General features: G+C 37.4%; 3 protein-coding genes across 5 annotated transcripts in view; 1 reads left to right on the top strand and 2 right to left on the bottom strand.

Moving 5' to 3' along the window:
* Nucleotides 1–932: 932 nt before the first annotated feature.
* B4GALT6 (beta-1,4-galactosyltransferase 6) lies at nucleotides 933–32,827 on the top strand. Of its 3 annotated transcripts, XR_010883318.1 has the most exons (10): nucleotides 933–1,264; nucleotides 15,185–15,301; nucleotides 15,657–15,770; nucleotides 22,270–22,394; nucleotides 22,914–23,030; nucleotides 24,368–24,555; nucleotides 26,726–26,848; nucleotides 27,767–27,868; nucleotides 29,164–30,245; nucleotides 30,894–32,827. XR_010883318.1 is itself a non-coding variant. In XM_067290603.1 (9 exons), the coding sequence occupies exons 1-9, from the start codon at nucleotides 1,150–1,152 to the stop codon at nucleotides 29,309–29,311; spliced, it is 1,149 nt and encodes a 382-aa protein (XP_067146704.1). In that variant the 5' UTR covers nucleotides 933–1,149; the 3' UTR covers nucleotides 29,312–32,827. The 3 variants fall into 3 exon arrangements, 2 of the variants coding, with proteins under 2 accessions (XP_067146704.1, XP_067146705.1); XM_067290603.1 differs by having other exon boundaries at nucleotides 29,164–32,827; XM_067290604.1 differs by lacking the exon at nucleotides 29,164–30,245.
* A 9,665-nt stretch (nucleotides 32,828–42,492) lies between these two features.
* TTR (transthyretin) lies at nucleotides 42,493–50,727 on the bottom strand. Its single transcript, XM_013942829.2, has 4 exons — nucleotides 50,604–50,727; nucleotides 49,570–49,709; nucleotides 44,773–44,908; nucleotides 42,493–42,768 (listed from the first exon to the last, which is right to left on the bottom strand). Exons 1-4 carry the CDS (start codon nucleotides 50,670–50,672, stop codon nucleotides 42,661–42,663), a joined length of 453 nt encoding a protein of 150 aa, XP_013798283.1. The 5' UTR covers nucleotides 50,673–50,727; the 3' UTR covers nucleotides 42,493–42,660.
* Nucleotides 50,728–70,493: 19,766 nt separating this feature from the next.
* The window catches only part of DSG2 (desmoglein 2), a 24,936-nt gene continuing 23,340 nt past the window's right edge, over nucleotides 70,494–72,089 (bottom strand). Inside the window, exon 15 of the mRNA XM_067290605.1 lies at nucleotides 70,494–72,089. This exon is cut by the window's right edge and continues 1,448 nt beyond it. The gene's annotated coding sequence lies outside the window, so the exon portion shown is untranslated.

The raw sequence follows: 72,089 nt of genomic DNA on the forward strand, positions 1-72,089 counted from the left end.
CAGCGATTGGTACGGGGCCGTATCGACGGCAGCCGCGGCGGCGGAGGCAGGCCGAGCTCCCCTCAGATGCCCGAGGGGTCCCCGCCCGCCCGGCCCCAGCCCTTCCCCCACCGCGGCCACCTGTCCGCCGACAAAAGGCGGGGGAGGAAGGGCACAGCAACGGCACCGCCTGCCTCGCGGCCGGGCACAACCGGAGCGGCGGGAGAGACGGGGCGCAGCCCGCCAGGCCCTGAGGGGAGGGGGGGGAGGCTCCCCCCCCGCCCCCGTCTCCCCAACGGCTCTTCCCGCCCCGCCCCCTCGGCCACGTGACGCTCGCGAGGCCCCTCACAGACCCCAGCCACGCCGCGGCCGAGCCCCCCTCACACCTCCTCCTCTTCCGCCCGCCCCGGGGATACAAGCGATTTCACGTCGGCAGCCAATCGGGAGGGCGGGCTCGCTTTCCTCTTGCCTCCCATTGGCCCGGAGCGCGGGGCGTCGCGCGCCCGCCGCAGCAGAGCGGCAGCACCGCCGAAGCCCCCAGCCCTCTCCGCTGGAGCGCGGGGCGGGAGGGCGCGCGCGCCCGCCGCAGTTCTGCAGTCCGCTGCCGCGCCGGGGCTCGCGCACGCGCCCAACCGCCGCAGTAGCCGGGTCTCTGCGGGGCGGAGCCAGGCCGCGCGGCGCCGCGCCGGCCGGGTGCAGCGCGCTCCTCGCCGGTGCGGGAGGAGGTGGGAGCGGCGGGACAGGGCAGGGCAGGGCTGGGCGCGGAGGTGTCTTTCCCCGCCGGCAGCGGGGATGCTGCAGCCGCCGCTCGTGAGGCGGCAGCAGGCGGGAGAGCGGGCGGCCGCGGCGCCCGGCGGCATGAACAGCAGCGGGAGCCGTCCCCAGGCCCCGCGGCAGCGCTAGGCGCCCCTCCCCGCTCCGGCCGGCCCCCGCGGCGGCGGCGCCAGCCCGCCCCGAGGCGCAGCGCGGCGGCAGGGCCCCCCTCGCCGCCGGCCTCTCCCCCTGCTCCGCCGCTCCCGGGGAGGCGGCGGCAGGGAGAGCGGGAGCCCCCTCTCCGCCGCCTCGCCGCCCGGTCCATGGGAGGAGCTCGCCGCCGCCCGGTGGAAGGTGCCGCCGCCGCTCACCGGGATTGAGAGCGGCGGCCGCCGGCCGGGCCGGCTCGGAGGGAGGATGTCAGTGCTGCGCAAGGCACTGCGGGTCTCCAATCGCTCCATGCTCGCCTTCATCTTCTTCTTCTCCTTCTCTTCGTCCTGCCTCTACTTCATCTATGTGGCCCCCGGCATCGGTGAGTCGGGAGCCGCCCCCTCGGGGGGAGGAGGGGCGGGGTGGGGGGAGGTGGGCGCGCGGCCCAACGGACGCGGCGCCGCGGCCCCGGCTCCGGCCCTGCCCGGGCGGGCGGCGGCCTCGGCGGGGCGCAGCCCGACTCCCCCGGTCTGCCACGCCGGGCTCCTGCGCAGGGAAGCCGTTGGGAAGGGCAGGCACAGCGCCGGGGGAAGCAGGTCTCGCCGTTTAAAACGCGCCCCCCCCACACACACACCTCCTCGGTGAGGGAGGGTCAGAGCTGTGGCGGCTGTGAGCGACCACCGAGGCTCGCAGCGCTGATAACTTGTGTTCATTTTGCATCTGCGTTCTGTTAATCTCAAATGCTCTAGAAGATTCATCTGCCACCGCCAGGTAGGTGAGTGCCGTTCTTATTTCCCAGGCCGGAAAGGTGAGGCAAAAAGAATCTGCTCACCGTTTCATCATGTTATAAATTAGTTGCTGAAACCAGGAAAGAGCTGCGAAGTTGCCTGCTGGAGTCACCTAAGTGCATCTTTTAAATCATTAGTAATTGCATTAGTAATAAAGCACATGTGAACATAAATCAAGAATCAATTTGAATTTTTGTCATTTTCTTCTGTCTGTGGGATGTCTCTTCACAGGTTTTACAGTTAGTTAACTTCCACTTCCCAAAGTATCACTTCAGCGCGGGAAGAAATGGTTTGTATAAGAAATGTTACCTAAAACAACTGTGCAAGTCTAGATCAGATTTTTTTTTTTTTAAATTCTGTGCTGTTTTCCTAGTTTGTTCTGTTGTTTCTGGGAAAACATCAGACAGCTTCTCACTGGATGATGCTTTCAGCAATTGGTTAATGTTGCCTTTGAAATAAGGCAAGAAGTATTCTTCTGTGTGGTGCTGTGATATTTCACTGTTTCATGTCTTTGGCTAGGTTACATGTTTTCTTTTTTCCAGGGAATGCTGACACTTTATTCATGAGTTCCTTCCCAAATACCTGTAAAGCCACCTCAACGTACTTCTTCAGTGCTTAAAACTCTTCTCTGCAGTGATTACTACAAAATGTCCACACTGATTAGGCAGCTGAATCTCTGTGGTGATCGTTTCATGCACACTGGTGTCTTCTTGCTGTTTAGCATCCTCTTGTTCATTTTTTACTTAGTTAGTAAAACCTTTCAAGGTGCAGTAACTTCTCCTATATTTACAGCACCTCATACAATATTGGCATGCCTGTCAATAATTATTACAGTTCAAATAAATGTAAAAAATAACTAGGGAATATATCATGGACTAGAGTTCTTGAATTTCTTGCCTGATAATGTTTTCCCATTGAATGGGATGTAGTTTAGTCTTTTGTAAATGAGAGAATGATGCTACCAATGTCCATTTAGACATTTTAGTTCTATGAAGCACTCATGTAATATCACAATAGACTTTAAATACAAGCAGTTGGTGTATGATTTAGAAAGCAAACTGCAGTTTCCACGTTTTTAAATAGTTAAACAAAACTATTAACATCTTGCATAATATACAGAGCTGAAGTATTACTTCAGCACCATTTAAAAGTGTCTTCTTCACTGCATATTTTCTCTTAGAAATCCATCCACTGATGTATTATTGAGGCTTGTTCCTTAGCTTGTTTAGAATCAGAGCATCCAATAATAGACTACTTTCCTGACTTCATCTTGCTACTAAACTATTGGTCATTGGTTATCTCCATTTTCCTCTGAAAAATAAAAGAGTACCAGTGAAATGCAATCAACAGCATGCACCAACGGAATTCTTACAGTAGGTTATTTAACATAGGTCGGATCAACCCTAAGAAAAAATCATATTCACTTAAGCTGGTCTCTCTTCTCATCTTGGACACATATACTGCAGTTAGCATTTTCAAGCTGTAGTTTTATGATGTAAAAATCTTCAGCAGTGTTATCAGTTTGTGAGATTACAGCTCTTCCCAGTCACTGTTCTGCAGTGTGCTACCCAAACTCTGTATGCAGTTGTGTTGTGAGCTCCTCCAGCTTAAATCAAAACCCTTCAACACTGGGGGTTATTCTTTGTCACTTCCCAAATCCAGTTCAAAGTGCTACCATGCTGTGCTGGTCTTACTGGGGGAGGGAATATAGCAAGTGATAAAGGAAAAGGAAATAGGAAAATCTTCCACTGGTAATCTAAACCTGTCAACTTTCAGATGTCATGATGGTTTCCCAGGAATTTGCTCCTGAAAATGTTACTGTGTAGAATAGAGAAAAATAAAATATTTTAGCAAAATAAAATCTTATTATCCTAAAATAAAATTAAGGGCCACCCTGGCAATATTCTCGGGGAAAATGTAACATTTTTAAGAGTGGAAGATTTGGCAAAAAATAAAAAATCCCCCAAGTTAATAGACAGTATTATTAGTATTATGATTTCTAGTCACCTAGTAATCGTATACTGTGTGCTTATGCCATTTGCATGTTGCAATATGCACTTGCTTCTTTCACTATCAGCAGCAGAATAGGTGTATCTAAATCAAAGCTGATTGTGTGTGTGTTGGGGAGGGGGAGGATTAGTTAAAGATCGCTGACTGGAGTTTAGCCACCTTACCTATTAGTAGCATTTCATGAATACATTCCTATATTGTGTAGGAAAAGTAAAAACATAAAAAGAAGCAATATTTGTAGAAAAAATATACTGCATTTCAGTCATAAATAGTTGGAATCTGACATAAGGCATGTGTACAGGTATGCTTTAGTGAATGTATTTTGGTTCACCAGAATGGTTTCTTCCTCAACAAGAATCACAGAGAAGCTACAAGACACATGGCAGAAGAGTGGAAAGTTCTAATGTGTTGTCGAGAACTGGAACTGCTTTCAGGCTTGTTTCCCTTCCTGATGATGGTGGGAACTGGAAGAAGAGCAAGAAGCTGGATTCCCAATTGTTGTACGGGACAGCAGCATATTGGAAGGTGGGAGGGAAAAACAAGTGGTTTATGTAGGAGAATGGCTTCCTGAGATGTCAAAACTGAATGAAAATTTGAATTCTTACTGAGCTAACAGAATGGAATTCCCTCCTAGCAAGCAGGTCGTCAAACGGAATAGATATATGCACAACTAAGTCCCTAGCACTGGAGCATTTTCGAAGAGGTCATTATCGTATTCCTTCTGTCCTTCGTGCTAATTAGAAAATAGTATTGATAGCTGTTTTTTTAAGGAAATTGCTGTTTTGTGACAAACAAAGTTTAGGTCAATTTCGAATATTGATAATCTGTTTAGAGGGAAAAAAATCAATTACTTATTTTAACATTTTTGATTATTTTTGTTTAATATTTAAATATTTTTATTTTCCTAGTAATTACATAAATATATACGTGTCATTTAATTGTAGCGACTTTACAGAATGTTAGTTCTGTGGGAAATAGAAACCTTTGTTATCCATTATATTGAAAAATATGATGAGAAGAAAAACATGAAAATTTCAGGTTTTCAGATAGACTGTTTTGAGATCAAGACATACCATATTCAAAATAATATAAAATTGCAGGTCTTATATGCTTGAGAAGAATTCATGGTCTGTGTTGGGGTTGTTCATGCACCTCCTTTCTCCCTTCCTCCTCCCCTATAAGGACAGAAGATGGGGTGGGGTAAAGTTAGCTGCAACCCTACCTCAGTGTCCCCCTTCTTTTGGTAGTCAGAGGAGCTCAAACACCGAAGCAGATGGATCTTCTAACTGCTAATTAGAGAAGAAAACTATGTTCCTGGTTTTCATGTCCCCTTTTCAATTGGATGGATGTTTTGAAGCAAAATCTGGAAGGATAGCATAGCAAGGTAAAATGGTAGAAAATGTTTTAAATTTTTTAAGTTTAAAATCTCATTTAAATGTTTGCATGAGATTATCACATAGAAGTCTCATATATTTGATGGAATGGGATAAAAAATGACACCTCCCCAAAAGACCACTTTGCTGACAATGCTTCATTTGGTGCTCCCTCTCTGATAATTGAAATGAAGAGATGTGAACTGAAGTTGCTGTTTTTGAAGTAATCACTGAGGATGGCCTGTGATTCTGAAACTGTATTGAAGCTGCAGATATCCATGCATGCCGTAGTTAAGAGACTGAAGAAGCTAGCTGAGAATAGAAATCTGTGGCACCAATAGATTCTTTCTCAGCATTTGTAGATGACGGTACTAATAAAGGGACTTGAATAATCAGTGTCTAGTGCTGACTGTTATTCAAAACAAATATTTAGCTTCAAGTTTACATCATCGAAAGGAACCCAAGATAAGACTTGAGCAAAGTAGCATGGCCATGGTGACCAAGAGACAGCAACTGGGTACTGTTCTTATTTCACTGTGAATGATCTGAGTTTTGTGTGAGAATTTTTTTCTGACTCTGCTTTTCCTCTTTTCTGTCAGTGTCATAGCTGAAATCACATTGGACAATATAACTAGTCTTAGAAACCTGTCTCTTAGTCATATGAGTTGTTCCTGTCTGTCTAAATCCAGCAGAAAACCTTTACCAGACTGGCTAGAAGAGCACCTTGGAGTTTTCAGTATTGTAATCACCTACGGTCTAATCTGGCCACCTTGGATATGATGGCCTTATAGTGCTCACGAGAACTGGTTATGTAACGGTGTGATGACCAGGGAAGATGCAATCTGTCTTTGACATCAATAACCAGAAATCCTAAACAGCGGAACAAGTTTGAGGAGAAAAACAGCTACTATTTTCTGTCTTAATTTTTTGCCTCTGTTTAAAAAAAAATAATAATAATAATAATTTTTTGTTTCTCTTGTGGCAATCCTAATCAAGGGGCAACTGTGTTTGGCTTATAGTTATGCCGGGATCTTTTCTAATATTTAAGAGAGTACAGAGCATTCCATCACTGATGAGAGTTGTTTTGTAAATAACTGAGGGCTAAATGAGATTTTGATGCATATCCATTGGTTTCAGATCCAAATTGGTGAATCTGATATCCATCTATTTTATAAAAAGGTCAACATTTTAAAAGAAATATTTTCTTGTATCACTCTTCTTTTTTTTTTTTTTAGGGGGGAGGGGGAAGGACTTTAGCAGAAGTGGAGGAAAGCGCTGAAAATTCTATTGTCAAGATAAATGGTGACCACTGTGTCCAGATGCTGTGCATCCAGATGCTGAGCCCATAAATATGAGACCAACCTTTGTGCTAATACACTTTGTTCCTGGCATTGTGGCAGATCAGTGATATTTCTAAAGATCTTCTGTTTCATAACCGAATAATTTAGATCAGTAGGGACCTCTGGAAGTCATCTGATCCAACCCCTGCTGAAAGCAGATCCTATTAGATCAGATTGCTCAGGGCCATGTCCAATTGAGTTTTTGAATATCTCCAGGAATGGAAATTTTGCAGTATCTCTGGGCAACCTGTTCCACTGTTTGACAACTGTGAGATATATATTTTTTTCCTAATATATGATTGGAATTTCCCATTTTGCACCTTGTGCGCATTGCCTTGTCTTCACTGTGTATCTTCAAAAAGTGTCCAAATTCACCTGCTCTGTACCACTGTGTAGCCAAAGACAGCAAAAAGGTTCCCTCTCCCCTTAGCCATCTATGCTTAAGACTGGACAAACCCATTTCTTTCAGTATGAATAAATTATTACAATTCAGACGTTCATGGTTGTCTTTCACTTTTACCAACAGATGAGCTTTGACTAAACTTGCATATTTCTTTCTCAATCATTTGCTTCTACCTCTATCTGATAGTTACTTTTCCTAAAGCCTTGGCTATACTTAGTTATTGGTCAGGGAACCTACCTGCATAGGATTTCATGGAGTACTCATTTTGTGGTCTTGCTCTTAGTCAGGAAGGAGCATCTTTTGTATACACAATGGTCAGTTCCATTTTTAAAATTTGTGGACTGTCCTTCTTTGCCTTTACTTTGGGATGTGTGGGGGATTTTTTTGTTTGTTTGTTTGTTTTTAATTTATGATGTTACTTGGAATATTTGATTTATGAATATTGCAGGTTTCTATATTTCTCAGTAATTGAACTCATTAAAAGAAAATTTTTGAAGAATTTGGCAGATCTTATGTTTCAAATGTCTTTATAAAAACAGTTAGTTCCTAGTGTCCAAAGTGCTCCTAGTGTCCAAAGTGCTCCTAGTCTTTATTAAACTATTATTGTAATGAAATTCAGATATGTATTTTAAAGTTGGTGTTGAAAATTTGCTAAAATAGTAGAAATTCGAGGAAAAATACTTACTTTCTTGATTGAATCTGCCCAGAATAGAGGAAAAAATAAATGATATAATTTTAAAAATTATGCTGTTAGATGTTACAGCAATGTTGATTGTAAATTTCCATAGGATACTGTTTCAAAATTAGCTATTGAATTATTTTTGACCTGCCATACTATCGGCAACTAATAGTCTGAGATTGGAGGATAGAATAGTATCAAATGTGTTAGAAGTTGTATTGGATATTGTATCATGCATCTTGCTTTAAAATACTGCTAGAGAAAGGAATCTTGATTTTTTTTTTTTCCCCCCTTAGATGGAAACTTGACTAACAAGATTTCCTCCTTGTGCACTTTTATTGGCTCTGATGAACAATGAACTGACATTTTCCATTCAAGGAGGTAGATATATGCAGATGCAAATGCAGTCTCACCATACCCATGAAATGAGTTTGGGTTTATTGTTAAACTATTAATAGTGCAAAATTGCTATTAAATATTCAAGAAAAAGAAATTAAGTCAAAGATAGGTTTCAATGCATACAAATTTTTACTTTCTTCTGTTGTGTATGTTTTAAAAACAACTTCTGATTAGCAACAAATGTGTAATATGTGACAGTGTTGAATACTTCTGTGGGTTTTAACTATGTTCTCTGTAGCTTTCAGCTGGTGAATAGGAGATAGTTTACAGCAGTCTTACATTACTTTGATTATCCTCTTTCACTGCAAAGTTGTTTAATGAGTCTGTGTTTTACAGAGTAAAGTTCATATCCTGTAGGTGTGAAAAATATTTATAATTCCTAAATTGAGGGTGATGTTTTAGAAGACATCTTCAGCTAAGCTGTACTTACTATATGGTATAGATTGATCTGTAGAATTTAATCTGAACACTTTCTTAATGCTCATTTAATTTGCCATGTGTAAACTCTGCCAGTAGTGTATTTATAACTTTTGTGTTGCTGAGAATAATATGATATAACCTTGAGATGAGAAGAGATACATGTGGGACTTGTTCTAGAAATGTCCACATGAGATGATTTTCCATTTACGATTACTAGTTGTGATCTTTCTGTTAACCAGTTTGAATCCATGTCAGTTTTAATGCAATGTGTTGATAGAATTGCTTTGCAGAAGTCCTATGAAAACAGGCACTGAATAGCAGATATGTAATTTTGGGGGTCATTTGGCAAAACCTATTTTCCATAAAGCAGTACTTATTACACTTTAATTTTGCAGTGCCCTTGAACTCTCTGCTAAGTATCCCCTATATTAGCTTTTCAGTAATTTCTCCTAAGATCAGTGTCTAATGTTCCTGGGACTGCTCTGATCATCACCTTCTCACTTCTTAAATACTGGTGCTAACCTTTCTTTGCTAATTGCTTTGGAAGTGATCTTGACAAGGCTTTTTTCTTCTTGTGGTTCTTCTTGATTTTTCTTTTTTCTTCAGCCATAGTATTTGCCTTTCTACTATGAAAACTGAATTTTTAAGTGAAATTTGTAATTGCCAAGCCTGTTCTTCTCATCTTCTTTGACATCTTAATGTTTTCCACAATCCGGTTTTAGTTTGTAATCTCATTAATTTAATGCTTTTCTGATTAATTAGTTAAAATAACCTCAATCCTAACTTCTTCCTTATGCTCTTCAGAATGCTAGTCATTGATCCAGTTTGTAATGTACTGGATCACTTCAGTAGTTCTGTTATATACTTCATTATGTTGATTGCTTCTAAGTGCATGGCATGCTGTTTTGACTTTGCTTTTGCTGATGTGGGTATACAGCATGATATATTACAAAGTTTCCCTGTAAAACTGATTTCTGTACTTCTATGAAGCTGAGAAATGGTAATTTAATCAAGCATTGTGAAAAAAGTTTTAATTCTTGATATACTACTGGAAGGAGCTTGATTTCTCTAATTGAGAGTTATCTGAGAATTGGATTAAAGCAAAAGATTTTTGCTTTAATAAAGTTGTAAATAGTCCTTAGGTGAATATTTAAATAACAGTGAGCTACCTGTTATTAAAGGCTACAAGGCTTTTTTAAAGGTATTTTTATATTTTAAGAATTCAATTTTTTTTTCCAACTGTCTTGTTTTCAGTCCAACACAGAAAGCTATTAATAACCCACTAGCTATAGAAGCTGGAGACAAAAATGATCCACCTGGTATTTTTAACGGTGTCCTCTGAAATACAGGATGATCCCTTTAATGCCCTAATGTGCTTTGTCATAATGAGTTTTAATAATGCCCTAGTCCCAGGACTTTTGATGCGAAATGTGTGGCTATGCTTCCATGACTGCTGATGTAGATCTGGATCAATTCCCAGTAAAAGTTTCCTCTGAATTAGGTATGAGCTGATATTCACACTGCATCTGGATTTGGAGCATTCAGTACAGTATTTGTTTCAAGGTGTCCTAGTGGACATGTTGTTTGATATACTGCACTGAACTTCCCATTCACTTACCTTGTGCACTGTGTGACAGTCTGGATATCTGCATGTTTCTTGAATCAGGAGCATTGTTTCTTGCTTACCATGGACCATGTACAGTGAAATAAGTACATTTTGAGGAAAACTACTTATAGCTGGCTACATTGCTAGATGTTTTCTTTGATGTAGATGTGAACATGTATCCTCCTTTTCTGTGCATTGTCTTGCACTGCAACAAGAGAGATGATTGGTACAAATGCAGAAAGATAGTAATGGAAGGAAATCTTCATAACAGCAAAGGTAAGGTTTGTGGAAACATGTGCCAAGATCAGGAAGATGACTGGTATAAAATTACCACTAACAATTGAAAAAAGGATTGCTGTGGAAGCCAGCAAACTCTAGTCCTCATTATTCTGCTGTCAGTCAGCCGCAGCAAGTCAATTTGGGAAATGATATATTCAGTTTGGGAGGCTGTTCATAGTGCTTGAAGATATTGGACAAACAGAAGTCAAAGCAGCCTTTACTCACAGGGGCTGACCTATCTGGTGAGTCTACTGGTAGAATACCTCTATCTTCTTATTCTCTGACCGCACTAACAGGAAAGATGTATTTTTCTGTTTTACTTCTGGCCTTTATGGATTATCTTGAATGCTTTTTTGCCATCGCTGCTCGTTTACGTGACACGTAAACTGTCTTTCACAGGTCTTCGCTGGCAAAAAGCATGCCAGTAGACTGAATTTATTTTTAGGATGAAGCTAGGGTCTTTGAATCTGCCTGATACTATTAGCTTTTGAAGTAATTCAGTGACAACTCAAGCATCTGCTACTCCCTGAACAGCTGCTGAATGACAATGGAATATAAATTTGGTCAGCTAAAGGCAAGGTGCGATACTCTGTCAGTTTTGAAGCTGGCTACTGCTTCTTAACAGTTACTTGATTTCCTGCTATATGCTCCAGTGTGTTTATGAAAAGATGAGCATAAACAAGAAAAGGCTGGCGTATTATGCTAAGACAGGTACTGTCAGTGTCTACTGCAGCTCATCAGTGACATGCAGAAGGACTGAACTGTAAAAGCTACCTTGACATACAACTTCATGCAAAATACTTGACTGCTACTTGCTGTGCTGTGACACAATGTGATGATTTGAAAATAAATTATCATTTTGTATGTCTCTGCACCTCTGTTTTCTGCAGTTTACCCACATCTTTGATAATGCAGCTTCACGTGCCTGGCAAATATATCCTGATACTGTTGCTATATATTTTATAGACATGCTGACCTCATGGATGGAGTCAGAAACCTATGCTGCATCAATAAAAAAAAAATGTCCTGTCTCAGGAGGATGTTAGGGAGAGGTTACAAATGTGGAAGACGACGTGTGATCATGGATTATTTAATAGAAACTATGGGCCCTGCCCTACTTTGTTACATGGAATTCTCTGGTATAAAGCACTGTTGCTTCCATATCCATACTTTTCATAATTGCTGTTGCGTTAGAGTCCAAAGTAGCTGGGATAAAGCATGTAGAGACTACATGCATAGAGGGAAAGGAGTTGCATTGTGTTTAGATACTTGTCTAGAGCTGGATGGTAGTTTGGCAAGCAAACCAGCCAGGCAGACAAGGTGTTGGAATGGGATATACTTCAAGGATAGCTTGATGTAAACATGGCAAGGCTACATCTTCCCATTGGTAAGAACAGCTCTTGAGTACTTACCCCAAAATGGCAGCAGACTTTGCCTGGTCAGTTTTTGGGTCCTGATTATCTTTTCATGACACCTGTTTTTTAGAGAAATGACTTTTCTAGCTTTGTCTCTCACAAAGGTCTGGTGTTCTTATTTTTCTCTTCTTCCTCACAAGAAGCAAATTGCCCTTCAACAAAGGCAAGATGCAGATGCGCTTGCAGAAAGTCTGTTGTATCAAGGTTTATAATTGCATTCTGATCTGGGCTACAGTAAAGTTTCTCATGAGAGATGAGGACAGCTATGTGATCCTCTTGACTTTCTCATGTACTTGTGTCAAGTTCTGAGTCTCAGTTGTGTACTGTATCAGGTTCCTAAGACTACCACAATAATGTGTTAAGAGTAGATTTTTGTATATTGCTTACACTGACTTCTGGAATAAGTCTTTCCTCTCAGCCACACTGGGGACAGTGCTGGAAAATATCCTCACTGACTGCTAAGTTTCCATAATGATTGACTTTGGGTATGTCTAGTAGATAACACCTGGCTGTTTAACAGATCTAGTATTTGCAATCAATGTGGTTTGGTAGCAGCCGGAAAAATTCCCAAGGCTGGTGAACATGTAAACAGACAAAAAAGCAACAAGCTTGCTTGTTAAGAAAGATGGTATCCTTTTTAAGAAGTTTGAAGATAGGGACTTGCAGTATTGATGATGAAAAGGGAGCAAGAATAAAATGATGAAGTGATTTATGGGCTGTCTGATACAGGTCTAAGCATAGATCTCTGGAGGTGCATAGTATCAAATCTAACATGCATCTAAAAGAGCTTTTAATGATTTTGACATAGCATAGTACATTTGCACGGTAGTCACATGGCCATGAAGTTTATGATCTGTTCATAGGTACCTGAAAATGATTATTCTCTTGTAAAATCATAATCTGCTTTTCATTGTCTAGATGATATATAAGGATGCAGAGTAATTCCTGTGAAGAAAAAGTAGTTTGACTTTGTGTAAGGATCCTGGGTATGAACTTTTCTAAAGGAAGAAGAACTCAAAAGAATTTTCAATGTCTTTAAGATAACATTCTTGCCTCTTCCAGAAGTTTATATCTAGCTTCTAGGATTTTTTTTTCCCCCGTTGCCCAAACAATGTCTTATTAATGAATAGTTTCCTCATTGCAATAAAAAGTGATTCACAAAAAAGTGGTCATATCTTAATAGCAAGTGATATAGGTCTGGACATAATCTAATTCAAGTTACACCTGTGCAAAGAACAAAGTTTGGTATATCCTGAAGTATCTAAATTAATGCTATGCCTCTGTAAACCATTCTGCAGTCTTAAGAACTGAAATGACTTTGACTTTTTGTATCTCATCTCAGAGTACATCTCCGAAGTGAAGAGTTCTGAAATTAGTGTTCACTAAACTGATTAAAAAAAAAAAAAATTAGTCTTGGAGTAGGAAGATATTCAAGAAAAGAACTGTGCAGTAATATGTGGGGAAAACAGAAAGGAAGATACCTATTTGAGATATATTAAATTTTGAAAAAAGTCATTTTTTTTGTTAATTAGGAAAATTCTGTCCTGTTTGAAAGGCCAAAACCCACTTATTTTTACTTTCAGGGAAGCTTTGAATTTTAAAATTGTTTGTTCAATGGTAAATGATTGTTTTTGGAGTAACAGATCTATTTACTTTTATGTTGATTCCCAAAGGATAAGGTTTCTTGAGTAAGTATCTTCATATATGACCTCAAGAATTTTACAGATTTTCCCAAAATGTTCAATACAGATACCCTAAAAACACAGAATTTGAATAGAAGAGTACCAATGTAAGAAAATAATTAGAACCCCAAAGTACTACTTAATTGTGAATTGGGTTAAAATTTTGAGGAGTCTTTGTGCAAGTTTTCTGTAAGAAACTTTGAGTGCTTTCTCCTTCAGAGTTGTCTTGGAGCCTGGTAAGAATCATTCTTGTTTGATTGCCTGCCTCCATCATACCATTAGCTGAAGCTTCAAGCTTAAGGCCGAGATCTCTTTTTTTTAAAGTGACATGGGATTTTGAGACAATTTGAGTATCTTGGCCCCTAAATAGCTCTTATGCAGATTTAAATTCTCATTAGCCAAAACTGCTAGTCATGCTGGACAAGGGTTAACAGTTATGCCCCATGTGCAGCATCCAATATGTTCTGACCCTGGCTTTTAAGTGATAATATCTCTTGCTGCTAGTAAAGCAGTCTGAGAGCAAGCAGAACTCTCCATCTGTTCTTAAAAAAAACAACATAAAAATTACAGGGTTTACAGCTATTATTCCTTAAAAGGTTATGTTGGTATTTGGATCTCTGTGGGTGTCAGTAGTATTGTTTGATAATGTGGTGTAACTGGTAACCATATTTTCCTCTGGAAATGTCTCTGTCCTTATAAATAGTTCTCTTTAGTTCTAGTCTTCTGTATTGGGCTATGAGAAGACATGGACTGATCCAGAGGTATTTGTGTCATGCCATTGATGCTGGGACATCTGATAAAGATAGTAAAGTGGAGTTTTTAGTTCCTGAGATAAATTTCTATAGTTTCTCAATCTGTTTAGGACAGCTATTGTTTTTATGGTGTGTTTAGTTCTTACGTCCAATGTCTTAGAGTATTTTTGGTAGGTGTTGGTTACTAGTTACAGGGAGACAAATACCTCCCAGATAAATGGGTGCTTGACATACATGAAATGACAGATGATCCCTTTGATCTGTTTTGCTACCCTGAGTAAAGACTTTTCTGCAAAGGGATTTTGTCCTTTTACATTATTTTTCAAGCCTTGTGAGCCACAGGTAGGCATTTACTTGCTCAGATATAAATGCACCTTCTTTTCCAACTTCCTTTCTTCCCTTTTTTTAGGATGAGAGACTGTATTGAGATTTAATTTAGGGCTTTGAGTATAGGGCTGAGATACAGGAATGTTTGGTGCTGTTGCCATTAGTGTGTTGCTTAATTGCTCAGTGTGTTGATTTATTCACCCTTGATGCCTATAATAAATATTTCACGTATAATTATCAAGCATTAATACTTTCACATTGCCAGTTATTTGTAGTAATTATATAATGAAACGACTTCTGGGAGCGAATGAATAGCAGTACATTTTGACTGACAATTGTGTGTTTGCTAATAAGTAAAAAGGGGGATAATGCTCTGGGTCTAAAAAATTGCTAGACATTTTTATTTATCTTATGTGTATGTTGTGTATGTAAATGCATATATGAGAAAGAGCTGGGTGGATATGTGTCTGCATATGAAAACCTATTTATTGGTAAATTGAATGGATTCCTAGTAATGCAAGTTAGTTACTTTTTGTAGGGTAGAGAGAAATGAAACTGTGTTATGTAAAGTGTATATTGATGTTTTCTAATTTTTTTTCTTTTCGTATAGACCCGTGATTGTGAATCCATTTGATTCTTATGTTTTGTTTTTAATATCTGTTGATGAAAGGTTTCATTTTTCATGGATCTTCATCTTGGAAGCAATTAAAGTTCACTAGCCATGAATTCAGACATAGTAATAAATATTGAACACATTATAAATGGATATTAAATTAATTTGAAATACTTCATTTTAATTCAACTGAAAATTTGCTTTTTGTTTTATCAGCAAACACATATCTCTTCATGGTGCAAGCTCGTGGTATAATGTTGAGAGAAAACGTAAAAACAATAGGACACATGATCAGATTGTACACTAACAAAAATACTACACTGAATGGCACAGGTAAGAATATTTCTTATTTAATTTTATTTTTGAAACAGCTTTATGAAAGAAAAAAATGGCATAGCCTGATTATGAAAATCTAGACCCAAGTCCTACTTCTCTGTAACTGGAGTGAAGACAAAATAGTTGCTGTTTATCAGTTTACTTTGAAACTTTAGTAGGAAAAATAAGTTTGTCATAGCTGTAACAAAGATATCTGAATTTAATTGTTGTTATTTTAGTGTTGTATTTTTTTTTAACTATGTTGTTAGGAATTTGTTATTTGAAAAGTTTATGGCAGTCACCTGCATGATGATATATTACAAAAATCAGTGGATACCTTAAGTTTTTACAAAAATCAATTCTTCTTTTTAAGATTATCCCGAAGGAAACAATTCTAGTGACTGTCTTGCTCAAACAACAATGTATCTTCCAGAAAACTTCACTTACTCTCCTTACCAGGCATGTCCAGAAAAGCTGCCTTACATGAGTAAGTTTTAAACCAACCTTAATGTTTATCTAGTAAATTGGATTGCATTTAAATAAAAATGGGATTACTTTATATGAAATGTAATTGTAAACCAGTGGAAATACACAGCAGAAAATAATGAATAAATTATATTTGAGAGTGGACAACAGTGCTTAGCAGAATTCTATAACTCTTGTATTTTTAAACCTCTTGACCTCTTTGCTAATCATCTAGTGATTTTTTTAAATTTTATTTTCAAATCATTTTATTTTTTAGAAATTAGATAATACTAAATACTTTTAATAATACATGGGATTACAGTACCTGTATAGAAAAAGCCTGTTCTGAAATGCATATTTTGAGGAAAAGTTAACAATTTCTTTCTGGAAATATTTTTCCTAATACAAAGATTCATGAGACAGAAACTAGTTCTCGAATCTTCATCATATGTCTTTAGGCAATCATAGTTACAACAGTATAAAAGAAGCTGAACAAGATCATGTAGTGAAGGGAGAGTTGATGGTGATAAGAAAGTTCTAAAGCTCTAGTACTTTCATAAAAAGTGAAAAGTTGTTGATTTCAGGAGAAGGTAAAGTTAAGTTTTTCAAACCTAGATGTTTCAGATCCCAAGCATTATGTGACCCTAGTTCTTATGCAACCTTATGCCTCAAATGTAAACTTTTAATTCAATTTCATAATTCAGCATGAAACTCCTTAACAGGTGAGTATTTTCAAATAAAAGAATTAAGTACTTTGGCACCGTTTTGTTTTGTTTTGTTGCATTTTTTTTAAAACCAGTAGTATCACAGCTTTCCTAAATAACAGTATCCCAGTGTAAATGGAACATTTATTAGAAGCAGGTGTTGTGCCATTAAAACAGTTACACAAATTGAGATAGAAAGAGATTCTTGATGTAATTCAGTGGTTTTAACCTGATTTAATAAAGTGACTGAAAGACAGTTAGTGTGACTTTTCTACCTTCAGTTTCTGTAGACTACAAAGTGTACCTTTGTTTGGAAAACTTCTTAAAAATGAGGAAAAAATACAGTTCCTGTTAAGAACTGTAAAATTTCATATAAATTCCCCTATCCTGCAAGCTTGTCCTTCCCCAGAAAAGAAAATTAGGTTCAGACAAAGCCCTGGGCCTGGGCATTTGCACTCCTCAAGTTTGCGGAGAAAGCAAACCTGCAAGACGAGGAGGTGTTAGGAGACTGTGGATTTGAACATAAAAAGGAAGAGAAAAATGGCTCCTGGTGGCGATTGCTTTATCTTGTCCTTCACAACTCGTTTTTTGGGAGATTTTTATGTTGAAGCTTTATAAAATTGCAGCTCCTTGTATAAAACAGTGTTCCTCTTTAGGAACTACTGTTGACATGTGAGTTCATTTACTTTTTCTCAAGAGTTTTTTCTTCTCTGTGAGGAATTGTTGTTACATTGTCTGAGTTGCTGTAGGTTGCAAGGGGTGATTAAGTAAAATTTTTTTTGTGTCCTATATTTGGAAGAAATCATAACTTGTGTCAGTAATGCATGGAATTGAGTTATTGCAGATGTTTTATAGACAGACTTCATATTATATTTTCGAGGAAAGTTCTAATAGCAGCATTAGTATAGATCTCAAAGCTAATTAGTTAAATTGAAATGTCTCATTTGGTGTCAGAATGTTCCAACTAGAGAAGGAGAATCAACAACTCTGTAAATAAGTGCAAATGTGTTGCCAGAAGTGATTGTTAACTAGTATCTGGCAGTATCTGTTATGTTAAAATGTTCATTTTTAGTTGTCATATTTAAAACCAAATGACTAATCTACTGCTTTATACAGGAGAAAATTTGGAGTAGTTTCTAAAGATATTTGGGACACCTTTCAGAATCCTTACCTTGTCATTTAGGCAAACACCTGACTTAAATTGTGGGCTGTCATTCAGCATGAGCAAGTATGCAAATAATTATTTAATATATTAATTCAAAACCATATCATACCAAATGATGTTGCTGACAGCCAAGCATGTCACTGAATTGCTGACCTTTTTTTCTTATAAGAAAAACATGTATCTTACATGTCTGATCAACAAGTAAAGAAGACAGGTTTAACAAGTCAGTAGCTACAAAGAAGAAATTATTTTAGTTTTTTTGAGGACTGATGCATGTGGTAGAAATCCTTTCTGTATATCAGCATAGGAAGAATGCTTTCCAACTGAATTTTGCTTTACTGCATTAGTAGTAGGAATGTATTTTGATTAACATTACTACCTAGTTTTACATAATGATTTTAATTCACTGAGATAGTACTGATAATAAGCAATTCTGTTTTCTCCAGTGGCTCGCTTAATTACTACTGTATTTCCAAAATACAAATAATTAGTCCATTGTCATTTTTAAAACACCATGTGTTAAGAGTTCACCACAGAAAGTGCAGATTTTTATTTCAATATTTCTTATTTGGGGGGGTATTTTGTTTATAATTTTTAATTTTTAAGCTGTGCTTCAGATATGTGAATTGTTATTAAGCAGGTTTTTCAGATTTAATGTTGGTTGTCATGCTTTTCAGAGAAGAGATTCTTGCAAAATTTGGAATTCACAAACTTTATATTTGAAGTGCCTACCTATGTAGAAGTCAGCTGGAGATTGTTTCAAAAGCTCATATTTTCATTTTAAAACAATTTTGTCATAACAGAGTGCTTCTACAGCTTCTGTGCTACTGTTTTTAGCAACAAAAAAGTTTGTTTTTCTTGAGCTGGATGGGTATTTAGAGAACAGTTGTTTGCTTTGATGGTGGAAATATACGATCTAGTAGAATATAAAATTGAATATAGAATATAAACTTGAAAAAGATAATTTTCCAAATAGATTAAGTACTTAATCTACTATTAGTATCATTATTAAACCTAAACTATACAGTACTATTATTAAACATTTGATTTGAAGTATGTGAAGTAATTTTTCATGTCATCTTAGCAAAATCTAAATCTGGAAGTTAGTTAAATTATTAGGAAAACCAAAACTGGCAGCAACGCTAAAAGAATTTTTTTTCTCTATTGTTTTGAATGGAAAAAAAGTTTCCATTACAGCTTTTTTAATCTCAACATAAACATTAATCCAGTGAACAGCACAGTAGAATTGCTTATTACCTGTGTTTCATTTTAATACCTCCACCTCGTTCTATAAACTTTATCTCTTTCACTGTAAGGATACAGCCATATGTATAAAGATACAGCCAAAAGTATGAATCAGTTGCTGTTGCTCATGAGCTTACTTGTATAGAAAACTGTCTCTAGCCAAATAGCAATTAGCTACAGTGTGGTTATAGCTTTATTTCAATTGCTATATGGTGAGCTATAAGGAATATCCAGATCACCTCAGTACCCTGGGGTTAAAAATACCTACACCATTTCTATACAGATATTAACTTTTTTTTTTTTTTTAATACTAGTAAAAGTAGTCCAGAGGAGGAAGTTCTGCTCTCTCCAAATGTTGTGTATGCTAGTGTACTGTCAAATAGTTAAGTTAGTCCTAATTTTCAGCCTGTGTTTACTTTTTTTTTTCTGCAAGTTAGTCTGATTTTTGCTTGCCTTTCTCCATTAGATTTGGCAAACAGTTGGTTACCATCTATGTACTGAATTCTTCTGTCTTGGAAAAGACTTACATTTTTGTCAGTGTAGATAAACCCAGTTCTCTGAACCTTTCTAAAGTACATTGTTTCTAAACCTGTTGTCCTTCTTGATTTTGTATTGTAGACTTTCTCTAACTTGATTTCCTTTTAAAGAACCATAACCACCTAAAGCCTGATAGCATTAAGGAAACAAACAAAGCCAGTAATCACCTTCTCTGTCTTTCATAGAACACCTGCTAATGTATTCCAGAATGGTATTTTCCATTTTTGTAAAATTGCATTGCATGTTATTGTCTCATATTAATGTGTGAGCTATTATAAACCCTCAAAATCTCTTTCTGCATACTGCAGCATAGCCAGGTAGCTCCCATTTTGTGTGTATGCTTCATTTCTCCTTAACTAGCAGTCCATATCTTTCTTTTTTTTACTTCACTGTATTGATTTCTATACCTATCTCCAATTTGTTGAAATTATTTTGTTTTTGATTCTGTCTTTCAAACTGCTTTCTGTTTCTTCAGCTTTCTTTTTTTTTTTCAAATTGTATAAATTTATTTTTTAATGCAGCATGCTAGATGTGAATGGAAGTAGGAAATACTAATACTTGCAGACCAAGCTTGAGATGCCTTCTCCTGCCTCCCTCAAACTGACAATGAAACATCACTGATTTTAAAAACTTCTTCAATGAGTTCTACACCTTTTTGTTGATTATTATATGCATACCATATTTTTCTCTGTATTATGTAATAGAATGTTGTGCTGATGTGTCAAAAACTTAGTCATAAAGCACAGCAGATTGTTTCCCTCTACTCTGCTAGGCTGATTACCATATCAAAAAAAAAAAATGAAGTGGCTTTGATATAATCTATTTTTGAAAAAAAAAATCATCCCCTTTATAATATTTAAAAAAAAACCCTGATTTTATAACAATTTGTTTCAGAAGAACTTTTTTTACCATAGTTATTTCTGTAGCATGTAAATCCTAAGTGCCTTTCCTTTAAAATATATATATATATATACATATTTATATTGATCATTTTCCTGTGTCCTTTTGGTAGTACTAATCTTTCAGAGATTACTATGGCTAATTTTTAAATACTCTGGAGTGTTTAAAACTCCCCACCAAATTAGATGTATCTGCCTTATCTAAATATTCTTTAACCAGTCCTGGCCTGGGCTCCTATCTTTTTGTTATATTTAAACTCAGCATCTGGTCACAGCTAGGCTTTTCTCAGAAGACCAAGGCATCTGAATCCTTTGCATCATGTGTCGTTTGCTTCCTTTTCTGATGTAGTAATTGACCTTTATTTATCTTTATTTTCCTATTAGATTCTATAAATCGACGAGAAGATTTTTGTTTCTTTTCTGTCTTTTGGTAACTTAAATTGATTTTGTGGTTTGTGGGTTTTTTTGTACCTTTTTATACTGTATATACTGGTCTTTTGTTGTATGCCTTAGTTTCTATATTTTGCATGATTTTTCATTTTCAGGTTATTGAAGAGTTTTGAATAAAACTGCAATGATCATCATATATGCTTCTTTTTTAACTCTGTGTAGGATTAGCTTGTTCTGGGATATTTTTATACAGTCTTTTTCAGGAACTGCCAATTTTCCTTCTCCTAAGAAAACGTGGGTTGTTTAAATCTGCTTTTAGAATATCTTTTCCTTATGCTGCTGTTCTTGATCCTTTTCAAAATTGCCTTCTACATTTATATTGACAATTAGTTCTACATTACTAATCAGATCCAAACCTAAAATGGCTCTTGTAGTGTCTTCTACTGTCTTCTGAAACCAACCATTATTCTCCAAAAATTTAGACCTTTCCAAAAGATTTAGAAAGTTAGTCAGTTCAGTGTTACAACATGAAGCAATCACAAAATACTTTTCTCCTGTACACATGGATACAGGGGAGAAAATGGGTGCAATTTCTTTGTGCCTTTAAAACTCCAACCCTCTCCAAAAGACTTCTGAATTTTAAGAAAAAATAAGTAGAATATTTTATGAAGTTCAAATAGTTATTGCAAGATTTTTATTTGATGTTCTAATATAGTAGTTGCTGAAGAGCAATTTGAGCTTTTGGTTACTGGGTATTAGACTGCTCTTCTCCCTGAATTTTCATGATTCCCTCTGCTTTTCCTTTTCAGGGTAGACTATTTACTCTAAATCATTTTTTCTTGTTTTGAAGTTTATGCACATGCATAAGCTAAGTGATACACAGCTCTTAGTTGTCAACTAACTGGAAATATTTTCTCATAATAAACAATAACTTGAATTTTTTGCTACCATATTATAGTCTATACTCATTATCTTGCTTTTTTTTTTTCTTTTTTTTTCCTCTCTCTCTTCAGTAGGCATCTGCAAACGGTTTTCCCTTTGGGCTAATTAGTTCTATCAGTGATACTTCTCAAATCAATAGTCACTTGCTATATATTGGTCTGATGCAGACATTGGTGAATTAATAAGTGAAGGCTGTTCATGAACTGTGCATAGCTATTTAATATTTAAATTGAGGAAGATGGTTGAGTATAGTAATGGTGCATCTCCTTTTGTGTCAAGGTGCAGGCAGGAAGAATTTGATTATCAATTCAATAGTGCAGATGGTGTGAAATCATTAAGAATGATACTTAAAATAAAAGGTGACTTCCAGTTTTCTGGAAGAGGTACAGAGTTCAAATTATTTTGCTTGTTTTACCTCTGAAATGAGGTAAGTATTTTGTTTGCAAGATTTGTATGGGGAAACACTGACATTCATTCTGTAAAAGCTAAATATTAAGAGGAATGCTATAAATTGTCTCTTCTTTACCTGTTGGTAGTATAAATAAATTCATTATGTTATTTGGCTATGATATAACTTATAGAATTAGATCTGTTGTCTTAATTGAAATGAATAAATATAGCATATCTTCCTGTACTTAGGAGGCCTTATCAATGTGAATATGAGTGAAATTAGTTTTGATGAAATTCAGGAAGTGTTTTCAAAAGATTTAGACATTAAACCAGGAGGACACTGGAAACCAAAAGACTGTAAGCCACGATGGAAGGTGAGATAATGTTTCTTTTCTTTTTTTTCCTTTCCTGTATGTATACAAGAGTAGTTGACAGTTGCAAGCACTCAGTCTTTTACTACTATATATTTTATATGTATATAGTATACTATAGTATATGTATTATATGCTGTTTGTGTTCAAGAAAAGATTAAAGCTTGGAGAAGAACTTGAACTGGATTGTCGTGAACTTTTAGAAGTTCATGAACTTTGTTATTTTATCATGTGGATATAAACTTCTGTCCTATGTGTACGTTGCTTAAAGTGTTCTTAGAAGCAAATGAACATACAAACAAAATTTTATAGCTTTCATTTCAAAATTATTCCTTCTTTTTTTAATTGTTTGAGCTAAATTCCAAACTGCTTTCCTAGTGGGAATGAAAATGCTGTAAAATATTAAGCCAATTTGAATATAAAGTTGAAAAGTTTATGTAAGTCACAGAAGACTTATCTGTATTGAAATATTAAAATTTAAAAATGTTAATATAATACCTTGACATATATAACTTTTTGAAGGTGGCAATCCTCATTCCTTTTCGGAATCGCCATGAGCATCTTCCAATTTTTTTCCGACACCTGATACCTATGTTGCAGAAGCAGCGGCTGGAATTTGCCTTCTATGTTGTTGAGCAGGTAACAGCATTTACTTGAAATGTGACTCTTCAAGATTCCTTAGTAAAGAGGTTTTGACATTATCATCAAGATTTGGATAAATCCAAAATTTAACAAATTGTTACTCTGCTGTTTTAATCCATTCAGTGAAAAAGGAAAGTTCATCTCCGTTCCCTAGATTAATCTATAGCCAGAGAGACATTGCCTTTCTTTGAATACAGGGTGATATTTTATAGCTGATAACACTGCTCTGTCAAATCTATTGCCTTTATAAGTTTTTCATGGTGAAAAAGTATTAGGTTTTGTGCATAAAAATTGAAAATGGTCATTTGCAGAAGGCCATTTTACAACACGCACTTATTTAAATCCAGTCAAAGCCAATAGCTTTAAAGTATATACTATCTGATTAACAAAAGTGAAAGGTAAGGGAAATGTCCATGATATAAAGTTACTCACTAGTACCTTGGCTAGGAGTCTCTTCAGAAACAAAGAATGGATATGGAGGGAACCCCCCCCCCTTTTTTTTTTTTTTAAGGTGTTGGGGGAGGGGGGGAATTCTGCAAGCCACAATCAAGGTGCGAAGTAGCTCAGAGTGTTAGCTTAAGGACCATTGTTAACTGTACAAAGTAGGTAGCTGTTCCTTAAAGAAATTACTGGTCTTATTTTTCATGGGCTGTCTTATGCAATATTTTCAGGTGACAAAAATGAAAAAAATTGCAGAAAATAAAGAAAAGGGTCTACTATATTCTATTAAAAAGTTGTCATGTATAATGCATTTGTTATATCAAAAGGTCTTGTAAATTATATGGCTTTTTCTGAGCTTAGAGAAATCTTAATTGTTCCCAATTGAAATGTGGAGATTTAACTTGTACTAGAAATAAAAAGAGTTGAATCAAAGTGTTAAGATCTCTAGGAAACTGGAAGTATGTTCTAGTGTGATGTTAACTATAAACATGTAATCAAGTTATAAGCATTTGCACAGCATCTGAAATTCTTAAATAGTCTGTTTTCACAAGAAATGAAAGTGTTTCATATTTAATATGTATCAGCATTTCTTTAACTGGTAATGTCATGATATACTGATCAAGAACACCCATATATTGATACTTTAGAGTTACTATTGCTGCAAGTTGCAAGTGCTGTTAAGTTTTGTGCAAGAGCAGACCTTATAAACTTTTTAAATCAGAAAATGCAGGTGATGTAGTTGGTGCTAACCAGAGTTGTTGTTCTGGTTAGAGGAATAACAGGCATCTTTCTCAGTGTTTTTTTATATGATGGATGATATACTTCTTATATTATTGGAGTAGTTTCTCTTTGTTCTTGATTCTTAAAATTTCTCATTTGTTTTGTGTTTGAAGACAGGTACGCAACCTTTTAATCGTGCAATGCTCTTTAATGTTGGCTTCAAAGAGGCTATGAAGGATGTTGTTTGGGACTGCATAATATTTCATGATGTGGATCACTTGCCTGAAAATGACCGAAATTATTATGGATGTGGAGAAATGCCACGTCATTTTGCAGCAAAGCTGGACAAATACATGTACATGTAAGTAATTAGCTTTATTCATATTGTTTCTTAAAGACCCAGAAACATTCTTAAAGTGTGTTTTAAATCTGTGATAATATCTACAGGAGATGAAACCAATAATACAGCCTCCTGCCATAGTCTTTATGTAAATGAATATCTGATCATATAAAAGGAAGACTTAAGTTTAGTGACTATATCTAGATGTTGCTAGTTTAAAGATATTATTTAATATTTTCAGTGTTTTAACTTGATGACCCAATATTTGTAGCAGTGAGGTTAATCTTAACAAATTATGGCTATCTGTGTCAAGAGGGAAAAATTTGTCTCGCTTATTAGAAAACTTTTCTGGTTACATAAGCTTTTGCTGTGTTTGTTAACAAAGTTAAGCAGATGATAAGAAAACAAATGACATTTGCAGCAAAATATCATGGGAAAGTTCTTAATTTTCTCATAAGTGTACAATATATTTATGGTTTGTACTGCTTTTTAAACAGAAGATTTCTCTATTGCTTAAACCATTTCATATCTTGTATCCAATCTGTATTGAAATTTGATGAATGTAGTTGGTCCTGCAGCTTCCTTACCTCTGTTCCTTCTGCCATTTCATATTAATGGTGTTTCAGTTGCTTTTTTTAACATTCTGTGAGTACTATCTCAACACTCTTTCAAATCACTTCAGATCATGCTGCAGTTTGTTACTTCCTTCATGTGGGTATTTGCCATCCTAAACATGTATTTGTGAAGCTGATCAATTTTAATATCTGACAGATCAAAAACTATGCATTAGAGATGTGACTGCGTATTTAGACTTAAGGTTGTCAGTCACCTAGCAATCAAAACTTAAAGGATTTTATTTATATATTATATATTATATATTATTCAATATAATATATATTATATAATATATAAAAATATATATATTTAAAATCTATAAATGCTCATGTGCATGCATGTGTGCGCACACACATGTGTGTGCACACACATATATATACCTGCACACATAAAAACCTCAAGCAATTCCGTAATCTGTTATACCCTGGGTTTTTTAGAACCCCTGCAATTTCAGTTAAATATTGGAAGGGATATATAGAAAACTAATTTAGTAACAACCTTCCCTAAAAGCTGTTAAGATTTTAGTGAACCCTCTGTTTTCACAGAGATCAAAAATTACATGGCCATTTACAATGGCCATTTATTTTTTTTCCCTGCAGTTGTATGTCCTTTAGTGTCCACAGTGGCTATTGTGGCCTAAGCAATGGTAAATCTTTCTGCAGATAGTCCTAACTCCTTGCGGGTTCCAGATTTGGAGGCATCAAAATTACATTCAGTTACTTTTATCTGATGAAACTGCGAGTTGTTTCTGAAACAGAATCCATTAAAACAAGTGTAGCAGCTTCTGGGAGAAGGACCAATGTGGTCTGGTAACTACTCTTGTAAATGGCCAAGATGGAAGTAACTGCATTGACAGTATTTTCAGAACTGGAAATCACACCACTGGGGCCTTAGTATATTTTGTTATATAGCTATCTTGGCACTTCATGTTGGCCAACTACTTATTATATTTAATAAGTATTTATTAATAGTCAGTGTATGTGTACTGGCAGAAAGCCTATGTATTTTCTTGATTGGAAAGTTTAGCTTCTGAAAACTGCAAAGCTCAGGGTTTTTATAATAATACATATTTTACTGCAATTGAGTATGTACTATTAAATGGTTGCATTTTAATTTTTCACAGTTCTGTAGAATATGGACATGAATTCAAATTACTAGATTGATGGATTACTTATTTTTTTCAATTGCATGAAGGGAACTTTTTCAATAGAATGGAGTCAAAATACAAAAGCTTGAAGGCTTCACTTTACTTTTCATTCAGCTTTAGGTCTAAAGCAACCATCTGAAGTATGCGGTAGACTTCTGTTTCGTGTGATGATACTAACTTGAGCTACTGCCTAATATTACCTTTTATGCAAATCAGACAGTACTGCACACTTTTATTTAGTTTCCTTATGTCTTTGTTAATGCCAGTGATCTGTGAACCAGCTTTCCTTGGTGGATACATTCAGCATCTGTTCCTGTCCTTAGTTTGAATTTTTTTCATTCTTTTTGTTTTATTGAAAGGAATCTTTTAAAGAGAGGTTTACTTATCTAGGTTCAGCTAATAATAAAAAAATGTACCTATCATTTTCAGTCTTCCTTACAATGAGTTCTTTGGCGGTGTAAGTGGACTGACAGCAGAACAATTCAAAAAGATCAATGGGTTTCCAAATGCCTTTTGGGGATGGGGTGGAGAAGATGATGATCTTTGGAACAGGTGAGTGTTCAGTGCTTATGTCTTTCTTACCATTCTGTGATATCCACCACTTGATGGTGATTAGATTTTTTTTTTAATTGTTTTATTTTTTTTTGCTTTAAATGAACAAATTCCAACATTTTAAAGGGTTCAGTTTAGAAATATCAGAACATACTATTTAGAAGATATTCTTTCTTCTTGGCTAACTGTGGACAGTTAGCAGGCTTTTCTGAGATAGGTCTAATAATAGTATTAAGCATATTTATGCTCATTCCTTCTATTCCTCTGTGCGTTGCCTTTTGATTTTCATTTCCAGTTATGTTGCTGCTAACATTATGGAATACCATCTCACAGACTATACAGTAAACTTGAATTTAAGTATCTTTCATATCTTAGGAGCAGTGTCCAATAAATTATTCTGTCACTATATTGACAGTCACAAATTGGACAGTAAAACTCACTGTATGGATATTAGTAACTGCTTACAGAAAAAAAAAATTTTCCAGTTGTTTTGGGTTTTTAAAACTAGATGCCTGTATGAGTTTGTTTGTTTATTTATTTATTTTAAAGGACAGATCTTGCAAGCATAAGTATAAAAACATACTATTTTTATATTTTCTCATACTGTTGTGCCATCAGAATAAAGCAGGAAACACTAAATATAAAATGATTAATATAGCACACTTCACTGGTTTTGCCAGCTTTATCAGTTCCGGGCATAGGAGTCTGTTGTTTTTTCTCTGACAAAAAGAATCAAAGAACAACACTTTTGGGTTTTGTTTTTGTTTTTGAAACAGAGGAACTTTTTTATGAAGAGAATGTCAGTGAATGCAAAGAATCAGCTTTAAAAGATTTGATGCGTATTTTTTACTCTTGCTATGACTTTTAAAAACATCTTTTTAATATTCTTTATACAAATGTTTATATTTTATACTGTAGGGTTCACTATGCTGGATACAATGTAACAAGACCAGAGGGAGATTTAGGGAAGTACAAATCCATTCCTCACCATCACAGAGGTGAAGTCCAATTTTTAGGACGGTAAGAGAAACAGAATACTGTTCAAATACTAGAGCTAAAGGTATAAAGATTTTTATCTTGTATACATCTTCTACACATAAAAGTAAGCAGTCAGTGCCTGTCAGTACTACTCCTTTAGTGCTAAACTCAGTATTTTCTTAAAACTTAGTATATTTGGCTGTGTGGGTTTTGTTTTATTTAACCAGGAGAGAGACTTGAGTCTGTGTGCCAGAAGATACTGTTATCATACTCTCTGAAGCAGAATGTTATTGTTCTGTTATTGAAGAATACTATTGTATTGTAATACTTCTCTGTTCAGACATTAGTGTTGGAAGGGCTCCCCTAGTTTGTATATTTAGACATTCTTCAAAAGGAAGCAGTACAGCCTGTGTAAAAGAGACTTTAAAGCTCAAGAATTGGTTTCTTCCATCATATTTCTTTCTTTTCTTAGAAACAGGTCCTGTTTACATTCACCTGACCTTTTTATTTCTAAATTCCTCTCTTTTGCTGCAAAGATGCAAAATAGTTTAATTGGCCAGTAGGTTCTGGCTGCCCTAAAGTAGAATAGCAGCCAGAATATAGTAGTTGAGATATACCTAAAAGTTAAAACATATAACACAGAATAAAAGGTTTATAGTGAATGTTTAAAGATAATTAGAAATACTGCTTGTGTCATCAGTGGCTGTCTCTTTCTGAGAACATCTTTATTTAAAAATTATGAATAAAGCAGAAAGTAGACACAAATAATGTACGCTAGAAATAAATACATATGTGACTTGAAACTAAAGTGTACATATCAGTAATCTGATAACATAAAATTTTGGTTTTTAATCAACTCAAATTTAGATGTTTTCAAATGTAGGAGACAAGGTTAAAATTAAAATAGATTCAGACATTTAAACATACAGGTATGCACAGTGAAGGCACCTAAATCTTCTCTGACCTCTGTAGTGATGTATTAAAGCAAAAGAAGATGAAGAAATTGAATGTCCTTTAAAATCGGTTTCATTTGCAACCACAAAAATATATGCATTAATTATCTTCTGTCCTTATCATAACTTGTGTATGTGAATATAAAATGTAAGTGAGAATCTGATGTACAAAAAAAAAAACCAAAAAACACCTCTTGCAAAAAGTAACTGGCTTTTAAAGCTCAGGTAGGTAACTTGGTAATTTCTAAGTACTGAGAGATACTTTCAAAATTTAAAGCATATAATATTTCACAATGAAATGACTGTTAGTGTCATACCTTAACATCAGTTAAACTGTTACTTCCAAATCTTTCTCATGTTTTCTCCTTCCAACTCCCTCTGCAGATACAAACTTCTGAGGTATTCCAGAGAACGTCAGTACATTGATGGGTTGAACAATTTAATATATACTCCTAAAGTATTTGTCAGTAGGTTATATAAAAATATAACTGTAAATCTCATACCAGAACTTGCTCCCATTAGAGACTATTGATGGAAATGGAATGACAAGCTACGCTACTGAAGTAAACATTAATACTGAAAGCTACTAATAGACACTACAGACACTATAAAAAAATAAAAATAAATAAAAAACAACAACAAACAGCAGCTTAGAATTAGGGATTTTTGACCATTTGATGATGCATATTTGGGATGAGAAGTAAAATGATTGTATGTACCATGCATTTTGTTCTGAAGGAAAAGCCAGCAGCTACCACTCAGATGTTTACAGCATGAAACTACTGTCCAAGCCTTCGTTCTCCGTGTTCTCTATCTTAACCACTCAATTAACTAAACTGCAGAAAAAGACCTGTAGCTTGTCTGGAAGTTGGGAGAGAGGCCTCCTCTTCCAGGAATTTTTTATACTGCTCCCTCCCTTCTTCCCATCCCTGTATTTAAATGAATGCTTTTGTTCCTTTTTAAACCATGTTTTGTAAATATGTGATGTAAATTAATGTGTGTACATTGCTTTTAAATTGCTCAATATTTTATGCTTCAGTATGTATTCGAGTGTGTTCTTGTTTGAATTCTATAGGAATGTTTTTATTAGCATGAAAGAACAAGTGTAAAATATAAGTATGCTTAAAAAAGGTTATACCTTATGTGAAATGAAGGAAATATTCATTGTTGGCCAGCTATGACTGTAAACTGTTATACTAGTTTTGAGCTTTAGGCCTCCTGCATATCTATATAAAAGAATCAGTTTCATCTATGAACTTGCAAGAAAGCTTTTAACTTTATTTATTGCCAGCAAGATCCTACGATTCTCTGCCTACCATCTAAATCATATTTATATGCATATTGCATGTGTATTATGGAAAATCCTGTGGTAGTTGTGTATTATGATCTACAGGAACTCTAACTGCTTCCACGTGTGCCACTGGTGTCAGTGTCAGGGATTTTAATGCCTAAAACAATGTGTCTGGGTGCGTACCGTATTTTGGTATTGTTCTCTTTATCTCTCTCTCTCTTTTTCTTTTCTTTTTTTTCTTTTTTTTATCCTAGTAAACAGCACTTTTATTCCTCCAAAATCAGAAGAGCCAAAAATGTATCTTCATTGGAAGAATATTAAAGTTACATTTTTAAGAAAAGAATAAAACATAGTCCTAATGCTTGCAGTGTGGGATTTTCAGAAACACACAGTGTTGGTCAAACTATTCCACTGATTATGATGGTATAGTGGAACTGAAATTAGGCCAATCCCAAGTGCTTTTTAAAATTCCACCTGTAATATATTAATATAGTTTTTTAAGGGCCTATTCTAGTAGAGTGCTGCATACTTCTATGATGCACTAAGTATCCTCAAGTCTATGACTTTCAATGAGATTGAGGTTGCACAGACCTACCAAGGATAGGTCCTGTCTGTTTCTCTATTTTTGTGGTGTTAAATGTATGAGCAATTAGGCTCTCTCCTTGGTTTAGAACGAAAACCGTATCTTCAGATTTTATGTTTGCTTGTAATGTTATGTTACCTAAAAGGATTCCATTCCTAAGCATTATTTTTTCCTAATATTTTTATACGTCCCTTGTTAATACTAAGGAAGTGGACTGAATTGTTTATTTTCTATGTTAAGGCAAAGATATTGACCAAGAACTACTGAACTGTTTTGTTTGTCACAATTCAACTCTTTAAGAACCAAAGACTGACCTCTGCTCCCATGAAGAACGGAAAGCAGTACGTGATAAGGATTGTTTATCAATAGAGTGTTCTGTAAGAGTGTTGACAAAGAATACTAACTTTAACTCATTACTACGTGTTGGTCTCCTGAAATACTGCCACAGATAGTGTGGTGCTGTGTATATTTGAGGGGTTTTTTGCCATAAACACAGCTTTTTTTCTTTGATATCCCAGCAGTAAATTTTGCCCTTAGCCATTCTTAAGTAAAGTTATAGCTTATTTTTAGACATCCCAAGTATTTTATAAAAATGTAATGATTTGACTGAAGTAGTTAAGAGCAGATTGTAAGGTATATTTTAAACCATATCGAAATGACCTTAAAATCTATTAGTTATCTAATATGCTTTAGCAATGATGTAATGCAATGCAAATAACAAAAAAGTAAATATAAAGTGAACAAAACATCCTTCAAAAGCATGCTTAAGTGGTTTCATTACCTCCTGATATATTTTTCCATAACTGAGTGTATAGAATATTCTGAGGCATATGGGTAAATACAAAATAGTTAATATACTGTATGAACAATTATATCCTCAAAATAAAATTGGTCTTATTTCATAACAGACTAATACAATTCTTTAAGAACTGATGAAATTAATAATTTTTAAATCCCTGATGTAATTTTGAAGTGATTTCTGATTTTCAGTACTTACAATTTCACACCTTTGATTATGGGACGTCTTTCAGTATTGTAGGTCTGTTCCTTTTTCTGAAGCATGTTTTTGTGCCCATTTGTTAAGAATGTGGGAGGCATTCTGTGAAATTAATGTGCAATTTTTATTCTAGTGCGTATATATATATATGTATATATACATATATACATCCTATATTACACATTAATATGCTGTAGCTGAACTAATATAACTTTACAGGTCTAAGTGATTAATCATGTGTGGTCTTAGAAAAATGTGATTTAAACCAATATGTGAATGGATTATGACATATAGCTCAGTTATCTTTAACATTTTAACTATTAGAGCCCCAGGGTGACATATGTTAAATTATGAAATGTTAACCAAATATTAACCAAAATATCTTTTATCACTTTTTTGGGAAATTTTAAAAGTTGCCATCTTAAATTACACCAAAATAGTGTATGTATACTACCTGCTTGAACTCAGTACTATTCTGTAGTGAATTTTAACATAGACAGTGCCTTCAAACAAAATAAATGAGATGCAGAGCTAAGAGTTGTGCACATTCCTTTTGATATTTTCATAATTCTTGTAAAATATAGAGAGAAGCCAAACACATTGGCTTTTCCATTCCTGACAAGGCAAATTAAGTACGTCTTCTCTTCAAGGAGATAACATGGAGAAGACAGAGGAAGTATTTTTCAAGATTCTGAAGGCCTTGCAAATTAACAAGTAAAAATGTTACAGAAACATTGACAGTGGAATCTAGCTGATAAGCTAAGACACTTTTAAGCCCACCTGCTGTATTTTAAATTTAAGAAGAATATAAAACAAAAAATCCATTTTGAAATAGAGATCATATTGAAAAACAAGTGCAAAATATATGTTCTTTTTGAATCTTGCGGGTCTATTTTTCTATCATTATGTTTACTAATGCTATGTTATAGTGGGTTACTAAGGAGCCAGTTATTTAAAAATATTAAAATGACACGCTGCATATCAGCAAGAGGAAGTGTACTTAAGATTATTTTATTTGTAGAGGTTATGTAAGGTAGGCTTAATGAAAAATGCACTGAAACAAATGCTGGGAATTTCCTGTGTACTATCATAGGGGTTTTTTGTTTTGTTTTGTTGTTCATGAAAATGTTTGTACTTTTTTATCATTGTCTTTTCTGAAATATAATGTTCTAAAGATTGTGTTGGTTTGTTTATTCTGAGGTTTTCTGTAGGGCATATGTTCATTTTATTTTGTATATAACCAAAGTGCTTATCTTTCCTAGTGTCCAATTCCTTTAAGTGACAGCAAAAGGGAGGGGAAGTTGGCCAGCAAATACATCAGGTTAGGCTGTGATGGAATCAAAGCATTAAGTTAACTAGTGTTTTCCCTTTATTGGTATTTATATGCTTTGCATCTACCTTCAGCTTTTGATTTTTCTAGTCTAAATGACTCAACTTTTTTGCCTACTTTTCCAAGGTATGCTTACTATTGAATGTTCTAATGGCTCTTCCCTATGCTTAATTTTCTTTGGAAGTAGTTTTCCTTCGATATGGATATAAAGAATGTGAAATAGAAGGATTCATCCCTATTTCTCTTGACATTAAATCAGGACTTGATTTTTCTCAGGAATCATCAGTTATTCTTTTTACCTGTTCTTTGTATCTTTCATTTATTACAGAAGTGTCTAAAGGTTAGAGGTGTGCAAGTAATTTTGGGGAGTACTTAAACTGGGGGCAAGAGTACTTGCAGAATGCTATGATAATTCACAAATAAACTTCTACAAGTATGTTTTTGTTGCATATACTTTTGGCTGTATCGGATATGGTACTCCTTGAAAGTGTCACCAGTTATGGTATATTAAGAAGCAGAAAAGGGGGGATTTCAAATGTGTAGCATCTTTGGCATCCTTAAATGATATTCAACCTTGCTGTCAATTGAAAGCTGCTTTTGCATCCATATCTTCAAAAGCTGAATTGGGAGATGAGATTATTTATTACTTTGCGGCATCCTGAGTACTAGTCCCATGTTATGGGATACAGATTATGTTAAGTGGTAGTTTGCATTTCCTGTACTTTTCCTTATTATGAGACACTTTTCAAATATATTCTGTTCACTCCTTTGCAAGAAGGAATGCAGTTTATTAGCTTTATGGAAGATTTTGATTTGTTCTCAGAATCTTAGTAGTAGCATTTTAGTGCATTTGTTCCAATCTTGATCCATTTTTGCCATCTCTAAACAAGTGTTTCTCTGAATGCTTTTATTCAGAAGAGTAGTTGAAAAGAAAGTCAACACATGTTCTTTCTAAAGTTAATAAAATCAATAAACCACTTAATAGTTACTGTTAGTGCTTTACTATGAAAACTGTTGTGCAAGTGCTAATACTATTGCAATAGTCAGAAGTTAAGTTCTTATCACTTATGGAAATTTTAATTTACAAATCTAAAATTTCATGTTTAATATCAGTTTCTATTCCACTGGCTCACTAACTACTGCTGTAGTTGAGTAACAAAAGAGACTGAGGAGAGTAGCAATGGTATAATGTCAATTACCAGCATCGTTAGCTGTGAACACCACTTGGAAAAGAAGAAACAAATACAAGACAAGTGAGAAGTATGAAACAGTGATATCTATTTACAAGCCTGGCTGGAATCATTCTAATCACATTTAATCTGACCTCCACAAAACTTTGAAAATATCTCTTCTTGTGGTGATGGAACGACTGTGACTGCCTGTCATACACTTTTTCCTGTGGTTAAATATCCTTTGTTAAAAGCATACATGTCGTTTAAATTTTATTATTTATTGTCTTATCAAACACACTTATCCACACTGAGCTTTTCTTTATTGGTTCTTTATTGGGCTAAGCAAAATATGATGCCTACTGAGGCTCATTTTTAGGAAAGGAAGTTCTTACACCCTAGAGAAGTTCTTACACCCTAGATTAAATTTATTTCCAGTGTGGAATATAGACTTAAAAATTCTCTTGATGTATAATCAATTTACCTGCCTTTTGTAAATCTTGCACCTCTCTTATTCATTACCTTACTCTCTTATTTCAGTTAACATAGAGGGCAAGACTGTCCAGCATTAACCTTCATTATTGTCTAGAATAAGAATGTCATCTCTTATCCACTTCAGGGAGGCAGAAACAAAATTTAACCCATGTGCTTGCTGCCTTATCCCCAAGAAGATGAAGAATGTCTGTTTAAGCAGCAGTTGTAAACTGCTCAATTATTGGTGCTCACTGCATCTGTCACAGTCCAGTAAATAAACAAAATTGGACTGCTGCTGCTCTGAAAGATGATGTGGAAGGACTGATGCTGTAAACGGGAAGGGAGCAGCCCAAAGAGTACAAAACCCTGTATCTGGTCCCAGTTAATACCAGGTTTGGACCACTCTCATCTCACCAATTTATCTGTTCCCTGCAGATTAAAGAGGTCTATTATACTTTGTTCTGTTCTAAACTGAGGATCCAAGCATTCAGAAAACGGTTCACACTTCCATTATCTTTAAAAATCTAAATAGTAAACTTTGTATGCAGCTGTAAAATGCTGGATCTGAAAAGGTAGGAACATCCTCTTTCCAGGAGACCTGAGAGTAGTCCATCTGTTCTTCAGGTGTCTCAAAATAGTCTTGGAAAGAACCACAGGCTTAAGTAGAGGCAGAAGAATGGAAAATCTTTTCATAAATAATGCATCTAAGAGCTCACTGGAAGTTATTGAGGAAGCTAGTAACTAGAGTCTTTCAGGAGCATGTTGTTACAGAGCTTTGAGATTGTGCATCTAAAAGCATTAATAAAATATTTTAAACTGAAAAGTAGGTTGAACACATGCAATTATTAATTGATGATTACACATATATGGTTATTCTTTGCAAGTGAAAATATGGAAGAAAATGAATACTCACATCAGCATATTGATGGAATGGGTTCAGGCCCAGTCCCTTTCAGTAAAAGGCTGTATCAAACTCAATCTTGTATATCTGTGTTACAAATTGTTCTTTAGTTGTGAGCTTGTGGAACTCTCCATTTTCACTGGTTTGTCTAGGTGATGGCAGAAGAAAGCATTTTTATATTTTGTTTAAAAGCCTGAGAAAAGTGCACTACTTAATTGAACTTGAATGATGATGTGTAGCTTAAGTAATATGATGAATAACTCTAATGATCTGGAATGGCTTATGTCTATCTGCATAATGGATGCCTCACAGAGCTTGCCTTGGCATTTACTACTTCCATGATCACCACTGAAGATGGCTGCCTGCCATGTTACTACTCTGCATGGTTTGAAGGTAAGCCAAAAGCTGATGTTATTGTTCATAGACTCCTGGCAGAGTCTTGGAGTTAATGAAATGAACTTCCTCCTACGAGAGTGTACACAAGGAGAACTTCACTACTTCATTAAACAATGTGTAAATTCTATGATATACTTATTATGCTTAGTAAATAGGATCGACTCCCTTGATTCCCTTCCATAGTTTTCTTCCTTTAGTTGAGTACACCGATTTATCAATATAAATATTCTTTTCAGTCAGCTATTTGAAATTTGAGACCTACTGTTTGAAGTTACTCTAGGTCAACCTGTAGTGTAGCCTTACAGAGTTCCCTGATGTTTGTATTCATTAGTTGGTCTTCTGTCCTCAACAAACAGATGATTTTGTTTGATTTACAGATGCTAGCATTGCTATCTAAGGCCATTAGTATTGGCTTGAAACTGTAGACCTTTGAACACCAACCAATTTGTGATTCTAGAACCAATGTTGAATTCTGTCTCTCTAGTATATCTCTTGGTTGAAACTTTATATTTCTGTGAAATAAGTTAAATAATATTAATATTACAATCAGGTCATCCTCAGACAACAATGTTGCTAGTGCCTGATTTTAGTAGGCACAAACCACTACTTTAAGTTCTTGCTGCAGAATTTTCTTCTGAACACATTTTATTCAAATAGCATGCAAAAAAAAAAAAGGAAAAACTGAGTATTATTTATGTCATTGTTCCAGTACATTATATAAAATCTGTGCTTTAATATAGCTGATAACTACGAAGTCATAGAACACCATTTTCATCTTCAAAAATGCTCTATAGTCAGCTACGAGATTTTTTTTTGATGCATTCAAGTATCTCTATTTTTTTCCTGGTCATGGTTTAACCATTGTTAGATAATTTCCATTTATCTAATAAACTTTCTCAACTAAAAACAAACATATCTTTAGTTGAGAACAGTAATATTTTGGTATAGGCTTTGGGAATCGATTGTTATTATTCTATTGTTTGCAAACTAATAAGGCTAGAAAAATTTCTGTCTACCTTGAAGTTAATCACTTCTTTGATTTAGTATTAACATGCTTTTTCCACACCTCATCCTAAGGTTACTTTGTTCTTTGTATCAAATGTTAAGTATGTTTTTTAAGGCTCCAATGAAGCATCCAGCTGTTCAGCCCAGTATCTTTATATAAAGCCTCTAAGCTTAGATTTTAAGTTAAGTAAACTGAACACCCACTTAACAGAAAATTATATGTGTTTCCACTGATAGAGTATGTGTGAAGCTATCTCCTCACCTGAGGGCTGGGAGGGATTTTTATTTAAGCAGGGCAACATGAACAGATGTGGTTTTCCTCTCCTGCGAATATATGTAGTCTTCACCTTAGCTACTCTTTTAAGGACACATTGAGAACACTGTTGCTTCTTGCAGCCCACTGTTCTGCTATACCAAAGAGCCACTTATGTACAGTTTTTTGTGGACGTTCTACAGGTGCATCTGAGGCTTGGATGCCACTACTGAAATTCCTGCAGTATATCAACTTTAGCCCTTAGGTATCCACAAGAATAGACTGTTAAGAGTCATGGAAAGGTCTTGGGTAGGACTATGCAAATATCTCGGGGAGATGAGTGTGGGAGTGGAATGTTGGCTGAATAGAGAAATACATAAAAGAATGTTTATTTTTGATACCCATTAACTTTTCTTTTTTGCAATTTCCTTTCATATTATACTTCTTAAATAAGTAGAAGTCACCTCTGAGTTTTGAAAATATTAGTATTTAGTCAAATTGAGGGCAATTTCAAAAGAAATCATCTTCATTTAAAATGATACAATGACTTTTTTTTAAGTCAGGGCAATGTTTAGACATCTGGGAGTTATTGGTGGTGGTGGTGTATTTGTATTTGTTTTAATTTTAGACATAAAGCTTTTTCCTTGACAGAGAAGCTGTTATCCCAAAATTTTCTTGTTTTGGCTGGTTCCTTCTCCTTGAGACACAAGTGGCCACCAGTTGTGTTGTGTGATATGTTCAACATAATTCCATGTTTCCTTTTTAAAGCTGTAGTCTTGTAACAAATGAAAATCCATTTTGAAAGAGGTGTCCAATAACTGTAGGATTCTCAACCTGAGTCTTTAGTTTCAAACAACTGAAAGAGTCTGCCTGACTCTTCTGGGAATAATGCAGCGGTTCGTCAGTTGATACTAAAAAATAATACAATCCTTTGTAATTAAATTGAAGAGAAAGAATGATTGAATTAAAAGATAGTTTTAAACTACTTTCTTGAGCTTGCAATGACTATAAAGCATTATAAAACAACTTTGTTTTAGTTTTTCAACCATATTATAGTTAAAAGACACCTCACGGCAAGTAAAATGTAATTAATTCAATAGCAGATTATTTTGTCTCTGACTAAAAATGGCATCTTATAGCAGAGAATGTGAAAGTGTTTTTTTTTCAATTCTTTGGCCTCTTCCCAGTGCCTTTCCCTTTTCTTATGCGTTATGTTGGTGTAATTTACTTTGAATTTAATAGTTCTCAAGATCCGTCTGCAGCTGCTTTATATAATTTAATTGGAACATTTGGAGCTGGACTTCCCCAAACTGAGTCCAGAATTTTCACATTAAGAGGATGCTCGGAATCAGCAGAGCCCTTCAGGTAGGAAGAGAGGGAGAATTTTTGTATTGTAAGTTAGATAAGTGTTGGGACATAATGAAGCAGTAGGGAATCTTATCAACAGAATATACTCTCTTTTCCTCAACCACATCACTGTATACTGTAAAAATGTAGCCTGAAGGTTGTTGGAGGCAGTATAAACAGGGAGGAAGATGTCAGAATCTTGTAGGGAGGAGCATAGTCCTGTGTGCTGTGGAAGCATTTGTATCTTGCATGAGAATACCCTTTTCTTTTCCCATTGGGATGGTTCATCTACACATCATCTCCAGGATAAAGTTGTAACTAAATCATGAACAGAAAAGTTAAATCATCAAAAGTAGTAAGAATATTTAAAAATCTGGCAGCTCTTCCTCCTTATTTTAGATTGGCAATTACAGCATAGCTTTCAATTTGAGAGCCTCTGATGTGGTTATGTTGCCAAAGACTTGTCTTAATTGTGCTGTAAACTTGATAAGCACCACATACAGACTCTCCTATCACCATTTTGGTCAGACTCATCAGCCCTTGACAACTATGCTGGGGGTAGGAGACGAAAATGTACAAAAAAAATACTTCAAATGTGAGATTATTGTAGTTTCACTCCCAACATGCTCATCACAAACAGTGGTTAGCAAGTTAAATCAGGATTTTGACCTTCTGTTATCTAATTCTTTAGATGAAAAGTGGGAAAACAGAGCTTTTGTGGAAGGTGCTCATCAGGGATGGTCTCATAATGATGATGATTGACCTCCATTTAATCATTGCAAAATGAATCATCATGCAAATGGTAAAAACCTAAAATCCTCTCCTACATTCCCTCTTAAGGCCTGTGATATATTGAATGTTCTCTGTGCCAGGAAACCTGTCCTGCATCAGACGAATATATCTGTGTGTAACTGTACAGACTGTATGCCCTGACTCTTCATGCTCTTTTCTGGACTGCACAGCCTCCTTGCTAAAGTTTCTTTTGAAGGCATTGGCAAGGAGGTCTCTATTGCCAACACCTATTTTCCTGGCTTTTCCACCCCAAGAGCTCAATGGAAGTTGTCTACTTCCTCACAAAGACTGGTCAGGTACTCCTTTTCCCAAACATCAGAACTTGAGAGGAGGAGGAGCTAGGGGGAGAGAGGGATGAGTCTGTTCTAGGAGACTTTCAGGCTGAAGAGTCTGCATGTCTTACTTCCTTTTCTGGAATAAATGAGCCTTCTGTAAGTGTGGGGGAGAGTAATGAGATCCTAGCTTTGGCTCCATTCTTTGCTTAAGTCAATGAGCGTTGAGATTCCTGCTCACTTGCATGAGGTAGAGCAATAAGGGAGAGGATTAGAAAAGAAAAGGAGTTACTCCAGCCTGAATCTCTTCAGCCAGTGTATCTAAAACCAATGTGGAAAGAACTGCTGGGTAGCCCCAAAGAATGCTAGACTCTATGACCCTGCCAGAACTGCCCTGAAATCCCTCATGACAGGGGTTTGTTCACTGTGTTTTAAGGATTGCAGTTGCCTTTCAACAGGCCTGAGGCCTTTGTGTAGTGAATATATTTTTTCCCTCTTTGTCTTGCACCCTTTTTCATGTGGTTGCTGAGTCTGTATAAGTAAGTGCCTCTTATCTGACCAGAAAGCCCTCCCATTAATGGCTAGGGGAGGAGAAAAAAGAGCCAGAAAAAGAGCAGCAGGAAAGAACTACAGTCAAAACGTACTGCAAAATCAAAATAACTGCAATAAAATGGAATGATCATTTACACCAAATATAGTAATAATAATAATAAAAAAAAAGCTTGGGCTACATCAGTACGAAGGACCTCAATTCTAAAACACTTACCAGTGGTACAGATTTGGAGAAAAATTCCAGGCCAGCTAAGAAAACAAAAAACACAGAATGAACAGCCATTTTGCCTGTCAATGGGAAGCCTCAGTGTCAGCAAATGGAAACTGATGGGATGAGTGATTTTATATGAAGGCCTTTAAACTGGAGCTGCTTATCAAAAAGCCCATATGACTTTCAACATGCTTTTTCTTACTATTTACTTAGTAAACAATGAGAAAATAAGTAACCTGTACAAACATGAACCTTGTCTGTGAAAATGTCTGCTGTATCATTGCTTGTGGAAATAGTGTGAATACTGCCTAACTCAACTTCAGGGATCTGTTTTCTATGAAGAGAAGTCTATTCTGTTTAATTTTTCTCTCTTTTGTTGAAGAATTATGCTCTACAGATATCAGTTTTGAGAAATATAAATTTCTTCTCAAATCAGAAATTTCAGGAGGATTTCTCTGTGGCTGTAGCATGTTTAATCAAGAGATTTCTCTGTGTTGTCTGTGAAGGCTTTTTTTTTTTTTTTTTTTTAATCTTCTTCTTCATAAAAGGTAAGTCTAAAATGAGTCTGAACTATTTAGTTATCTTATGCATTCCCCTGAAGGAAAAGTTACCTTTGGCTTCCCCCATGGCAATCAGATGTCTGCATACCCATTTCTGGAGCACATTTTAACAATATTTTAAGTCCTGTCACTTTAGTTGTGTCTTAGATTCACTACAACTTCAGGACTTTACCTGTGCAACTGTAAGTCAGCACCCACCAGAAGTATCTGCTTCACTTTAGGGAAATGTCACTTTTTAAAATGTGACTTTGTCTTTCTGATCTTTGGTTAGATGCACATACTCTCTTATTAGGTTCATCCTGCCTCAGGTAGATAACTACCTGCAGAATAAAGATTTTAACCTGATTTGAGGTGGATCTTAGTTGCACACTTTTTTTTTTTTTTTAATCAGTACACCATGACCATAGGAACATATTTATATCCTATTTAGGGGGCTGGACAGAGCCCACAGCAAAGAAAACTTACTGTTTTCAAGCTTCAGGATTATAAGGATCCCATGAAAGCTGCATGCTTTGAGATGGATGCTATTTTGGAACCATCTGCATTGTTTACAAGAGTTGTGCAACTGTGGTAGAGTCCAGAAATCAGGGAGAAGACTAATCAAATAAAGAATTGTTAAGGGTAAACTTCTGTAATGTATGAATTCAGTTAATATATAGTCATCCCAGCAGGCTCTCAGTGTAAAGAGAGAAACTCCAAGGTCAGTGGCAAGTGAGTACTTGACTGTTTCTGAAAGGCATTGTTTCATTAACAGTCTCTGTAGTTTCTGTAATCCCATTAAACAACAGTTCTACTTCAGGATATTTTAAATGCAACATGCCATCAGTCTACAGAAGTCACTGCCAAAGCCCTCAAACTCTCTGATCAGTTTATCAACAAAAAATATTTGGATCACAGTCACTCTATAGCTTACCTTTTCCTGTTTCTGCAGTTATGAAGAGAATATTAAGATGATGCTTCTATTTTAGGAGGTTTTTATTTTATTTTATTTTATTTTTTATAAAGGCTATAGATTTGACTTCATAGAAATTTGAGTGTACCTGAATACAGTAGCCATCTAGATTAAAGATCAATGTTGTTAAAAAATGATGCTAACTGAAATAATTCAGAACTCCCTAGACTCCATGGGCAGCAGCCCTTCCGTTTGGTGCTGGCAAAGTGCTGAGATTTGTCTGAAGTTTTAAGCAAAGATACACAGATTTTAACTCTTTCAGCTCTTTGGAGATACATACTTTAACAATCCTTCTGCATTGTTTATTCTGCTGTTAGGTATTCAGAATTCCTCCTGTGACCTATTTGGTAGGGAGACTGTCTCTTTTGTGTGTAAACTATGAATAGCATGGATCACTTTCTTATTTTGAGTCAGTGTGTTTGGTGACATATTTAAGGTAGCACAACTTTCTTATTTTGAGCCAATGCATTAGGTCAGATTTTTTAAGGTAGTGGAGGAAGTCGGCACAACCAAATTGGGTGTTTATTTGCTTCCATATGCCATGCATGGCTTCCACATGTCCTGTTCATTGAACACAAACCATGACTCTTTAGAACATAATCCAACTTCACTAATAAAATCAAAACTGTTTTAAAGAAGAAACATTTTATTGACTTGTCTGAATTTCTGCCAGGTTACAAAATGATAAAAACTAGTGTAGCAAAAAGATAAGCCATGAGCAATAGGAAAAACTTTCCTCCTAAAAGCTTAAAATAGTTCTAGCAGAGGAGGATATTTGTGTAATGACAGTACATGTTTATTCCTGGGGATCACTGACAACAGCAGTGGTTGAATATGAGAAAGGACTGAGGAGAGCGGCAATGGTGTAATGGCGGTGACCGGAATCATTAGCAGTAAACACCACCTGGAAAAGAGAAAACTTGTAGTCACAATGAACAGCATATGTTCCAAACTACCTTAACAGTTAGATTTAGGAAGCATGCTCTATCTCCTGTGTAAAAAACTTTGCTGATTTTGTTCAGTCAGTTCAGTTCAGTTTTAACTTTGTGAAGTAGGTAGTCCTAAGAAGAGATGGTTCCCCTGAGAAGGTAATTATTTCAAAACTAAAGATTATTGAAGCATTCAGAGGTGACTCAAAGCCTGTTGAAGTCAAGGGAACTCCCACTGATTACATTAAGTTTTAAAGTTCCAGTTTGTAAGGCTTGCTGAAGATGAGGAATTTGAAAGATTTGCACCCAGGTCTGTAAAAAGACTTGGCCGTGGTGAGGCTAGGAGGTACCTAGCTCCTGCATCAGGCAGGCATATTTCTAGTTAGTGATGTGAAGTGGGAGGGGGAGGGGGAGGTAACTCAAGCAACCAATAAGAAAGGTAGACAGGTGAAATCCCATCTATTAAATTTAAATACAACCTCTGTGTGAGGCCTCCAAGCAAGGCAGGCGGCTAGAGCCCAAAGCTGCTTTCTGAACTTCAGTGCCTGTCTTGTTTTTAACACAGCTGGTGATGGGGCAGTTCTTAATGCAAGAACCTAGCGGCTGGACTTGCTAGAACAGGGAAGACTCAGGCTACCCTTGTCTTGAGGAAATTCAAATTTTCAGCTCTCAGAATCAGGAGCTTGGGACACCCAATTCCCAGAAAAGTGCCTTCATCTAGGTTGAGCTCCCACTTTCTTCAGCTCTCTTTAGTCTAATACTTGAATTATTTTCTGCACCATGACATGCTTTCTACAAGAGGACTAGAGTTCCCTCCCACATCCCAGTGTTGCCAAAGTCCTAACTGGTGGAGGTGAGAGTTGTAGGCTTGAATTACTTTGTACATAGACAGTCAATGAACTTTGCTCACTTTCTGGGCTTGGGCACTGACCCCTAGGCTATTATGTCAAAGGACAGCATCCTCAACAGCCTAACTGGAGTAGTCTCAGGCAGGCTCTTTTAAGAACCTTTTAGGTGAAATACTTAAGCCTCAGCATCTTTCAGGCATCCAAATAGTTAGGGGATATTTTTGAGAATTGTTTATTAGACATAAATGACCTGAGCTGTACCTCAGACTTTTTTGGATCTGGGACACAGGCATTTATTAGTCTTTAAGGAGCTTTACAAGCTTGCAATTTAAAATGTTTTGCAACATATTCTCTAGTGTTTTCAGACCACTGAGTAGACTATTTGCGGAAATTTAAATTTAATGGTATAGTAAGCCACGAGAACATAAACAAAATTTTTGGAAGTACTATGTAAAGACCATAGAATGGAATATAATAAATCACTGTTGGCCTGAAAGCAAAGAAAGGCATAAGATACAATTATATTGAAGGCCACCTTAAGAAATCTGAGTATCACTGAAACCATTAGCCTGTTTTTCTTTTACCACTTTGGTTATTTCTTTATATTTTTATGTATTTTTTTCTGTTGCATATTTCAGTTCTGATCATTGTTTAAAATGCACATAGAAAAGACTTTTTTTCTTTTCTAATTATAGATCATATTAGAATGATTTAATCATTTCAGGTGAGGGAAATGAGGGAAATTTCCCTTATTTAAAGAGTTCTTTTCCCATAAGATGGGGATTTCCAAATCTCTATATTCTTTCAGCAAAGATAAAAGCAGTCGATTTTTTTTTCTTTAAGATTATATGCTGTTGAGTAATGTACCTCTTTTTGGATGAAGGTCCCTACTGGTGTAAATGTGCATAGAACTACTTTGAAAGAGCTGAATCCATTCATATTTGCACAGAAGCTGGCTACTTGCTTTGGCTTAGTTGATTATGAACTGTCTTTATTTACACAATCTTATGTGGTAATGAACTATTTCCCTGAATAATGTTGGTCCTTCAATATTAAAGGACTGTATTTGTTCTTTCCAGCTAATGCCACTACACAATATAGAGGTCATTAGGTATATTTGCAGATACTCACATCAGCATATTCATGGAATGGAGAAAGGCCAAGTCCCTTCCAGTAAGAGCTGGTGTCAAACTCAACCCGGTATAGTCCTTCTACAAACTGTTCTTCTGTTGTGAGCTCATGGATCTCCCCATATTCTGTGGTTTTCCTGTAATGATAAAATATCTCTATAAATATTTCATACTGTCATTTCAGATGCATAACAGAAACAAGAATATTAAATAGCACAGATGCTGCACAGCCAAATTTTACATTGAATAGTCTACAATTCTATATTAAATTCTACATCCAATCATCCAAAATAATTCCCTCCTTCTGTGTAGTGTATGGGTCCATACTGCAGAGAATGTCCTTGCTACCAACTCATCCATATACATCACAAATCAAAGCTGGCTGTCTTTTTTTGGTCATTGCTGTTGCTATGGCAGGGATTATAGCTAAGGCCCCTGTTTTAATTTTGTGTTTAACTTGTACCAAGTGTCCTTTGGAACCAAATGTTTAGTGTCTTGGGAAAAGGATGGTCATGATGAAAAGCAAGATGCCAAATCCCAAATTATAATTAAAGAGAAAATGGAAATTTTAGTGGGAAATGATTTTATTCACTAAATACTAATCTCGAGGACTAAAGGGTTTATATCTGAACACTAATGCATTTTTATGTGACCCTGAATGCTAGCATCTTGGAACAGTGATTTAGCATCACAAGATTTTACTAATTTGAATTAAAATGCCTTGGTCAAAGAGCAGGGGCCTTTTCTACTAGGTGCCATGTGAATGAGCAATAGGAATTTCCAGCTTGGAGAACTTATGGACTCAGCTTGTAACAAAACACTATGAGTGAATGAAATTCAGAAGCAGGAAGAAAATAAAGCTGGCATTGCATCTTATTTGTTTAAAAAAGAGCAAGCTTTGTATGACAACTGTTTAAATATTTACATATTTATCTCTTAAAGCCCTTCTTCCTGTTCTCACTACCTGTTTGTTGTATTTCTGAAATTTCTTATCCATTTTTATATCTATTTTTATATTTTTTCTCTGGAAGTTTTTAAGGAACATTTCCACCCTTTATAACTGCCTAATGTAGTTGAAGGAAGAATGAAGAAAACCTTGGCTTGAAGAATTAACAGGACTTGCTAGTCCTATGGCAAGGAGTAGAAAACAGAAGGGTGTGAGGAGGAAGAGACAGAGGGGAGAAAGAAGGAAGATACTGCTTGTCAGAGAAAGAATTGATTGTGCTATTGTGGCTTTTGTTTTATTTCCCAGCCTTATCCCTCTTCGTTATATTTGCCTGTCTTTGGTTAATTGCTATGAAAGACGGAAATTCTGAATGATGGAGCTTTTACTTTAATTAAGAAGTAGCAGGATCGAAAATCCTGTGGTAGGTCTTGTGTTTTCTTACATCTGAGCTGTAGCCCTTTGAAGTCTGACAAATGTCTTGCTGGTCCAGCATAAGTGAAATCAACTTTATCCAGAGTAGACTGAACCCACAGGGAATCCAAGCCCTGTTTGAAAGATGGCTCATGGGCAGTTTGTGACATGCACGCGTTTGTTTTATTTTTTTTTAAATAGTACTTCTTGGCTTAACTTTTATTACCTTAAAAAAAGGCTGAAGAATTCACTGGTGAGTGCTCACATATCTTTGAAATTGTGAAACAGAATTGTTCAGATTCTATAGAAATGTTTACAGTACAAGTTAACAATTCACATGCAACTGTTTATAGGTTGGATAGTCAGACACAAACCAATTAAAAGGAAAAATGGTGTCTGACCCAAAATCTTTGTTTAGGTAAGCAAATGAATTTCAGTTTGAGAAAAGTGTGGGTGCAGCTTGAACGGTGCTTTCTATAATTGGCCATCCCAATGTTGCAGATGTTAACAACCCAGAACAGTCAGGCAACTGGAAAAAGAGTTCACTTAAAGATTCTTGTCCACTACTCATAGTTAAAGGCACTTTCTTAATTTTAGTTATTAAGTGACATCCATCCAATGTTTGTGGTCTTACAGGCACATCCTTCAAAATTACTGCTGTGTTGATAGCCAACAGGATAAAGTGATTCAGAGCCTTGACAAAAAAAGCACAAGACAGAGGATTCCCTACACTAGGCCCTGGTAGCAAGATGCTATGAGTGATTCCTTTGGAGCATCACTTGTGTACATCTGTCTGAGTAGGGGAATAAATTCAATATGGTTGTTCATCCTTAATAAGTTGTGGACCACCAGCATCTGCTATCAGATAGACATGCTTCCAAATTAAGACCTGAGTTTAAAAAAAAATGTGTTTTTCCAGCAAAGAATTTGCAGAGCTCTACCTAAGATACTATGGCTGCAGCCTTGATCTCAATCTGCTGTCCCTTATCCTGATTCTCTTTTTCACTGTCTGGACTTTAGTTGTATATTGTGACCAGGTTAAATCTATACTAGTCTGTGCAATGACATTTGTCTATTGATCTATTGAGAAACACACTGTGTTGCAATGAAATATACCTTCAGATCTAAGCAGAATGCTGAGGAAATACCTCTACAACATGAATTATTGTCTGGATTTTTTTTTTTAATGATTCAAAACCTAGGTCACGTGAGAACTATGTTTTGTGAATGCAATTCTTGAACTATATGGTGAGATCTAGATTTCCAAAAACATGAGAGAAGTGAGAAGATCAAAGCTAGTCATGGGAGGAATATTCATATAGAACCCAAATCACATGCTTCCTAGGTCTCTGAGCCCTAAAGCTCTCCTCAGTGTCTCAGCTGGAGTTAGCTTTTATGGCATATTTTTGGCTGAACTAATTTTGAATAAGCTGCTTAATAAAGTCAGCTGTTGCTATTCTAGCTTTCTCCCTGCCTTTTAAATACTATTATTCCAAATTTAACAGTTGCTAGGTGCTTTTGCTTAATTCCGTAAAATGGGTTAGCAAAGTAAAAACAAAAAATACCAAAAAAAAACAGTACAAAATAACAGATCTATAGATACTTGTACAAAACAGGACACTTTTCCATATGCATCTGCTAGGTACCCTTCATGTAACTTCAAAATATCCTTAAGCTAAGGATATAAATCCTGACAGGAGTAGTTACAGCTAGTTTTCCTTGATTGCATTCATATTTTCAGCTGGTTTATCACAAAGAAACTCTGGCTTTCTCAAAAGAAGAAAATTGCAACTACATGTGAAAACCTAGTTCAAACAAGTGTCATCTGCTAATGTCAACAGCACCTCTAAAAGCAGCCTGAGTTAAGCTGCAAGTCAAGGGAAAGGTCAAAACCTTCAGGATTAGGGTTTAATGTTCTTTCCTTGCCTTCCCCCAGCAAAATGATTCTCCTTTGCCTATGGTTAATCTTCTCAATTCATTTTGAAGAAGTGATTTGATTCTCTCAGGGGTGTAGTGACCTAAAGTATGAACAACACTTTGGTGGGTCCTGGCTAAGAACTGCAGGATTTGGCTCCTTATGCTTATTAAGAACAACATTGCAAAGTGAACAGGACAAAACTGTTCTGCTCAAAAAGTGAGGGCATTTAACACTGATGTTGCACTTATGTTATTCCTCTGTAAATTGTCCTTCATATTACATGTTCAAGACCACTTGATGAAACATCTGAAATAATCTAGATTTCCTAATAATGGCAGAAATAATCACCAAAGACAAGACCTTAGGCTTGTTTTTTCTTTCCTTGTAAGCAACCTGCCATTCTTATGGGGCTTAAAATATATAGATCCGAGAGTCATGTTTTACTAGATTAACACTCAAGATTTGGGAGTGGGAGGCATTAGTTTCTCCTCAAACCTCCTAAGCTCTTCTGTTCCTTTGTAATGGGATAAAGTTTTTAGTTTTGAGTTTTATAAAAAAACAAATAAACAAACAAAATCCCCCTCCAGATGGAGACAAAGGTATCTCCGTCCTTGCAGTCGTCTTCTCTGTTTCTTTCTTCAGCTTTTATGTAGATCATTCAGTTGAATTCTCTGGTGGCTCATATCCTTGCTTGCACTTGTCATTCTGTGCTTGATTTTCTTGCCGTTACTACAGATTTCTCTTGAATTATTTAAAAATCAGATTCAATGAGATGTTACAATGAAACTTAAATGCCTGAATATCTTGCCTATTTGTACTTTAGTAAACCATATCCCTCCGTTCTCTGTACTGTTCCCTTAAACTGAAGATAATAGTATTTGCTTGTCTTTCCATGATGTTTTGAGAATGTTTTGTAAATATTAAACTGTCATACCAAAAAAAGCCATGAAAGTCTACAGATAAGATGACAAACAAATACTATGGGCATGTTTCTGTGTTGTGTTACACTGGGATTCTTTTAAAAGTTTGAGTTAAGAAGTTTCTTCCAACTAGCATGTTTGTTGCACTGGAGAAGAGGGTTGATGCACTTGTTATTTGCATGTGTAGAGACAAAGCTTACAGAGAGGATTTTGTATGTTACAGCTGCAAATAAAACTCTTGCATATCAAGATAGTATCTTAGTCTGGATTACATATAAAATTCTGTTAAATAGGCTTTTTTTTTTTCTTTTTGTAGAAAGAGAATATAGTACTGAAACTAGGAGAAAAATATTTACATATTAAACCTATTCCCTTACAAAGATAAGATGAGCATTTCAAAGTGATTTTGCAGTTAATATGTATTTCAGTCCTGGGCATGTTCCACTCATTGGTTTTAGACCAGAATTCATGTGCTTTTAACAGTGATAGTGACATGTTTGCTAGAAAATGCATTGCTTTTCTGATCACAGCTCCATTCCCCTTATTTCTCATTTATTTGCCCAAGGCACCTGGAAAATGAGTCCATAACAACACATAACTTACCCAACAGCAAAGTCCTGCCAGCTTCCATCTGCAGCCTTTTTAAACACTTTAACAGCTACGTTGGCTGCAGGACTTCCTCTGACTGCATCCAGCACTTTCACCATCAGAGGGCATTTGGAATCAACAGAACCATGGGAGACCTTGGGGAAAGCAGGACACATTGTATAGGAGCTGTTCACCAGCCCCCGCAAAATCTTCTTTCACAGAGACGATGAATTCTTATTGCACAATTAATATTGACTTAAAAGCAAGTTATCTGCCAAACGGTATTCAAAGCTAGTTCTATTCTAGTTTTATCAAAACTTCTATTCCTTACAGTAGAGTATCTATCTTCAGTCTCTTTACAGACCATGTTATGTTACACACACACACACACACACACAATTACATATATATGCACAATATTAATATAATGGTATCTTCATTACTATATGCACCGTTCCCATCACTTATCTGTAAGTGATGCCCTGGCCCTGTTGCATGTGGCCCTGGGGAAATATTATAAGGCATACACTGTTGTCTTGTATGTGAGCTCTTAAAAAAAATACTAAATCATTGTAAGTGCAGGCAGAGAATCTTAACTTAGGCAACTGACAGAAAAATACCTAAGATATCCCTAGGGCTGAAAGAATATTGACTTCCTAAACTTTGTTATGTTATAATGAATTCTTAGTCATACTTCAAAAATATCTTTTTATTTCTTTAGAGATAAAAAAGGATATTTGGTGAAGAAGGTAAAGCTACCACCATATTGAAGATATAGGACATGAGTCACAAAGTGACAGAAATAGAAAGAAATAAAGGTCATGTCTCCTAGATCCCAGACCCTTTCATAAGATCCTAAAATAGATGACTAAATGGCAAAAGGAAAGTTTTAAGAATTTTGAAGAAGCTCCTTGAAAAAATTCTTAGTAAAATAACATTCCAAAAAAGTCTGATGGCTGCAGAATTTCAGGGGTGGAGAGGATGCTGGTCATGTAGAAAATTTAGATTAATGTTCTCATAATCATTGAGTTTGAATAAAAAAGACTCACCAGTGGTGCAGCTTCAGAGAGAAATACCGCTCCAGCTAAGAAAACAAAGAATGTGGAATGAAAGGCCATTCTGCTTGCTGTTAGTGAGTCTTGGTGCCAGTAGCTATGAGCTGATGAGATTTGGGATTTTATACCCAATCCTACAACAAAACAGGCTGCTTACTGGGTGCCCATATGACTCCAAATCTGCTGATTCTGATTATTTGCTTAGTAAACAGTCCAATCCTAGAGTCCATCCATGCATAGCACTGCCATTGCAGTCAACAGAAGTTTGGCATGTGGAACTACTGCAGGATCAGTAGAGCAAAGAGAATAAGTAATGGACACAAACATGACCCTTGCCTGGGGAGATTAGACCTGTGGAATGCCCTCCATGAAATAATGCAAATGACCTTTGTTTGCCCAGAAGTCCATTCAATTTGAGATATCTTATTTCCCTTGTCCTCAGATTGTGTGATAACACCTCAGTCTTTCTCTTCACCCACTCCATGTTTGTTCCCAATCTATTTAATGCTTTCTGAAGACTAATTTCCAAGGATAGAAGCAGCCTCACCATAGAAAATTAAGTTTGTTCATCGTTTGGCTTAAGCAGTGCTAATGGGCCATGATGGGAGACAGGTTCCCATATCTGCCCCTACTTCTTTAAAAAGAGCAACGTTTCTTTTTGAAACCTAATTTAGATAGAATCTGATACCATGCTGCCCCTTATCAAAAGTAGTAGTAGGGAAAGGCTAGTCCTTCTGAAGTCAGCAGAAAAACTTCAATTAACTTCCCAATTATCAGTGGCACTCATGGTAGTATAACATAAATAGCAGCTGATTTCCTAAGGTGAGGATCCATCTTTTCTAATTTTCAGCTAGGCATTGAGGCTTCCTCTTAGTTGCAGGGAAGAGACACAGAGAGAGATCTGTCCCCTCTGGAAGGTAGAGGTCCAAGCAAAGTGAAATGAGTCATCTCTCCATCTCTCTCGCTTCATGGACCCCAGAGGGAGCCAAGGCAACTAGCATATGCTAGTAGCTTAAATTCACATCTAGTTAATGTTCTAATTGTCAAACTCTTATTATATTAGCAAAGTTATTTTTTGCTCTGAAACGAACATTTAAGTAAAGGGAGTTTCAGGTATGAACTCAGCCCCAGCCTAAATTGAAAGGGAGAAGGTACAAATGGAGGGTGTAGACATGGTGAAGCTGAGTTTCTCCAATTGCATCACCTAAGGATTCTACACACTGTGCTAGCTGAAAGAAACAACCCCCTTTGGCTTTTCCTTCCCTGCATGTCCTTCCTGCAAAACAACACTGAGTCTATGCATTTGTTTTCAGGAGGCAGAATACTTAGCTTTTACTTGATTTCTTGATACAGTATTCTAATGAAAAGCTATTCTGTCTCTAACTTGAAGAAGATTATGATAAAGGTCTTAGAAAGAAGTTATGGAAGCACTCCCCACTGTCTTTCATGCCTTTATTTTATGTAGTCAGTTCTCTTTAGGCAGAGCTGTTTTTTAAAAAAAAATCTATATTACAGTAATCTCCTGAACTGGAATCAAAGTGCCTTTTGTGCTTAAAACAGAGTAGGCTAATATGTAGGTAGTGTTCTGTGCTCATTTTGCGTGCATGTGAGAGTCAGTGCAAGAAGTCCAGCAGTGACAAATCATGCTGAGATCTAGTGCTTGTGGGATCCATTCAGATCCTGGAAGGGAAAATACTGCTCTTAGATCTGTGCATTGACACTTTGCTTCACTATTTCGTTCTTATTATTTGCAAATATCTCTCTGAAGCAGCAAAGATTTGTATGTCAGGAAGAGAGGTGATCTGCATGCTAGTGCAACTAGACTGTCCTCTTATCTGCTGTCAGCTGTTCGACAAGGAAATAATGCCAAGGAGCTAATGAAATTGCCACCTGCCTGCACCTGAAATTGCTCTGTTATGGGAGAGTGATTTCAAAAAGAAAAATCAATTGTATTTCTTAGGTTTTCCTGCAAGATGCCAGTTTCTGAAAACATCAGGTCTATGGGGATAGTATATTTCAACTGTCAATGTTATCTATTTTACTTTCTTCTTTTATAACACTGATCTTTTGGCATCTGGTTTTCAGAATGGAAAAGGAGCATGGGAAATAGTAACCCCAAACATCAGATTTTTTTTCTCCTCCTTGATTTACTATTTTTTGGTCTCTCCCCATCCCACACAATCTAGATAGGGATGCTCTGACTATTAGCAGGGCCACCATTCTAGGGGTGATTAGACTCTGTGTGTGTTTGTGAATCCCCATTCATACATTTTGCAGATAAAGACATTATTCCTGCAAGATCTAAGATATGAGTTGAAGGTAAAAGTGTTAATGTTTCTCTGATCTGGAAGGCCATGGAACATGCAGAATTTTTTTATAAAATTCTATTAAAATCTCACATTAACTTAATTTAAAATTACTATATCCTAGTAAAACTGATGATAGTTGGATCTTCCTCCTTCCATTGTCACCTTGAACCCTTTAGCACAAATAATGCCAATGAGGTGCTATGGGTAAATTGTGTGAAAGGGTTCAGGAATTTGGAATAGCTGGCCAAGGAGAAAGGTGAGTGGAGTATTAGCTGGAAAAAAAGCCATCTGTTTGGATTTAGAGGAAATGATGACACTGAGGAGAAGGTAGAGGCTCCTCCTACTTGGCTGACTTTTAAGTGTAGAAGGATGCAATGGTTCTAGAAGGACATGGCTGCAAAATTATCATCTTGATTGAGTTAGCATGTAATGGAAGAGTTTTTGACACTAGCATCTAACTGGATTCTAAAATTTTGAGGAGTGTACCAGCCTCAGTGAATGAAATCTTACTGCCTCGAGGGAAAACAAGAGCATGTGACTGTGGGGGGGAGGAGGAAAAAGGGGAAGACTAACTGCCAAGCATCCATGGTAATTGTCAGTCTTTTATTGTTAACACCTTTCAGTGCAATGGGAGTCCAAGGCTTATAACCTGAATAACTTATTATTTCCCAGACAAAAAAAAAAAGGGGGGGGGAGTGAAATGAAAAGGGGCCAAGCACTGAGGGCTAGATAGGGTTGGGAAACCCTTGGCCTACTGAAGGAAGAGGGAAGCTTCCATGAAGAGCAGGAAGCTGAGCAGCTCCCAAAGTCTTCTTTGGGAGGATACATGCCCAAAGAAAAGCAGTGCAACACACAGCCTTACACACAGGGAGCCCTACTGTGAGGACAGAGTAAATAGAGTCACTGAAAGCCCCTCAAAAAGAGATATTTAGAAAACCTGGTGTGGGAGAAGTAAGGGGGTTATATAGCTAATATGGAGATAAAATAAGGCTATTTGGGCAGAGGGAACACACACAACCCAGAAAAATGGTGAGCAGGAGCTATGGGGGAGTTGCTGAGACACCTAAAATAAAGGAGTAGCATACAAGGTGACTAGAGAAGAGAAAGGTAAAGAGTCCCTGGTGTGCACAGCAAGCTTGGCCTTATGGAAGGCAAGAAACATGAAACCCCCCTCAGTCATGGAAAAATTTAGATAATCCTAAAATATGTAAATGTTTTAAGGCTTATCTGAATTCCAAATCAGTTGAAGGTCATCTCTCAAGATTTAGAATTAATGCCTATTTTTAATGAAAACATGCTCCCCACTTGGAAGCATTACAATGTTCAGGTCAAGAACAAGCGTGTCCCATTAATTCTCTTATTTACATCAAAGCTGTTTTCCAACTGCTTTACAATATACCTCTCTTTTTCTTCTATACACTTCTATTCACACGCTTATGCTTATTTTCCACAGGTAAGCACCTTGCTTTCTACACTATTCCCTTCTATTTGATTTCATTTAGAAAGCTAACTACTTCTACATGACAAAATGCTCAGGCTGGCTGGAATATCTGACTGACCATAAAAATCTGTAAATTATAGCTAGCTTAACTGCTCGTGTAACATCAGAGAGAAATGGCTGATAGATGGTAAGCCATTCAGTAATCTAAATAGCACATTTTCCAAAGAATTAATGAATTCCCGAGCACTATAAAAATCCTTCCTATATTATAGAGATGTGATAGATTCTTTCATTTTCCTGGAGCAACATTCCAATAGGACTTACACAAAAAGACCTGAGATTTACTTAATGAAGTTTGTCTGAACTTTCTGAACTAGAGTCAAGAACTCTTGATTTTTACTCCAGTGGTCCGCCACTAAATTGCTGTGGCAGAACTCTGGCAAGTCAGTGAGTGCTCAGTACAGTAGTTGCTGAAGTATGTGAGAGATTTTCTGTTGAATATCACTATTTGCTAGATTACGTGCCATTTTCCATGTCAGTAAAGCTTGAGATAATACTTTCCTAATTAAAAAACATGCTCAGGGAGGTTCATGTTTGAGCTTAAATTTCAGTTTGTAAAGAACTGCATAAGAAACAGTGGCATTTCAGATGTGTACAGTGTGTGCATGTTTGTCATTCCACTGCTCATTTTTATTTTGTATAAGGAGTATGTTTGTATTTACAGTTTTAATGATCATTCTTGAATTGCTTTGTTTGTAGGACTAACACTGGTTATTTGAATTGGAAACACTTCTATCTCTTACATAGGAAAATAAGAAATTCATCCTTATCTTGCATATTATATCAAATCAAGCTAGTTTGAAAAAGAGGAAGTTTAAAGTGTTAAAGGAGTTAGAAGAGAGATGGGTTGGGTTTCAAGTACAAAATCCCATTTTGGTCATTTCAAGGTTATGTCTAGGGAGCATTTCAAGGTTATTTCCAGGGAGTATCCTAGCCCAAAGTCCAGAAAAAGAAACATCTAAATAGATGACTATTGCTTTGGAGCATCTGTAATTTATGAATTCACGTGGCACCCATTCATGTGTGCAAGTTTTTGCCGTGAAGTGTTTAAACTCCAAGTTCACTGGGCTCTGATCGCTAAGAGGTACTATTTCGTTAGCTGCCTCTGTAGTCCCTGTGATCCCTCTAAAACAAGCTTCTGTTCTTCAGCTTTAATAGGTATTCAAGTCAACATCCATCAGTCTAGACAAGTGTTTGAAAAGGAACAAAATCAATTTATACGCAAAGCTAATTGAATAACCCTTGTGCCAGCCCTGATGCCTTGACCTTTCATATTGCTGAAAAATTCTTTGAACTTGCCATGAGATCAATGTTTTTAAAGGTCAGTTTCTTTGTTAGCAAAGTGATTAGATGAATCGGGTTATTAGTTTATTTTGTGTCCCATTCTTACAGTAGGAAGTACAAAGTAAATTAACATGATGCAAATGTTTCTGATAGCCAAAAGCAGTAATAGAACACATTCATTTCATAGGGTCTCAGCTAGGATCTTTTGAGACTGTATGAAACTTTTTAAAGAGAATCTCCATAAATGCTTGATTTTTTCTCAGTGGATTGAAAATGTCAAATGAATAATTAGATGAGACATTGCTGACAATGATAATCTTCCCCTAGCTATTATAATCATTATCAAAATTCTGTAGGGTTAGATTATAATCTTTTCTTAGGTTATATATATATTTGCTGAAGGTCCTATATCAGCTATTGCAGTTTTGTACTTTGCTCAGCATCTTGCTGTTTAAGATTGTAAAATGCTGAGTCAAAGGTTTTATTCCCAGGCACTTCATTCTGGTACCTTAATACAAACAGATGTGTGGAAATGCCTGTTTTTCCAGCATGCAGGTCCACCTGGGTAGTCTCTTCGGAAGCTTCTTCAAATTTGCACAGGATCAAATTAGCCATTGATTAATGGCTAATTATCCTGTAATGGCATTTACATTACTCAATTCTTTCTTTAATGGAGATCAATCTGTACAGATCAAACAGATTCATCTGGATGCATCTGTTATGTGAACTGTAGGCTGAGTGCCCATGAGCAAGTTCACGCTCTACCATGTGGCCTGGGCTGTCCTGCCCTTCTAACCCTCCCAGTGATCTGCCCTGTTTTGGAATAAGATCCCCCTCTGTCCTGGAATAAAATTAACAGGGCATGCTGTTGAGCAGGAAGCTATCAAGTTGTAGAGACAGTCATGTGCATGGTGATCACACATCTATGCTTTTCTTTTTATTAATTGAACCAGTTCCTGCTTCCTGCCAAAGGCTTTGACGAAATTCTGTGCTAATCATTTTAGCTCACAAACAATGTTCCTGTATGTACCATGGGCTTCTCTGAACTTTTGCATCAGCTTCCAAGTCCATTTACCAGATTTACTGGTCTGGCAAAAACAAATGTATTTGTGCATGGCATGAAAATGGATTTGAGAGGAAGCCACATTGTATCTTTTGGAGAAAAGAAAGAAAAAGACATCCCAAAAGGGCAGGGACAGAGCAAATTATGACCCTTATGTATGATACAGTAACATCTTCTGTATTTTATTTTTTCTCTTTATGCCTTCCCCCAACTTTTAAGTACAAGGATAAAGTATACTGCACCATTTAAAGGAGAAAAAGTGTTGAAGAGGGCCTATACGCTGTTTTATTCTGCAACAATAGGATACACAAGCAGAAGAAAAGCAAAAGAAAAGAGGCAATAGCTGTTGTCAACCAGCCCACTGTTCCTAGACTAGCTGAGCTGAACTAAAAGCTGTCACTTTTGTTATTCCCAAAGCTGGTGTGAAAGCTAACTTTGTGAGCAAGGTAAAAAGTATGTGGTGAAGGAATACTCCAAAAGGTATCTCTGAAATTCTTAGGTTTTCTCACTGTATTGCCAATAAATGGAGCTAGTTTTGTACTAAGTGAGACAAAAGTGTTTTGTACACTTTGAAATGCTGTGGACTGCATAAATTGCATTAGCAGGACACTAACTAGCAATCATGGATTGGTATATTATGTGGGAAAATATAGTTTGTGTATGTTTTCGCATATATACATGCACAAATAAAGTCTCTTCTGTATGCATCCTGCGTGAAGTGCTGCCTGCCAAGAACTACTCAAATAATTGCAAACACAAACTTCTGCTTTAGCAGAATAAATAAAGGATACATGCATATATTTTTCTGATTAAGCCTCTGTGCTTATAATCCCCTTTACTACTGCCAGCCTGACTGGGAGTCCAAATTTTAATCATGTAACAGGAGCATGCTCAGGTTTATAGAGTGCAAATTTGTGAACAGTTCAGTGTGACATTTTCTAAGGATAAAAATAGCTGTTTCTTTACTCAGTATCTCTAAACTAGCTTCAGAAATGTCTCTTGTAGCACATAAATAAAATATATACCCTGCTGTGGGTAACACTTAGCTGTAGATATGGTCTTTGCACTTCTATTCTGGATCTACAGAGACAATCGCAGCTATTATAAAACATGTTTTTTTGCATCTGGGTATGCATTTCATTGTGTGTTTTTCTTGGGGTTCATAAAGCTTCTCTTTCTTGGTCTGCACAGTGCATGAGACCATCATGTGCTATTGCTGAGAAACTGTTCAATCATTAGACCTGTGTTACAACAGTAATGAAACAGAGGCTTGCTGTGTGTTTAGGACAAACTCAAACAGAAGAGCCACCTTATCTACCAGACCTCTCTTGTGTCAGGGATATGTAGTGTCCAGCTGGCGAAACAGCAGCTGGCGAAACAGCAGCCAGTCGGATCTCTCCTAAGGTTACACCTCCCCCACACACACACACACATCTGTACACAAGGAAGTTTTAGTTCTTAAATCAAATAGCTTCTTTTAGAAGGCTGGAGTCCATGCAGTGATTTTAAATATTGTGTAAAAGGCACAGTGCAAGCAGAGTGATCAGCAGCAGCAGCAGAGTGTGGGGCTATCTCAGAGGAATTCCCACTGCCTAATGTCATGGGACATGAAGGCCCCAAACAATTTCCCATGACTGTGCATTTCCCTGGCTTGCAGCAATTTAAGCAGAGCTGCCCAGCCCTGCTAAAATTTCACTTGATATTGGATGTTTGTCCACTGAACACTACATGTCAATGACTTAACTTCAGTATAAGTCTTTCACATTCTGGCAATTAATTCAAACCCCTTTCCTTGCTTGGCCCTAAAATCTATATTCTATAATGCAGATGATTATGCTGTACAACATACCAGTGAAACATGCCTAGGTTGTGTTTTACCTGTTGAGACATTTTTGCATTCACAAGTTGAGCTTTTTATATCTCTGGGGAATTCAGTGTTGTTTGAGTAAAGTCATTCAAGAAAGTGTGGAGTCCTTATAGTAAGAGCTGTGATTGTTTTACTGGTCTTTGTAACAGCAGTTCCCAAACCATGGCTCATGGACCACTCCTGCTCTGAGTGGCCACTGCGTTTGTGTAGAGCTGATCTGGGACCACATGAGGACCCCTGCTCAAAAGGGCCTGCCATGGGATGCCCTCCCTGTTTGTAGGGCAGCACCACGGTCCCTTCACTAGTATGCAACACTGCATGGCACCACACATCTTCCTGAAACTGCATCGTAGCTGGATACTGGATACTGATACTGGAGATCAACAGTGGGCCACTGGAAGCTAGCTTAGGGAAATATGTACTGGTAGACTAACTTCCTTTAATCCTCTTCACCTCTGTGATTTTCCCCTCGGAGTGAGTGTGTTTCAGAGGAATTTTAATCCCCTTCCATGTAGGCCAGAGAAAGCATCAAGGTTAGAAGCTTGTCCAAACCTAGGAGAGAAGTTACCACAGTTTATGTTCACATACTACTTTAATCTGAACTAAGTCTCAAGTGTAGCCAACTAGACAAGTACTTAGGATCTCTTGGATCTCTGAAAATGCTTTGAAATGACAGCTCAAAATTTTTATTCACTCTTGCTAATTAGCATTCTCCCTAAAGAGAGGACAAAAGACTTTGGATGATTTTTTCTATTCTGCTTTCCCTCACACAAGCTAAAGGATTTGCTCTGTCCTCAGTATTAGAATTCCCTATATTACAAGCTGCTACTTTTTACTGATGATTTCCTCTGAGCTTGACATTATTAGCTATTGGGCTCCTGGTGACAGGGAATAAGTGAATTTGAGCTGTTTCTTTAAGGATGATACTTAGCTAGTAGGTGCTTTAGTCTTTGAGAAATGATGGAAGAAGCATAGCCTGAGAAGGAAAAAAAAACTTCTCAGCAAATAACCCCAACTCACATCTGTTATCTGGGGAATATTAGATTATAGACTGAACTGGAGGATTTTTTTTTTAATAATTATCAGCTTGATGAGTCTATTGAAGTGCCTCCTCAAAGTATGAAGAGTCATATAAAAAGGGGAGCACATACTAATTTTGCTCCTTTTTTGTACTATTACTTGAGCAAGGCTATAAATAGCAGGAAAAGTATGTAATTGTTAGTCAGATTCTTTTCCATTAAGCAATTTTGTGTGTCTTTCTTTTTTTTTCTTTTTTTTTTAAATCCAGGGTTGGTATGCAAAAGTTGGGACAAACTCAGTACAGGAAAGCCCTGAGTTGTACATGTCTTAGTATACTGTTTTCCCCCCCACCTGAGGTGGCATGTGAAACCGGATATTGTATACATGTAACTAGCTTGTGGATGGAGTGTTCATTACATATTTTACTGCAAATCTGTATATAATCTATCAACATTTACCAACACAGATGCAATTGCTCTGTGAGTCTACCCCCACCCCCCAGCTCTTTTAAAAGTCAGGATTCCTCTTGCTCTTTGTTTTGCCCAACCACCAAAAAAACTAGAGGAGAGGAAGCAAAGTGCCCTGTTCTCCATGCCACTGTGGTCAGGTTGGGTTGGGAATGAACGGTTCCAGATATTTGAAGCAAAATTGTGTTGCACTACAAAGTGACTCTGTTAAACAAGATTCCTGGGTCTAGCATAGGCAGATCTTGTTTGTTTAGTTTTAGAGCAAAATATCACTGTAAAAATGGGGGGGGGGGGGGAGGGAGGGGAAGTCCTTGACTGGAGATAAACAAACCTGACAAAACAAACTTAATTTTTTTAACATGTAAATATTAAATGAAACTTTCACTTTAACAGCACCCTTGATTCTGTTGCCCTTTGCCTGGAATACCCTCTCCTCTCCGTTCTGTTGCTGGACAGCACTACTGGGCTGGGATCCTATCCCTCCAGGAGTAAAGGGAATACATTGCTTTAGACAGGAAGATGCTCTTGTTACTGAGGTCTTGTCTCTGAGGATAAAGATGCATGCAAAGAAAAGACAGCAGAACAGGACTATGAGGGAGAATCTGCTTCTGATTTTAATGACAAGTAGGGCATGCAGTCTTACCAGCTTCTCTGAGATGTGTCTGTCTGGGTGTCAGGCAACTTCTAATGTGTCTTTTAATTGCCTCTTTGGCCACAGATTCATAGCAATATTGCAAAAGATGTCGGCTTGTCTGGCTGCTCCAGGCTCCTGTTATTTAAACAGCAGAGGAGAAGAAAAAAAAAAGGCAAAAAGGAGAAAAAGAAAAAAGGCTGAGATGTAAAGATAATGGTGGTAGGCACTTAAATTTAATTTTTTCTGAGATGGTCAAGAAAAGTAGCTGAAGCTAGGAGAGGGCTGAGGTTGGCTGGCACTCTTTGTTGGTTGTAGGGTATCTCTCAAAAATCAGATGATGAAGGCCAGCAGCTCTGGGTGGGGGTTGTTGCAGTATGATAATGCCCTTTTGCACAATTCTTTTTGCATCTCTGTGACATTGTGGATCCCCTAAAAGGTGTGATGACTGTTGTTTTTATCCACTAGTTAGGAATAATTTCTGGTACAGCAATTTTGGTCCACAGGTTCCTTTTTCCACATTCTTCCTGCTTAGTATGTGTGATCCAGTAACACAGTCCCTGGATGTATTTGCTTGGTTTAATCAAGTGTTTCTGTGAGTAAAGTTTGCTAATTCTTATAAACAATTTTATTTGTTCTGCTGAGCTGGACTTTGGGCAACTTGAAATTCAGGCGTCTGCATAACAGTGCTGAAAGGCACAACATAGCCTGTACTTGGAAAATCTGTTGAGCCCAAGGAGGGCCCTTTTCTCCTTTCTCCCCAGCAAAAAGAGGAATTTTAAGTCACCCTGGCTTTCTGTCCTCAATTTGTAATTCTGTTGCTAAGTGGCAACGAAAGAGGATTACCGGATCATAGATTAACAGAAACCTCTGTTCAGTGCTCTTGTGTAATTATGCATTTCATTTACTTATTTGAGAAAAGCTTTTTACTTGCTCTAGTCTGACTCCACCCTTACCCCTCCATAAATCCATAATCCTTGGAGACTCGTTAGTGCCCTGACAAATGGACCCTCCTGCTGCCCTTCCTTCCATTCCCTCAGCGCCCGACTGCAGCTCTGCCTAACAAAGGGATGTGGCAGGTCCGTGCTCTTAGGCGGCCTCGGGAGCTAAAATCCTGCTTAACTTTAGGCCTTTTGAATGGTTTGTTTCAGGAGAAAACAGAAATAAGTGTATAAAATAGTTTAGAGAGTTCAGATCTTTCAGAAGCCTCCCATGTGCTTCCTCCATCAAGAAACTCCCCATTTCTATGTCTCATTTCCCAGTCAGTGCAGCTGCACTCTTTCAAGCAACAGAAGTGGACAAGCAGCTTCAGAAAGTGGAGGAAGAAGCCCAGGTGCCTAAGATAATTATCAAATGGTAAGGGTAAACCTCTGACAGAAATTGCCTACAGCGAAGTTTGAGAGAGAACCTGCGAAATGGCATGAAAAAATTAGGAAACAGAACAACTGGCTGACAATCAGGGCTGTGAACAGAGAGGGAGTCTGGGAAGGAGATATAGTTGGTGGCTGTGAGGGGTGGAGAGCCATGCACAGCATGGTCATTCACAGATGCACAAAGAATTAAGGCTATCTGTCGTAGGAGAGTATTCAGAATTTGCTTTAGACTATTTTCAGAAATTGGTTTAGACTATTTTAGGAAAAAATGCTGCACTGAGGGGAACCACGAGAGGAAAGGAAGACAGAAAAAAAGTGCAAAGCTGCACTGGGACCCATCCCTGAGAGAGAGGGCAAGGAAGTGAATGTGAGCAGAACATTCAATAAGAGGGAGTAAGGGGAGGAGAAGAATGACTTGGATAATTTGGAAGTAAAAGGTGAGATTTGTATGGAGGAATATTGGGAAAAAGCTGCAGAAGGGAAGGGCAAAAAATGAGTCTGTTAAAATCAGTGTGGAAGGAGAGTGGTAAAGAAAATGATATGCTTTCAGGAGGTGATGAACACAGATGGCCATGCAAATGAAACACAGAAACAGAAAATAGCAATGTACAGAGGAGCAGTTCGGTGGGCAGTCCAAGTATATCTGCTTTGCAGGGAGACTCGACATTTCCTGGGTCTCTTATGCACATTCCTGAGTGTCCTAGGGAAGTAACAACTCAGGAAAAAGCAAGGTTGAAGTAATCTTTTCATGGGCAGTCTCTATGTTTTAAGATGCAGATGGCATCAAGCATATGCTGCCCAGGTGCCTTTGCAGGGCCTCATGTTTTATGGACATACTGCTTTAAGGAGCACCTAACAAAGGAAACATCAGGTTTCTTGTGTCAAATTTAGAATTAATAAATACACATTGTCCTTTTTTCTGAAGACTTTTGTCATTCTCTTGTCACCCCACTTTGCCTTAGCTTTGCATGTAGCTTCTCTTTGGAGGCAACTCTGTGCTAATTTTAAACGAGACTCTGTGTTTACTAACATGGGTTTCAGCTAAGCAGCCACAGCCATTTGTCAGGGTAGCTGGTGACTAGTGGAGAGGGATGAAAAATGGAAATTCCTCTTGCTGAGATGTGCTGATTCAGCTGGTGAAACACAGGCAAACACTCACTTGGCAATTCCTATCCCAGAACAGATTTTTTCCCAGGTATGTTATAATACCTTTGTCAAACCCAAAGGAGAGATGTGGGTTTAATTTCTCTTCTCCTTAGCAGCAAGCTGCGAGAAGTGTTTGCTGCCCTAGGGGCTTTATTGTCTTGACGAAGCTCCTGAGTGAGGACAGGAGGTAGATCACTTTCCTTCCTCCTTTTGGATCTTCAACTCCCAGACCCAATTTTGGGAGGGATTTCAGTTTAAACAGGTGGAACTGACTTAAGCATGACAGTGCCCAGGGACTTCTTCAAAAGTGAAGGGTCTGGGAGAACTTGCAACATGGAGATGCTGGAAAGCAGAGGAGACAGCAGGGTGAGGGGCCAGCATGTTTTCGGTGGTGATACACACAGGCCCTACTTTCAACTGCTGCCCACACCAACAGCCTGCTTTTGGAAAAAAAGGGATTTTGCAAAAAAGGGTTTTTTGCCTAAGGTCAGGTAGGGCTTTTCAGCTGAAGTCATTCTGGAGGAAAAAAATAACCTTCAAAAAGGTTCAAAATATAAAGATCATTCTCTTTTCCTACAGACAAATATATAATCCTACTGTCTTTGTGACTAGTCATCTGCAGTCTAAACTCTGTCTTTGGCCATAGTCGTCAAAATCTAAATTCCTTAGACTCATGAAAGCTAAATGGCTAGGACCATTGCAACCTGGCTATTTGTCAGAAGATGCAGTTATGACAGAGTGACTAATTTGACCCTGAGCTCATAATTACATACATTCCCCCATATGTTTGCTGTGATTAAACAAAAGCAAGCAATTCTGATTAGACTGAGAGTCACCCTTCATCCCAGGCTGAGCTCAGCTCAGAATGAACAGGAATTGCTAGGCTCTTTCTTGGTGCACTTGCCTAGGTATTGAGGGAAATACCTAGTGAATCCTCATGAAGCAAACAGAACAGTACACTGGTTGCATGAAGTCTAGTAAATCTGTTATGAATCTTCCAGCACTAATGGAATGGAAGGAACAGGCTGTGAAAGAGAAGCATCAAGAGAAGAAAAGTAGATTATGTGGAAAACCTACAAAGTAAAGGAGAGAGAAAGGGGGTAAAAAATGTACTGCATTGCATGATACATAACAAGACTGTCAGCTTTCTGAGGGAGGGTACATACTGTGCTTCTTAGTGTAGTTTTTGCCACTGATCCTTTCTTCATTTTTGCTGTTAAAAAAAAAAACAAACAGCCATTATACACCCTTTCTAAAGGTGGCACTGATCAGTTGTTCCTTTCCAGACAGGATGAAAGTCACACACAAACCATCACACAGTGACCTGGGATGTCTGTTTATTTTCCTGTAGCGTGGTTCATTGCCTGTGTATGCCTAGCACACTGGGAGTGCTACTTCAGTATAAAACCATGTAAAGTTGAGAGGAAGAAGAGTGAAGGAAAGGGGATGGAGTAGTACCACGAGAGACATTGCTCTGGCACTGTGTGATGACAGGACCAATAGGAAAACACACAGCTCACCGGGGGCAGCTTCCATTAGCCATGCGAGCCGCAGTTCTATTAATCAGATTGGGTTTTGTTTTTCTTTTCGTTACATCAATTCTAAAAACTTTTGTAAGAAAAATACCATAAGCGCTTCCTAAGGGATTTTTCCTTTGACAACAGGAAAGCATTGGTACATTGCCAGAGAACATTTTATTTCAGAGATTAATGATAATGCTGGCAAATCATTATTCTTTGGAAGGGATATGTTACCTACATGAAATGAAACACTAGAAAAGAGAGGCCATGTAACAATCTAGGACCTTATTCTCTATTCCTGTAGCCTTTATTGAGCACAGCTGGTAACTTTTTAATGGCAATAAAGATTTCTTTTTAATTGAGCTAAAAATCTTTCTTGATGCAACTACCATGAAAAAGCTTAGCTACTTGTCTTTATTGTTCACCTCTTCATATTGTTGATTGTGAATACATTTTTCGTAGTTTCTCTTCTGTTGGTCCCTTGCAGGCATTTTTGTAATAAAGTGTTTTCTGGTGTCATCATGTGACCTGGACTACCTCAGGTTTGGCTGAGTCTCTGTCAAACTTCCTAATGTTACCAAATATTTTTGATTGCAGAAAGGTGTAGGACACGTGTAATAACAGGGTGCCACCTGGTGGTGTTAGTGAGCTACATACCTCCAGTTCCTATTGTTTTTTGGCTCCAGGAAATGACTTTTCTTCAAGCTTTGGTTTATGTTGATGCAGGTCAGAGTTGGCAGGTCTGAAGGGCCTCTCTTGCCTACGTGAGGCTCCGAAGGGCTGGCTGGCTCTGGCTGAACCCACGTCCCCAGGTGGTGCGGGGGCACGCCGGTGCTCGCCCCCGGCTGTCAGAGCGGATGTGGAAGCCCAGTTGCTGGCCTGGAGGAAGGCGGGTGATGGCCCCCTTTCCGCTTTGCTCTGAAATAGCTAATACGAAGGGGTCTTACTCAGTGCCTGTGAGGCCGGAGACGTACAGGAAACAACAGCATAAATACTCTCTGCAATACTTTCTACTGTAGTTTTACCACAGTGAATATGGAGCCCGACTTTCTTTTGTCATCAGCAGTCCTAGAGAATAGCTCAGAGCAGATGTTCATTTTTTTCCCCATAGAAATGTATGTACATAGTGAGTTTTTGCATTAGAAAATACATTTTAAAGTATCAAGAAAAAATGGGTTTGAACTTTGTGCTTTGCTATACAGAAGGAAGGATTTAATGGTTCTGTTTCAAGAAATGCATTAAACCTTTGGTGGCTCTAGGAAAATAGCTGGTCATCTGTTGGTAATAAATATAATAATCCAATTCAATTTTCAATAACACCAGGGAAAATGCCTGCCATTCCTCTATTATTATGATTCAGAAGCTTATCTGTTGTGTCAGGGTGAGCCAGCCATAAAAAAGTAAAAATCATTCTGTCACCAAGGTAGAAAAAGAAAGAAAAATACTGAAGACAGTTCTCTGTTCCCTCCAAAAGCCTGGATTTCTTTTCTAATGCTCCACAAACAAACTGAATGCACTCAGATAGGTCAAACTGTCAAACTCTAATTTTATGAAGTGATACTACAGACTGAGATAGAAAATTTAGCAGGGTACCATAGCAAGAGTTCATAGTGATGGTTGCCTTTTACCTCTAGTCTAGTTATTAGGCTAATTTTCATGAGAGGGAAGACCTGTGTTCAGCTGCATTCCTATCTTCCCTTTCTTTAATGAGACTGTCCTAACTAAGAGCTTCAAGGATGCTGTAAGACCACTCCTCTTGGACTTGTTTCATATGGTATCAAATATTAAATACTCATTAATTAAGAACAAGAGTGTAAGAATGATTCTCTTTGTTCAGGACATGTCCTTAAAGTCTGCTCCAGCTTGTTGCCTCCTCCAGTCTGTATTTCTTCAGTTCCAGCTGACGGTTGTTGGTTGCTCCGGAGTGGAGTAAGCTCAATAAGAGATTCCAGGGTATGTATCCTGGAAAAAGCTATCTGGGGCATTTAGGGGACAATCACACTTTTATCCATCTAACAGATCTGACACTACATTTTATTTTATGTTTTTTAACAGATGCCTGAAAAGCCTCAGACAGAATACTGAACAGATATATATTTTTGTTGTTGTTTTTGAGGAAAAATATACAAGCTAGGCATAGTGTAGGGAGAAGAAACCGCCCCTCTCCAGTTTACCAGAAGCATGCAAATTAAATATTCGTATTGATCTGTAATTCAGCTCTCCCATGTCTTGTTTATAGGAACCAAAACAGAGGCAGGTCAAAAAAGGTCTTCTTTGATTGTCCTATTGTGTTGGCAGGACTTGTCTGGGGCCAGATTCAAAAGGAGTGTGAGAATCTTTCTGTTGCAAAAGTCAAGCTTACTGGCTACAGGACAAAATGTTGCATACATCACAGATAATAAATGGCAAAACAGAAAGCATCCTTGCACACAGAGCAAATCTCTCCCTGCCAGTTTTAGCTGTGTTTGTCAGATGTGGGTTACATCAGGTGCAATGCATCATCTTGGAGACGTGATTTGGCTCTGTCTAAAAGCTAATATCCTAAGTACATAATTCCTTACACTTGGAAGCTCTGCTTTTAGTTTTCTTTTCAAGAAAGGATGAAAGGAGTAACTGATAATACTTGTCGATAGAAAAAAGAAAGAAAGAAAAAAAAATGACTTGCTTTAGACAGGCAATACTGAGAGCTTTTCAGGATTGGAAGAAATAAGGGAAGTTAGTAAGGCACTGGCTTGACCTGTGTGGGTGTTAGGAGAGGGTCATGACGGCAACCATCAAGGCTGGGGCTGAGTTTGACTGGAGGTAGCCCATGTATTGCAGATCCCTGGGGTCCACCCAGGGAACTGCTGCACCCTATGCCTTCATCTTAGTGACATTTTTCCCAGAGTCATGCCACTGGCACCGAACTGCTTCCAGCAGCTGTCCTGCCTTAAAGGCCCCCAGCCAGCCTGTGCCGTGTAGCTACTCCCAGGTACCCCCTTCAGCAGGATAAGGGTAGTCACGTCCCTCAGGGGGCCAAACTGAAGGCCTGAGGGAGGTCCTGTCCACCGGTACAGGCACTGTCCTCCAAAACTCCTGCACTGCCCGAGGGTTTAAACTTTATCCATACTCCAAAGATCTCAGATAATCATTAGCCAGGGAATCAATCAGGCTCATTGCATAATTACCAGGAGGTGATATCTCATCTCTGGGTTTTATTTGCTAGCGATAACACTTCTAAGAGAAATACTCTGATGAAACATTTGAATTGTAGTTCAGAAACCAGCTTGTAGAAGAAGTAGGAGAGATTATAAAATCCCCCCGAGCATGCTGCAGAACAACTGATTTCCATGCATTTTTTGTTTGTTTTGTTCTTTTCCAGAGACATTCACAGCACTTTCTGGAGACATTCCCACCGTTCAGCTGAAGGTAGTTTCTGTTATATGTGTCAAGGAAATGTGTTTCAGGGCAACTTTAAAATGAGTGATGTCACTCTTTACATATATTTCAGTAACTAAAAGAAAATCATAAAATAACTGGAGGGAACGTCTGCAGAGTGCAAACCTCTCTCTCCATGGGCTTCCCCAGCTACTACAAGGTAACAATGGAAGTTTGGCTCAGCATTTGGCAAGTCAAAAACTCTGCTTAGTATTAAATAAAAATACATTTTTCTACTGTGGTCCCTACCCTTATGACCCTTTCCTTAGAGCCTCTCACTGGCTTCTTGAATGGGGAGTTTTAAAAGTGAGGATAACCTCCCCACATACCACTTCCATGCAGTGGAGGAACAGACTCTCTCAGTTATCAGCTATATCTGACACGGGGATTTCCTGAGCTGGCAGTGGTTTCTGTATATTCAGTAACCCCCAATGCCTTTTTTTTTCCATGCACTTGCCCAGTGTTCCCTTGAAGCTAAGTAAACTTTATCATTCACAGCAGCTCTTGTTACAAGCCGTGTGCTTTAGCTTTAGTTATAGGTGTGGATTTCCAGAGTGCACATTTTTATTTGGAGCATCCTGTGCTGGGAGAGCAGTGGATGCAAATCCCTCTGGGTAAGCTCCCAAAAATCCTGATTCCTCGGCTGTATTCTGAAACCCCTGCTATGATACAAAATACAGGCTTGGCCTCCTCCCCAGGCTCCAGCTGACCTCAGCACAGGCAGAGCGAGCCAAGGCTGGGGCAAGCACAGTCTGCAAGCCGAGAGCCCTTGGATGCCTTGCCGCACAGCACCTGTGCCAAACCCAAAACAGTCCTTGGTGGAAGGGAGATACTTTGCTTGTTGTGTCAATAAAAATCTTAGGTCCCTCCCTGAGCATACCCTATGGTGCTGGGTGCAGCAGCGACTCTGGCATGCCAGACGGAGCATCTGTAGCAACTCAGGTCTGGATGTAAGGTCCAACTTTTCCAGCTTGTGTTCTTCAAGACAGGCTCAAAAACTGTGCCCAAACGGCACTCTGAGCTCTTGAAGGCTCTGCTCAGGACAGGCTCTTACCTCTACACACAGAAGTCTGACAGTGATTTTTTTCCCCCCACTGATTTTTCACCAAAGGCATCAGTTGGAGGAGTGTGCTTGAAAGCCTGAGACAGTGGCAGGAATAGGACAAGAAGGCAGGAAAAAAGATTTCTGTGACTGCATTTTGAATGCGCTGAAAGCAGAGAGGCCAGAAGAAGAAATGGTCAGGGAGCAAACCGCTCAGGAAGCAAACCACCCAGAACCTGTAGCTCATTAATCACAGTAAAAGCAGAGAGGGAAGGACAGATTTTTGGGATTCTTGGAGGCCATAAACACTTACCACCAGTGTCAGGCTCCTAGGGAAGAGCAGCTGATTTATTTTAACTCTTTCTGAACTGATTTATTACTGATAAGGCACAAGGTTTAATCTGAGATGGGGCTGGATGATCAAATGCCCAGGAAAGAACAGAGGTTGGAAGAAAATGCCAGGTCTTGATTAAGTCTAGCCTCACTCTGAATACACCTTGAAGTACTACGGTACTACTACTTTCTCATAGTCTCTGCTTGCCTCCCAAGGCACTCATGCTAAGGATGGCAGCAACCCCACCGCAGCATGTTGATTCATACTTGTGGAGCCTGACATCCTTAGTGAGGATGAGCAGGAGACATAAATCACCAGCCATTTGGATATAGCCCCTGTCACTCTGGTATTTCAGCACTAAGGTAACCATGTTCTGTTATTTTTAGATAAGAAAGCTTTAGACCACAGCAATCCCAGGCACAGGGTTATCTATGGTTGGATGCTAACCATATGCTTACACAACTGTAAATGGTCATTTACAAAAACACAGCTCTACTGGAAGCAATGTATTAATTGGATAGACATGCTGCTAGCACTAGCACATGCTGATACCATTTGAAATGTTAGTACAAACATGTTTTCTTTTTTCCCCCCCTCAGAGGGCAACAGATACAGCAGACAGCTGACGCCACTAGTCTCTGCACTCATAGTGATGACAGAAAAGACATCTTGAATTGCTTCATAAATGAAATCAAAGTATGTGGATGAAATGGTGGATAGTGGTGCTTTAAAACAAACAAACAAACAAACCAAAAAAAACCCAACCCCCAAACGCCTCACTACTTGATATTCATTCATTAGAAATCACCAGTCTTGCTGTACTAGCACTTGTGTGATGATTACTGACAAGTTCCAAAAAAAGCTGTAAATAAACAGACACGCAGAGTTCTGACTTTTTCAGAATGTTAGTTAACAGGACACCAACGTTTATTACTCTGTCATTAAGATAGTCCTTTAGACCATTTTATTTGCAGTAATTAGGACTAGCATTTCCAAAAGAAATTTAAAGAAACAGAAGTGTCATTGCTTTCATCAGGGTGGCTGTTTTAAACTTGAATAAGTAATGACAAAAATTGTTGTAGAATTTTTTTTTTTATTTAAGATTGCATAAAAATGCAGAAATAATCAATTAAAAAGTCCAAAATACATTATAAGTTCACTCCCTCTACCTGCAGGAAAAAGTGTTCACCACTTAAAACTGCACAATTCTTAAAAGTAAATACATGTACTTTAAAACCAGAGTTTAAGAGAGAAATAACCAACAGGACCAAGCAAGTGAGCAGTCTGATTTGCTTGGAAGTACTCTTCCACTTAAAATAACAGCCTTTGCTTACAGACCCCTGCTGAACATAGCCATAGTTCTTACTTATGTTTATGAATCAACTTTTATCTTCTTCTCCCACAAATAAAATACACTGAAAGCATTTCTAGTCAAAGGCAAAACATATCAATGGAAAACATAACACCACAGCTGCATGAAAAGTCCAGTAAAAATGGAGACAGCCAGGAAGCCCTGCATGTGCATGGGCTTAGCACTACCATGACTAGCTTACTGATATTATGGGTATGGGAGGTCAACATTTACAGTGTTAATACATAATCTAAAATACTTCTTTCTCCTCTGGAAAACCATGAGGAGTGTATTAGAGTGGTTTATATATATATATATATTTTTTTATAAAAAGCTCACCTTAAATGTTTCAAACTGCATACAAATAAGTATTTACACATGAATATATACATAGTGCCAAATATTACAATACTCTTTTCCCTTTTTACCACATAAGTTTCAAGAAAAAAAAAATTCTAAGTTTTTCAGAATTGCAGTAAGATTTCTATTTTCTTGTCAGAGCTAATAGAGCTACCATTACACAGCACTACACAGGCCACAGGACTTCTGATACTGGAGCCAGCAGAACTTCAAAAATACATGTTAGGCTGCACTATCTTTTCTGTGCTTGAGAGTTCACAGATGAAATAAAAATCACTTAATTGCACTTGTAATCAGACCCAACAGATGTCTAAGGGCCATAAACTTTGCTAACAGAAGCCACTGAATCTCTGGTTCTAAAGCTAAAGTAAGTTTTGGCTGTTTCTCATGCATTATTAAATGATTAATTAGAAGTCAATGAAAATCTGTATGATACAAATGCTTATTTTTCCATACATTGTCAGTCTAGACCCAGGCCAAGTAATGACATTTTTATGTTGACAGGTACTGAACAATTTGAGTTCTCTGCATTTTTGCTACTCAGCCTCTTTAACCCATGTGCCAACATGCAATTGATGACTCAGAAGACACAAATGCTGATAACCTGAAGTTGCAACTTTCCTCCAGAAGAACACCACACTGCCGCCCTGAGGACATAAGGACTTTGGGGACTGGCCTTCTCAGGAAGGAGAGATTTCATTGTAAATTAGCTAAAGCATTGTGCTCTGGAGCTGCAGCTTAGGGGGATCTGCCCTGGCCCACAAGGGAAAAAATGGGAAATCACAGAATGGGGAA

The sequence above is a fragment of the Apteryx mantelli genome, chromosome 2 (assembly GCF_036417845.1).
Source record: "Apteryx mantelli isolate bAptMan1 chromosome 2, bAptMan1.hap1, whole genome shotgun sequence".
NCBI classification, from domain to species: Eukaryota; Metazoa; Chordata; class Aves; order Apterygiformes; family Apterygidae; genus Apteryx; species Apteryx mantelli.

Coding starts and splice junctions, on each gene's coding strand:
- TTR (XM_013942829.2), bottom strand. CDS start 50,672: ATGGCCTTTCATTCCACATTCTTTGTTTTCTTAGCTGGAGCGGTATTT. Junction 49,710..50,603: donor TCTCTGAAGCTGCACCACTG/GTGAGTCTTTTT, acceptor GCTTTCCCCAAG/GTCTCCCATGGTTCTGTTGA. Junction 42,769..44,772: donor CATTCCATGAATATGCTGAT/GTGAGTATCTGC, acceptor TCTCTTTTCCAG/GTGGTGTTTACTGCTAATGA.
- B4GALT6 (XM_067290603.1), top strand. CDS start 1,150: ATGTCAGTGCTGCGCAAGGCACTGCGGGTCTCCAATCGCTCCATGCTC. Junction 1,265..15,184: donor CTATGTGGCCCCCGGCATCG/GTGAGTCGGGAG, acceptor TTGTTTTATCAG/CAAACACATATCTCTTCATG. Junction 23,031..24,367: donor CCTTCTATGTTGTTGAGCAG/GTAACAGCATTT, acceptor TTGTGTTTGAAG/ACAGGTACGCAACCTTTTAA.